The following is a 72,089-nucleotide window of genomic DNA, read 5'->3' on the forward strand; positions in this document are numbered from 1 at the left end:
TTTTTCTTTTGGTTTATTACATTCGACACATTGTTTAAAAAGAAACATTGGCAAAGCTAATAGGTTTGCCTATGCAAGATCTCTGTTTTTTGTCAATTTCTTTTTTTTGGACGGACACGTTTTAGTCATTTTATTTATTTATGAAATGGATGTACGGTTGTCATACAAGCATTACTCTTTTATCACAGGAAAAGCATTACTGACATAGTAGATCCGGCCAGTACATTGACTATGGCTTTATTGTATGCTCCTAATGCTGCGTCCTTAGCTATAATGCTATATGTGTAGTTATATAATGCTTACTGACCCTTCGAGGCACTTGAATGCTTTACGGTCGGGAAACATGGTGCTCCATGGGAGACTTGTAAATGTCCCAGCCATTTGCCTTGGTGTATTTGTATATATGTCTTACTTTTTTCAAGATCTCTTTCCCCTAGGAATGAGGTCAATACTGGGTTTGCTATTATAGAGCAGGCGTCCACAGTACACATTACTTTCAAAGCAAGTAAATAAAAAATACTGAAGAGTCCCGAACGAGGCAACACTCGACCAAGTTTGTTCAACTCCTTTAAGAATGCTTGGTCTTTGGTCCACTAAACCACACTTACATTGGGCCTGGCTTCATAATGTTGATCTTATTTGTCACTTTTGCTGCTAATCATTGGAGCACAATAGGTGGGTGTTTCACTTTTGAAATAAGCGTTTTGTGGCCGATTGCGGGGAAATCATTCTTATCGGGCAGTAAAAAACAGGGCAAGTAACTCCCAATATGTCACTCTCACGACTACCAGACTTAGTTTAGCTATGGATGGCTACTCCATTTATCATCTAAATGTTCTTTACTATTGACACTAATCTTGTCCTAAATATTTTCTATTCTCTACTTGAAAACACCCTTTACCACTTTGGTAACTGTGGTATATAACACTCTGTGGCATATTTACAAGGAGTTAACGCCATTAGAACATCACTTTTTACAATGTTCCGGTGGCGTTAGCTCCATCGCCTTATTTATAAGGGGGCATAATGCCCCTTAATGTGGATTAAGGCCGCCTTGTAAATATTGCCCCTATTCATGCAGCACTTAGCATGATAGGGTTTCGCGGTGGGCGTTCTGCCACAACATCCATTGCTTTTTGATGCTGATTCATATTTACAAGGTATGGGGCTGGCCAAAAATACAGTCAGGGAATGCCTGGTCTTAAGCAGGTGATACGAGGAGAAATGTTTTATTTCACCTTGTACTTTGCTCTTTCCACGTGTGCTGCATGGTGCAGCACACATAGATGGAGCAAATTGCCTGTAAATGTACAGGAAGGTGTTCCTGTAAGTACTCAGAGATGCATGGTCTGATGCTGGGCCCCAACTTCCCACGCCCACCTAGCTAGCCCAACAAGGTCTAAGCCAACGCAGTGGGGATGGGGGAAGAAGGGAAACAAAATGAGGAAAGGAAGAAGGAGATGAGTCACTGTCGTAGTCTTGTACGTATATTCCTGTAGAATGATTTGTATGCAATTCCCGTGATTGAAACAAGATATTAGTGTTACCATGTATACCCATGTGTACCTGCCACTAATGTGACTACCTTGGTAGAATTCCTCTTCCCTTTGGCAGTATATTGTGAAGCAGGAAACAGATGTAAGTTGGTTCATCTAGAAATAGAAAATCCCAAAGTTTAAGTGAAGGTACTCAGTGTAACAACTTAATAAAATATGCAAGAATTAGCAGTGTGAATGACCTCAAAACATATCAAGATACACATCCAAGCAAGCCCTCTACATCCAACATATATTAGGAAAAAAAACAAAACATGTTTTCCTATATCCGATAAGTAAAGAAAAAAATAAAAAGGTCCAGAGCTAGGGAAATATATCTAATCAGCTCCGTAGGAAATCAGGAACTAATATATGTATATTTTATCTTTACAGCCATCAAATAAAGCAAGCACAAAAAGAAACAGGATCTCCACTCACTGAAAAAACAAAATCACTAGAGAACTATTGGCAACAGAGGACATATGACTTTCAAAGTAAATGTTATCGTTAGAATGAGATATGCAGATTCTTTAAAACAAATTTGCTCTTCTTAAAGCATTTGCAGGCAGGAAGAAAACGGAAAGGATTTAACAGCACCCATAGAGTCAGCCGTTGGGGAGGAGAATGCCTCACATGGGAAATGCAGAGCGTCTGAGACCTGGAAGAACTCTAGGACGAGAAGCAACGAGAGCCTGACCTGCGTATTACTCTGCATGGATCCACAATAGCTTCTACCTCATATTCTGTCTCATCATCCACTAACATGGGGTGGGGGGGTTGTACGGGCAATTTAGTGCCTGAGACTACTGGTTTCAGTAGGGAAACATGAAAAACCAAGTGGATTTTCAGAGAAGACGGTAGGTCCAACTTCATGGCAACTGAGTTAATCAACTTTAAGATTTTATAATGTCCAATAAAATGAGGCTGGAACTTCTGTGTACCTTTCACAAAGATGTTTTGTGTGGACAACCATACCCTGTCTCCGAGTGCATAATCAGGAGATGGTCGGCGATGGAGATCTGCACTATGTTTGTACATGCTCTTGGCTTTGTTTAGGTTTTGTTGTGCTGTTTATATGTTTCATGAAGGTAGTTTACGAATACTAAGACTGCAGGAGTAGGGGTTGTAACAGGAGGAGACAAAAGTAGGAAACGAGGATTATAGCCAAAATTACAAAAATAAAAAAGGAGAATAGCCAATAGAAAAGTGTTTCCTGTATTGTAAGCAAATTCAGCTGCCCAAAGAAATGTATCCCAATCATCAGAGAAAAGAAACAACTGTCATTTTAAGTACTGCTATAAACATTGGTTCACTCTTTCTGTTTGTCAGTCTGTCTGAGGATGACGTGCAGATGAGAGGCTCACATCTATATGTAACAAGGAGCCCAATCCTTACCAGAATTCGGATATAAACTGGACCCCCGGTCTGACACAATGATAGATGGAAGGCCATGTAATCGTCCTTTATGCTGTAGGAATATAGTGGCTAGTTCTCTAGAAGTAGGTAGATCTTTCAAAGGGATAAAATGTGATATTTTTGTCAACATATCCGCCACAACTAGAAAGACTGTGTAGCCTTGAATGATTTGCGGCAGCTCGACAGTAAAATCCATGGAAAAGGAATGCCATGATTGAGGGAGTGTTGGCATAGGAGTCAGAAACCCTGCTGAGACTTGGTGTGCACTTTTGCTTTGACCACAGACATGACACTGTTGTAGAAACAGGTGAATATCCTTAACCAAAGTGGTCCACCAAAAGGATCGTCTCAGTAATTCAATGATGTTCTTGAAGTCTGGATGTCCTGATAACACATGGGAATGACACCAGTTAAGTGTTTTTTGTTGTAAGGACTTGGTAGAAACCACCAAACCCCCTTGAATATATAGAATACCCTGCACTCTTACTCCCATGTGTTTTTGTTCTAAGTCCTCCACCTCTTTATAATTTTGTGCTTGTAACACTTCCTTCAAGATGACCTCTTTGTTCGGGTGCTATAATAAGGGGCTGATTCTGCGTAATGGAGGTTCTGATCCATAACGTGATAGATCTATCCATAACGTGATAGAGCATCCGCCTTACCATGTTTTTTGCCTGCCTGGAATTGTATCACATAATCAAAATTACTGAAGTAGTGTGTCCAACGCAATTGTCGCATAGATAGGTCCCTAGCATTTTGTGGGATTGTAAATTCCTATGATCTGTAAGAACGGTAACCGTATGTAGAGCACCCAACAGATATTGGCGCCACCCCTCCAAAGTACGTTTTATAGATAGAAATTCGCTGTCTCCCACTGAATAGTTTTGCTCAGCTGGCATTAACTTATGTGAATAAAATGCCACAGGATGTAACTGGACGGTTTCTTTATCTCTCTGTGACAGGATTCCCCCAATGGCTACTTGAAATGCATCGGCTTCAACAATAAACGGTTGAGAGGATTCAAGATGTTTCAAATTGGGGACAGTATCAAAAGCAGTTTTTAGTTTTCTGAAGGTGTCTTCAGCAGCAGAAGTCCAGAAAAAGGGCACCCCTTTTTTCAATAGCTTTGTAATTGGAGAAGCTAAAGATGCAAAATCATCTAAAAAAAGTCTATAGAAATTGGCAAATCCTAGGAAACTCTGTACTGCTTTTACAGAAGCAGGGGAAGGCCAGCTCTTGATAGCCGTAATCTTTTGTGGGTCCATTGTCACCCCCTCAGAGGTCAGCACAAACCCTGAAAAGGTTACTTTAGTGGTGTGGAATTCACACTTATCCAATTTTACATATAAATGATTCTCACGTAGGCGTTCTAATACTGTTTTCACATGCCCTATCTGGTCTTTGATGTTAGAAGAATAGTTCAAAATATCATCTATGTCGGCTATAGCACTGATGCCCAACACGTCTCTCAGGGCTTCATTAATAAAAAATTGGGAGGTGGTAGGGGCATTGCAAAGACAGAATGGCATTACCAGATATTCAGAAAACCTGAATTTCATGCGACACGCCGTCTTCTACTCGTCACCGTCTTGTATCCTCACCAAATGATAGGCCCTTCTCAAATCCAATTTGGTAAAGATTGTGGTGTCTTTTAATTTATCTAGTAATGATTGGATGAGAGGTAGAGGATAGCTGTTTGTTAGACCTGTCAGCCCTAGGGTAGTCTCCCCATCTATTTTTGGTAGTGCCTCATTTTTTTCCACCCTCATTTTTATGTTGGACTAGGACTCCGGGCGCCTTTTCATTGCCAATCAGTGTTAAGGTGCAGGTGCTCCCTTCTCCCCAGATGGCTGCCACAGGCCCCTGCTACTTCAGAGTGGTCTTTATTAGTAGCACCCTAGCTGCCAGGAGCTGGCTGGGACCCCACAACAATGTTGCGACACCAGCCCGCCTTTTTTGTCCCATAGGTAGAATGGGGAAGCTCCTGGAATGTGCTGGAACCTTCTAGAAGGGAGGTGTGTTTTTTCTTTTGCCGCCTTGGCTAGAGGTCACCTGACCTAGGGCTACGTAAGTGAGGGAGGGAACATGTTCCAGTCAGTTGGCCAGTGGGGTAAAGCAGAGCTGGAGAATCCATGCAGGAGTTTAAGGCGGTAGGGGCTAGCCAGGGACTTATGCCTCTGAGAGTGACAGGGCTTAGGTGCTGCCTCTTAAGTGAGTGAGGGATCCTGTAAAACCCACTGATCTTGCCCAGCAATAGGAGGACCCAGGGAACCTCTGCCCAGCTTGACTAGGAAGGACCTAGTCGTAAACTCATCCCCTACCCCCCAGAAACAGAACCCCCAAGGGCGCCAGTATCACCTGCGCCGCCAGAACTGAATCCTGGAACTTCATGACAAAAGCTGAGTGCTGGAACTTCATGACACCAAGCTGAATACTGAAACGTCCTGTGAAGACTGATTGCCTGACTCCTGGGGATCAACCAGGTACTAGCGCTGTGTTCCCCGCGCTTCCAAACCTGGCCTGGGATCCCCCGCGTTGATCTACCGTCGAGCGCGGAGCTGGCCGAGCTCCCGCTTAATTTGTGACCCCCCCTGGTGCTAGGACCAGCAGCGCGATCACCGCCGCGGCCCGGAGGCCTCAGGGACGTGTCAACACCGAGTCGGGGCCCGCGGAGAAGCCCGGGGCCCCGTCGCTGCCGTTGCAGCGTTGGGAGGAGGAGCGAGGGGCCGTGACGTGTCCCGCGCCGTTGCGCGCATCCAATGAACGGCCCGGAGCAGAGCCGAGCGACGAGACAGAGGTAAACCCCGGGGGCTGGGAGGTAGCGTGGCCGTGTGAAGGCCTGGGTCTCACCCCCCCCCCCTGCTCCCCGGGAGGCTTGGGAAGGCCCCGGTGCGCCCCCTGCCGAGTGGGAGCGACACCGCATGTAGAGACTGTGACTTTCCCCCCTCCGTAGGATTTCCCTCCGTCCCTCCGGACTTTGAATTCCTCCTCCGTGGGATTACCCTTGCCTGGGGACTGCTGCCGGCTTGACTCACAAGTGCTCAATGCGTTCTATGTCCAAGTAGCGCTGATCCTCAGTTTATGTTCACAAGTGCTCAATGCGTTCTATGTCCAAGTAGCGCTGATCCTCAGTTTAAGTTCACAAGTGCTCAATGCATTCTATGTCCAAGTAGCGCTGATCCTCAGTTTATGTTCACAAGTGCTCAATGCGTTCTATGTCCAAGTAGCGCTGATCCTCAGTTTATGTTCACAAGTGCTCAATGCGTTCTATGTCCAAGTAGCGCTTACCCTCAGTTTGTGTTCACGAGTGCTTAATGCGCCCTGTGTACGAGTAGCGCTCCCTTTTTCAAGTTGGGTTCTTACGTGCAATGCGCTCCGTGTATGAGCGGCGCTTTATCTTCAAGGTGTGTTCATAAGTGCAATACGCTCTGTGTACCAGTAACGCTTTATCCTCAGGGTATGCTTGGAAGTGCGCCATGTGTTAGGCAGACGTGTAGCGCGTTCTCCCTACGTTCTGCCCAGGAAGTGCCTAGTCCTTGATGAGTACGAGCAGCGCTTCAACCTCAAGTTATGCTCAGGGGTGCCTAAGGTTCAAAGTATACGAGAAGAGCTGTATTACCCCGTTATGCTCATGTGCATTTGTTTCTTTGTAGAAACCAGTAGCGCCGTGTATGCAGGCCCCGGCCCGCAGCACTGGTGAAGCTCATGCTGCAGGGAGTGCTGAGGTAACCGTAATGAGATGCGGTAATGCAAATGTTAATGTGTACAAGTTGAGATACATTGCCATCTAAGAAACTGTGCGTGCTCCTTTGATTAGATAAACCTGATTAATTTGCATTCACCTGACTGTGTGGCGTCCCTTATTGTGTGCGTTTACTGCTTCAGAGGATGCGTGTGTTGTATGGTCGCTTAACACATAGGCCTTTGGGTGCCCAGCCGCTCGTGTCACGTTACCCCCTTAGGGCTTGGTGACCCCAGGTCTTACACTGTTTTTCATGGTTATGTCATTGAGGGCATGATAATCGATGCAACATCTGAGACTTCTTTCTCGTTTAGGGATGAAGAAGAGAGGAGGAAAGCAGTCGCGGCCGGCATGACTCACGGGTGGGGGGTCGGGGAGCGGGGGAAAAGTTAACTTACCTTCGCTGGCCCGGTCCCACGTCATCTCTGCTCCCCTCCTGCTTTCCTTCCTCCGGCAGGAACAGGAAGCAGACAGCTTTCCTCCCCTCTCATAAGCACCTCAAATTGCCTCCTTGAACCCCTCACTTCAATCTCACAACTCTTTAGGCTCTGGAACATCGCATATAGACAAAGCACCCCTGTTAGACCTGGCATCTTTTGGCGTGGTTACCCCTGACTTTTTGCCTCTACCCCCTGTATTTTTGATGCTATGCTGGATATCGTTTTTACTGGTATAGATGCTTTGGGCACTTTGCCACTGCTGATCAGTGTCAAAGTGCAAGTGCTCCCTAGTGAAATTGTGATGTAATTGGCTATACATGTTTGGCATATTTGTTCTACCTGCAAGGCCCTAGTAAAGTGCACTGAGAGTGCCAGGGCTGGTAGTACAAATGCTACTAGTGGGCTGCAGCACTGGTTGTGCCACCCACAGGAGTAGCGCTAAAATGATGTCTTAGGCCTGCTTGCAGTGCCTATGTGCAGTCCAGGTCTGCCATGTCGACCTGGCCAGTGCAACCACTGACCAGGCCTTATCCTTCACTTTCTGTACATGTAAGGCATCCCTATGGTGGCCCTGGGTACCCCCCTGGGCTGAGTGCAGTGTATCCAAAAGGTAGGGCATGTACTGAGGTGTGTAACATGCCCTGGTAGTGAATTACAGCCATTGTCGTTTTTTCACTGCTGAGAAGCTATCTTGCCCATAGGACAGAATGGGGGAGGCTGTTTACATGCCTATCTTCCCCTAAAGGCAAGATAGAAAATCCAAGTTTGGTATCTTTGTGTTCAGAATTTAATTATACATCTTTTTAGAAAGATGTTTTTTACATTCACTGTGTGAGAATAGCACTTTTTAGAAAGTAGCTATTCTCTTGTTTAACCTTCCTGTGTGCCTGTGTGCAGATTGGCTGACTGGTGTCATGTGATGGGCTAGGTGGCTCCAGGAGCCTGGATGAGTCAGCAGCAGGGTGAATAGGGAGGTCTGCTCTAGATGGGTGGGAGGAGGAACCCCTGGGTTTGAATAGGGCTGCCTCTGCCAGCACAATGCCGGCTCCACCCCCTGCTGGCCAGGCTGAAGACTCTGCCTCTGCCAGCACAAAGAAGGCTCCACCTCCTGCTGAGCGTCCAAAGACCCTGCCCCTCACTCTGAAAGGAACAAGGTGCTCCAGGGCAGAGCACACCCAGGAACCGGTTTGAGAAGGGGAATCCCCCCACTGAAACAAAGAGAGACAAAGACTTGGAGGGGTATAAGAAGAGGACCCCAGACACCTAAATTTCAGATCACTGTGGAACTAAGAAGGAACCTCTGCTAAGGAGAAAGCTGGAAGGAACTGAAGAGGAGAAGACTGCCTGCTTGCTGTTTTGCTTTGCTGCCAAGGAGAGGGGAAGGACTCTGTGGTGTCCCCTTCCTTAGATTCTGATCTCCAAGGGCCTGAGGAGAGCTGGCTCCCTGTTAAGAAGTCCCAGGAACAAAAGGACTTCACCACCAGCTCCCTTGGAACTCTGCTGAGGGAGTTCTGACCTGCCTTGGAGTGCTTGCCTAGTCTTGGGGCCTTCAGGATGTCGTTTTGCTGTGTTTGGGAGCTGGAAAGCAGAAAGCGTGAACAAGAGTAACTGGTACCCATCGCATCATCCGTTTGAGGGTCGCATCATCCGGTTGCGAGTCGCAAGATCGAGAGTGCGAGAAGAATTTCATCGCGGCGTCATCGCAGCACCCGGAGTCCCCGCATCGCCGAGTGCGTCGAGCATCGTCCCGGTGCGCGAGGATTTCTGACACTGCGAAGGTCGTCGCAGAACCAGTTTGCGGGCCGCACCACTGCCGGTGCGTGAAAGTATCCAGTTGCTGCGTGCGTCGACGCAGAGTCCCGTCCCGTGGCGCATCGAGGGTTGTGGCACCAGAAGTCAACGCCGCGCATCGCGCCACATCGAAGAGCGTGGCACCGTACCTGTGTATGAAGCTTCCTCCTAAGAGACTTACGCAACGAAAGCCAAAGTCATCGCATCCTCCCCCTACAGATCGGAGCCGGCGCATCCACCTCTGCTGCGTGAAGCAGGGCTGCTGCAAAGCCTCCCCAAGGTCTCAGGAGTAGCGCATCGCCTTTGCCATCTTCATTGTTATAGCTTTTGGGAACCTTAGCGCAACTACAGGTACTGTTGGGCACGAGAGTGTCGCATTTTGTGCATTGAGAGTCGTATTGTGCAGGACACTGATTTTTACATCCTGGAGTACTTTCTACAAACTCTTGAACTATCTTTAAAGTAACCTTTTTAATTGTATGTTGGTTTTTCTGTAGTATTTGGTCTTGTGAAGTTTTTAGTAAAGATACCTTATTTTTCTAAAACTGGTTTAGAGTAAATCTGTTGTGTTTTCACTGTGTTACTGTGAGTGTTGGTACAAATACTTTACACATTGCCTTTGATAGCCTAGACTGCTCAGGCCAAGCTACCTAGAGGGTGAGCTGGGGTTATCTTAACAGTGTATCCCCCTTTCCCTGACTAGAAGCAAGGGTCCCTACTTGGACAGTGGTACATACCCTGCCAACTAGAGACTCCCAGATCTAACATTGGTGGTCAGCGGTGAGGATTGAACTTGTATTTGTACTTGACCCACAGTAATTGGTGTACGTCACTAGGAGCGCAGACCATTACACAGCCACATACTGCTGATTGTTTATTTTTGGTTCTATTTTTGAGGTAACTCTTGAATTATCATGGCTCCAAGTGAGAAAACAGCCAGTGTAGAAGGAGAGCTAGAGTTCACCATTGAGGATTTGTATTCATACAAGGTGGAGGAGCTCAAGCGGTTCTGCAAGGATTTTGGTTGTCCCATAAAAAGCAACTTGAGAAAGGAAGAGTTGCAGAAGAATCTGAAAACCTGGTGGGAGGCTAAAGAGGCTGAGGGAGCAGATGATCATAATGAAGGGAATGGGTTTGGGGCAAATGATTTGCCAGTGGGCAACCCCACCAGCGGAGCAGGGAGCCACCATTCCAGCAGGGGTCTCTCCCCAGCAGAGGAGTTACAAGAGAATCAAAGAATCAGAGAACATGAGCTGGAAGTAATGAAAATGAAAATGGAAATGGCAAAGGAAGAGAAGAAGAATGCCCTTGCTTTTGAGGAAAGAAAATTGCTTTTGGCTCATGAGTTGAGCATGAAGGAGCTGGAGATCAAAGCCAGAGAGGTGGAGACCGGCTCAAATGGTGGCAGCAAACAGCCAGTGAAGGGGGGTAAGGTATATATCCCCAAGGATGTGGTTCAGAGTTACAGAGTGAGTGATGATATCTATGGGTGGTTTTCTGCCTATGAGATTTCTTGTAAGATGCATAGAGTGCCTGAAGAAGATTGGGGTGCAGGTCTGTGAAAGCATTTTGAGGCCTCAGTGAGGAGTGCTCTAGAGCATTTGGAAGCAGCCGGTAACCTGACCTATCCCCATATGAAGGAGGCCTTATGCCTCAGGTTTGGGTTAATCCCAGAACAGTACAGGGTACAGTTCGGGAACTCCAGGAGGGAGGGGTCCCAGACTTGGGTGGAATGTGTAAATCTGTTCTCACATGCACTGGAAGGTTGGATAAAGGGCAGCAAGGTGAATGATTATAAGGGGTTGTTGAATTTGATCATTTGGGAGCACTTGAGTAGTATATGTGTTCCAGAGCTGCGCCAGCATCTTTTAGACCGCAAGCTTACTGATCCCCTGGAGCTTGCACAGGCGGCGGACCGATGGGTCAGTACCAGGGTCCATAGGGGTTTTGTGGGTACCACAGCCAAAGGTGGGCAGGGTCCCCAGCAGAAGAGTGGGGGGGACAAGGGTAACCAAAAGGAGTTCTCCCAAGGGCCCCAAAACAGTTCCCAGGGTAACCAGTCCCAGCCCCCCAAGTCAAAACCCAAACCAACCTGGCCCCCTAAGGGCAGGTCCGATAACAGGGGTCCCATTAAGTGTTATCACTGTCAGGAATTGGGTCACAAATCCCCTGTGTGTCCCAAGAAATCCCAGGCACCCTCTGGTGCTCCAACACCGGGTATAGCTAGTGTAGCTTTTGGTGGGGATTTAATTTCTAGTGATTTGGAGGGATTAGCAGTTATGTCCCTTGTCTCTTTAGGAGACACAGAGATGGTCCGGGAAACCCCTGTGCCTGATAACACTAAGAAGTACAGGCAGTGGGTGACCATCAATGGGAAGAGGGTGGAGGCTCTCAGGGACATTGGAGCCAGTGTGACTTCAGTCAGGTGTCAGTGGGTCCCTGAGGAGCTGATCATTCCCGATGTACTTCACCCTGTAGTGTCAGCTGACAACTCCGTGCGCCTTTGCAAGGTGGCACATGTTCTCAGGGCATCTAAAAGTTGTTGTGAGTCAATCCATGTCGGTAGACTGTCTGCTAGGTAATGACCTGGAGAGTTCCCCATGGAAGGAGGTGGAACGCCAGGCTCATTTGGAGATGTTGGGTTTGCCTGAGTGGGTCTGTGTGACCACTCGGTCCATGGCAGCCAGACAGGGTTGTGAAGCAGACCTGGAGCCTGAAACAGTGGCCCAGGTCCCTGCCAGAAAGAGGAAGGGCAAGGGGCATGGTGTGTCCACCCCCGCTGTTCCCACGGTCCAGGAAGGAGCAGACCCTGAGGGGGATGCCCTGGAGCCTACAGGGGAACAGGTAGCTGAGCTGGGAGACATACCTGAGCTGACCCATTGGCAGCAAGAGGGTGGTCCCTCCAGAGAGGAGTTCTGCCAGGCGCAGAAGACATGCCCTACTCTTGAAGGTCTGCGGCACCAGGCTGCAGACCAGGCAGCAGATGCTGATCCAAAGAACTTCTTTCTCTACTGGGAGAATTACTTGTTGTACAGTGAGCCTAGGTTTGCTGAGCCCAGTGGATCACGTACCCTGGTGGTACCCGCAGGGTTCAGAGACTTCCTACTGGGTCTGGCTCACGACGTGCCTCTTGCAGGACATCTCGGGCAGGACAAGACCCGACAAAGGCTTGCCACCCACTTTTACTGGCCCGGGATGAAGACGGACGTCGGTTCCTTTTGTAGATCATGCCAGACTTGCCAGGCAAGTGACAAGGCTGGAGGGAAGTGCAAAGGCCCTCTCCAGCCTTTTACTGTAGTGAGCACCCCTTTCGAGCGGGTGGGGATAGATATTGTGGGGCAACTGGACCCCAGGACAGCCTTGGGCAACAGGTTCATCCTGGTCCTGGTGGATCATGCCACCCGGTACCCGGAGGCTATCCCTCTCAGGACAACCACAGCCCCGGTGGTGGGCCGTGCGTTGATGGGGATCTTTTCCCGTGTGGGTTTCCCCAGAGAGGTGGTATCTGACCAGGGTACCAACTTCATCTCCAGGTATATGAAGTCTCTGTGGGAGGAGTGTGGGGTAACTTATAAGTTCACCACTCCTTACCACCCTCACGGAAATGGGTTGGTTGAAAGGTTCAACCGGACCCTGAAGGGCATGATCATGGGGTTGACAGAGCCCATGAGACGGAAGTGGGACGTCTTTTTGCCATGCCTATTATTTGCCTACAGGGAGGTACCACAAAAGTCTCTAGGGTTCAGTCCCTTTGAGCTATTGTACGGGCACCCTGTTAGAGGACCTCTCAGTCTGGTGAAGGAGGGTTGGGAGAAATCCCCTGGGAAAACCCCCCAGGATGTGTTCAGCTATGTGCTGGCCATCCGCAAGCAGACAGAGCGCTTCAGGACACTCGCTCAGTCGAACCTGGAAGCCAGCCAGGATGAGATGAAGAGATGGTATGACCAGCATACCACTCTGGTGGAGTTTCAAACTGGGCAGATGGTGTGGGTGATGGCACCAGTGGAGCCTTGCATGCTCCAAGACAAGTGCACTGGGCCATATGAGGTGGTGGAGCGCAAGAGTGAAGTGACCTACCTGGTCAACTTGCGGTCTCCCAGGAACCCCATGAGGGTCCTACATGTGAACCGCCTCAAACCCCATTTTGAGAGGTCTGAAGTAACAATACTACTTGCTACAGATGCAGGGATGGAGGAGGATAGCGATCCTCTTCCTGACCTCCTGGAAGCTAAGGAGCAAGATGGGTCAGTGGATGGAGTGGTCCTCTCGCCCACCCTGACCCCAGAACAGCAGAGGGACTGTCGCCATGTGTTGGGTCAGTTCGCATCTCTGTTCTCCCTGACCCCCGGTATCACCAACTGGTGTGTCCATTGATGAATATCCAAAAATATCCCCTTCCCGCCAGGCATAACCATGTACGTAGAGCGGGAGCCCAGATTTTAAGCGACTCAAAACAGCAAAAACAGCATTGGGGTAACTTGTCCTGCTCAAATACTCTACACCTTCCCCCTGAAGCAACGCCCTATACCATTGTTCTGGCTAATGTCCCTCCTTTGCCGAGTGGGGTTATGGAACACTGGTCAACACTGAGAAACAAATCACTGCATGTACTGAGCGCAAGGACGGGATTATCTAACCCGCTCTTCGCAGAGTTTAAGATGGTATGGCGGATTGGGTGGATAGGAAGCTCTAAAAAGTCCCTGGTAGGCGACTGCTTAGTTTTAACATTTGGGTCACCAGACCTGGTCCGAACCATTCTAGATAGGGCTGGCAAATGACCAGTCAGCACTACGGGAATTAATATTCTTCCCCTGGGTTTTTTCTATAAACCTATTGGTTTCCCACAGTTTATGCCAGGGGTAGATAGAGACGGGGATTGGAGACAGCCTAGGTTTACTATTCCAGTCAGTAATCATTTCGAAGTTCTCAACACGTTAGAGGATAATGACTGACTTATACCACCAAATGGGTGGTTACATACCGAAGTGGACCCACCCAGGGGCTGTGTGGCTGTTGTACCTCTAGCCAACTGCATTATAGAACAAGAGGCCTCAGTTCTTAGGTTACCCTGTGCGATAAATGAAAGGGAGGTCACTGAGAGAGATGCTATGAGCAGTACCATACTTACCCTCTTGGAACCATGCGATTTACCATCCGAGGCCCAAGCACAACCATGTATTAATAGCCCCCCCCCCCCCCCCCGGCCTTGTCTCCTCCGAGAATTATGCCGAGCAGTGATTGTTTGACATGCAAGGTTATTTCTTGGTGAGATAGATAACCAAACATGGAGTGATTTCATCTCTGCTCATGATATATTATGTTTTCAGGAAACATGGGTTAGAGAACCAATTCATCTAAACGGATATAAAACACTACACACACCCGCAGTGACGGAACGAGGGGGCAGAGCGAAGGGAGGGCTCTGTATGTATATCTCAAATAAGCTCACACTGGATAAAATAGAGCCAAAATTGGGGAACACCTACCATCAGTTGGTAAAATTACATCATAATTCAACGTATTGTACTATCATGGTTAATTTGTATAATAATATCTCCCCTGATAACTTTGGCAATGTTATGCGAAATCTTGATAGTGACCTCAACCTACTGATTAATGCCAGCACTAAAGAGACAATGATAATCTTTGTGGGTGATTTTAATTGTGCTTTACGTACACATGAGGATAGTAGGATTTGTGATGATGGTATATGTGGTACCCATTTTTGTCATACACCGACAAGGGAGATGTATAATGAACTAATTGTGAGTACTGAGCTTGGGTTCGTGAATGACCTAATGGCTAGACCTTTTCCGATGCCTTATACATTCAATGGAAGAGGCTTATCCTCAACAATAGACTATATATTGGTTTCACTCAATTAAACATCTAGGTTGCTCTCTTTTACGGTGGGCGACAATCCCATCAGTGACCATTTCCCCTTATGTCTAGAGGTCAACTTGCCCTTATATAAGCAAGCTTCGACCCGATAACACCATACAGTTAACAGGCAATACTCAATAGAACCAATGGGTACATCCTGCGTTGGACAAAGGTTGATCCTGATGCTATCCTTAAGTAGTTAGTAACAAAATGTAAACCAGCTTTTGATAATTGTGTGAGTGAACCAGCCCCACAGGATGATATTTTATTGTCTTTCCAGAAAATAGCAGCCGGGGTCAGGGAGCTATTATTTGTACAATCCGGCAACAAGGCTAAAAAACAGGGGTGGTTTACCACAAAATGTACACAAGCACTTACCAATCAAAAGCACGAGCTGGGCAAACAACCGAGCAACCTCATTAAGGTAAGACGGGCAAGATTAGATTACAGACTGGCTCTCAAGGAAAGGAGATGTGCACAGAGAAGGGAAGCGTGGGAATCCCTCCACAGTGAGGCACAAATGAAAGATAGTGCTGCCTTTTGGAGAGCGGTGAAAACCCCATTTTTACAATTCACAGGCGGCCCCACAATAGAAATCGCTATACCTGAGGAGTCATGGACCAAACACTTCTCAAAGGTGTATAATGGGCAAACGAATTCTTGCCTTCTAGTTAGCGATATGCCAGTGGAGACTATTTATTATGCAGACTTACGGCTCACCTTGGGGGAAGTGGGAAGAGCCCTGTTAGCGAGCCAGGGTGGTAAGGCGCCTGGCCCTGATGGAGTACCCATGGACTTGTTTAAGTTTAAGTCCTCTGGGGGCCCATCATAACACAAGTTATTAATGCCAGCTGCATGTTCCCGATGCCAAAGACTTGGGCGGAATCCATCATCGTCCCAATTTTTAAAAAAGGGGACTGAGATGATCCCGGATGTTACAGGTCTATTTCCTTAATAGATTCAATGGTAAAGGTAGCAGAACGTGTTATCTTAGAACGCCTGCAAGCATGGGCAGAAGAGAACTCGGTCCTATCAGATATACAATATGGTTATAAAGAAGGCTTAGGGACGATTGAGCAGAGCCTAAATTTGGCCTTACTGATAGGTAAATATATCCAAAAAAGGCCGTTTTTACCTGGTTTTCGTTGACCTTACAGCGGCATTCGCTTATGTAAAACACGACAGACTGTGAGAGGCTCTCGAGTTCTTGGGGTTGATCCTCATATTATCCTTTTTTTAAGGCGCTTGTATGGTGATGCAATGGCGAGAGTGCGCTTTGGTCTGGGTGGTGAGCTCACATCTGCCTTTCCCGTCAAAAGGGGGGTTTGGCAAGGTTGTGTGCTAGCCCCCTTCATTTTTAATTTATATATTAACAGATTGTCCCCAGTACTCCTTAGACATGATCAAGACTTTCCCTCTGTGAATGGATGCCTTATACCTGCTCTCCTCTATGCGGATGACGCAGTATTAATGTCAAGAACTCAATTAGGCCTCCAGAGGGTTTTAGATAGTTTTAATGTTTTTATGGACGATCTTGGTCTTAAAATTAATATTTCTAAGACCTATACAATGAGCTGTGGACGTGGACCCCAGAGGATGAAAAGCATGTTTGTGGACAGGCAAAAATTAGAACAGACTAAGAGTTTTTAATACCTCGGCATTTTATTCAATCAAGGCGACTCGTGGGCTCAAGCCATTCTTGTAAAAAAACTGGCACTCGTCAAGACAACAGCCGCCCTGGCATCTTTCTCTAGAAAATTGGGAAAGAAGCCGCCAGGGGAGCTCATCCAAATTTACAAGGCTAAATGCATCGCTAACGTAATATATAGGGCAGGTGTATGGGGTTCTGTTAATACCTACCTCATACAAACCGTGGAAAACTTGTTTTAAAGATATATTTTATCGATACCTGCCATCTCACCATCTTATGCCTGCCCCGATGAACTGGGTCTTTCTTTCATCTCTGACCTTATTAAGTTAGAACCAATTCTCTTGTGGCACATGATCTGGACAAAGGATTAACCGAGGCTAAATAGAGAGATCCTACAGGACTGTCGAAAACTAGAAGGGGTTTCAAAGATCCCCTGGGTAAAGTACGTGTGTGACTTTATGAATGATATTGATCACCCAGAATACTTTACTGATCCTAGTTCCATACAGGCAATCCTAGAAAGGCCCTAAGAAAGGAGTGTCTTCAATTATTGGCCACAATAAGAATGACAGGAGAAATTGTTAAACCCAGCATAAGGCAACATCAGTTAATTGTAACCACCTTTAAAATGGAACCTTACCTTACTTTTGTACCTGGCACTTGGGATAGGCAGTTATTAACTTGGTTCAGGCTGGGCATTATTTACAGACTCATGACCTTTCCTAAAATCAATGATTGGTCACAGGTATTGCCTTTATGTCCATGCGACAATCACTCTATTCAGTCCACCATTGATCTGGTTTTATTTTGTAAATTTTATGTAATTTCGAGGAAAGCATGGATTTTACCGATTTTAAAACTACAGGGACTGTGGCAATGCCGCCCAGCATTGATTAGGCTACAGTTTTAGGCTACAGTTTTTAGAGAATGAAATAACTGCCTGGTGCTTAACTATGTTCTTCAAGAAGGTACTTGCACAAAGGAAAATCATGACGATGAATGACCTATAGTAGAATTGACTTTTGACATTTTTATGGTTTTTATTACTGCAGTTTTAACATCAATTGATATTTTAATGTCATTATTTGGATTGCTGTTTTTATGCGTGGAATTTTGTGATAATATGCAATTTTGTTTGTATTCTTGTGCTTTAATGATTGTTACAACAGCAGTCGAATAAAACTTTCCTTGACTGACTTGACTGACTGATAGCCGTAATCTTTTGTGGGTCCATTGTCACCCCTTCCGAGGACAACACAAACCCTAAAAAGGTTACTTTAGTGGTGTGGAATTCACACTTATTCAATTTTACATATAAATGATTCACACATAGGCGTTCTAATACTGTTTTCACATGTGCTATCTGGTCTTTGGTGTTAGAAGAATAGATCAAAATATAATTTATGTCAGCTATAGCACTGATGCCCAACACGTCTCTCAGGGCATAAGTAATACAAAATTGGGAGGTGGTAGGGGTATTACAAAGACAGAATGACATTACCAGATATTCATAAAGCCTGAATTTCATGCGACATGTCGTCTTCCACTCATCACCGTCTTGTACCCTCACCAAATGATAGGCCCTTCTCAAATCCAATTTGGTAAAGATTGTGGTGTCTTTTAATTTATCTAGTAATGATTGGATGAGGGGTAGAGGATAGCTGTTTTTTATGGTTATGTCATTGAGGGCATGATAATCGATGCAACATCTGAAACCTCCCTCTCATTTAGGGATGAAGAAGAGAGGAGATAAGTAGTTGCGGCTGGCATGACTCGTGGGTGGGGAGGTCGGGGAGCAGGGAAAAAAGTTAACTTACCTTTGCCGGCCCGGTCCCACGTCATCTCTGCTCCCCTCCTTCTCTCCTTCCTCCGGCAGGAACAGGAAGCAGGCAGCCTCCCTCCCCTCTCATAAGCCGATCACAATGCTGCACTGGCAGTTTTGTGATTGGTCGAGACGCCGACAATCAATAAATCAATCATAGTGTTTATAAAGGGCACTACATACTCGTGAGGGTCTCAAGGCGCTGGAAGGGGGGGGGGGGGTACGCTGCTACTGTTCGAAGAGCCAGGTCTTGAGAAGTCTCCTGAAGGTTAGGAGGTCTTTGGTCTGCCGCAGGTGGATGGGGAGGGTGTTCCATGTCTTAGCGGCAAGGTGGGAGAATGATCTGCCGCCGGCGGATGCGGGGGACGTTGGCGAGTGCGCGGTCTGCGGAGCGGAGCTGGCGGGTGGGGGTGTAGAGGCTGAGTCGGCTGTTGAGGTACGCTGGTCCGGTGTTGTGGAGTGCCTTGTGTGCGTGGGTGAGGAGCTTGAAGGTTATCCTCTTGTTGATGGGGATCCAGTGCAGGTCTCTCAGGTGGGGTGTGATGTGGCTGCGGCGAGGGATGTCGAGGATCAGGCGGACGGAGGCGTTCTGGATGCGTTGGAGCCGTTTCAGGAGTTTGGCCGGGGCTCCTGCGTAGAGTGCGTTGCTGTAGTCCAATCTACTGCTGACGAGGGCCTGGGTGACCGTCCTTCTCGTTTCGGTGGGGATCCACTTGAAGATCCTGCGAAGCATGCGGAGGGTGTTGAAGCAGGAGGAGTATACGGCATTGACCTGCTTCGTCATGCAGAGGGTGGAGTCGAGGATGACCCCTAGGCGTGCGTGATCGGTGGGTATAGGGGGTGCTCCTAGTGCAGTCGGCCACCAGGAGTCGTCCCAGGCCGAAGGGGTGGGTCGGTGGATGAGGCCCTCCATCTTGTCCGAGTTCAGCTTCAGTCGGCTGTTTCTCATCCAGTCGGCAATGGCCTGCATTCCTTCGTGGAGGTTGGTTTTGGCGGTGTCGGGGTCTTTATTGAGGGATAGGATCAGCTGGGTGTCGTCGGCGTAGAAGATGATGTTGAGGTCGAGTAGTCGTGCTACGTGGGCGAGCGGTGCCATGTAGATGTTGAACAGCGTTGGGCTGAGGGATACGCCTTGGGGGACGCCGCAGATGATCTCGGTGGCTTCGGAGCGGAAGGGGGGGAGGCGGACGTTCTGAGTTCTGCCGGAGGGGACGGAGGTGGTCCAGTCCACGGCCTTCTCTTGGATTCCGGCGTCATGGAGGTGTGTTCTTAGTGTGCGGTGGCAGACCGTGTCGAAGGCGGCTGACAGGTCCAGGAGGATGAGGGCCACGGTTTCACCGTTGTCAAGCAGGGTCCTGATGTCGTCAGTGGCTGCAATGAGGGCAGTTTCGGTGCTGTGGTTGCTGCGGAACCCAAACTGGGATTGGTCCAGGATCTTGTTTTCTTCGAGGAAGCTGGTCAGTTGTTTGTTGACGGCCTTTTCGATGACCTTTGCCGGGAACGGGAGCAGGGAGATGGGTCGGAAGTTCTTGACCAGCCAGGCACCTATGGAGAGGCCGTTTTCTCCATGTAGGCTGCATGCAGCCTACATGGAGAAAAGGCAGAGTGCGCATGACTGGTTTGGTCGGCCCGCAGTAGGCGAGCCACTCCTCCCCTGCTCTAGAGCAGACCTGCCCACCCATCCGCCCCCTACCAAACCCTTCTGCTTTCTCACGGTGCGAGAAGCAGAAACATAAAATGGTAGTTTTACCATTTTATGTTTCTGCTTCTCACACCGTGAGATAGCAGTGGGGCGATGCTCCTCCGCCCTAGTGGAGGAGCCAACCCTGGAGAAATGCAGGTGGCCTTGAAGGATGAATGAACCCTATCTTTAGCATTTCATCCAGGTGTACTCCTAAATAGATGTTTTCCTTTTCTATTGGTGCATTGATCTGACTGCACAGAATTTTAGCTCCAGTGAACCATTCAATACGACAATCGTACAGGTGACGTGGTGGTAGTACAGAAGATTTTTCTTTATCAAGCACATCCCTCAAGGCATGATAACAGGTAGGTAATTCAGGTAGACTAGAATCTACTAGTACGGCTACATCCTTTGGTTGTGTACATTTCTTATTGCAATATCACATGCAAAACTCAGAAGAAAAAGATATGGAACAATTTCTCTAATCAATGTCTGGATTATGACACATTAGCCATGGAATTACCAATATCGCTTGGAATTGAGGTGAACAGATCAAATCAAATTGAACTGTCTCAGTATGTTGTTCATACATAAAGAGTTCTCTTTCAGCAGTGGTACGAGCGACGGCACCTGATTATGGTACTCCCATCAATGGTTTTTTACTTCATACACTTCCATTTTTAGTATTACAGGAATGGTCACCCTAGCAAAATTGTGCTAGATGCCTACGCTGGCGCTAGGCAGCTTTTTTAATTCCAGCGCTAGGGGTAACACCGGGGTGCACCGCATTCTTGTGGATATGGCGCATCCCTGCGTTTTTAAACTGTCAGAGCGCAGCGTTACCAATTTTGGCATAACACCGCGCTCTGCCAGTTTCTTGTACATATGCCCCTCTGTTTTCCTCGCTGTCTCTCTTCACCCAAACTGTGTACTCGTAGCCTGCAAGATATAGGTGCAACCATTTCACTACCTTGACTCTGCAAAGAAAACATGGCCTGGGTCTTCTTATATAGTTATCTATTCATTACGCATAATTAGAGGATGACTATGATGTTACTCTCATCTCGTGCTGCAAAGCGCTCCGACATCCCCTGAGACCAGTCCTGTGCTGTAGACATCCTACAGCATGACCATTTGTGAACAAAACCAATACCACAGGCACACACATGCTCATGCTCCTCACCCAATATTTCTCCTGAAGGGTAATCTCCAACAAATACCCTTTTCAGTCACGGATTGCGAAAAGGCGCCTGGGAACGCTATTAATTGGAGTGCTTCATAGCACCACCAGGGGATGAAGTGCTAAATAAATGCTACAATGTGTGGTCAAAAAAAGCTAAGAGGCCTGTTTATTGGAAGACGTTCACTACATAAAAACAGTGACAAAATTGAAAAACTTTAAAATGGACAACAATTATGCCACTTTAAGCCGCATAATCCCACTCCTCTCCACGCCACACAATTCAACTCCACATCACACAATTGCACTCTACTCCACTCCACTCAACTCCATGCCACAAAATACCACTCTACTGCATGCCATGCAATGCCACTCAACTCCACTCCACACAATACCACTCCACTCAAGCCACTTCATTCCACTCCACTTAATTGTAATTGTATTTATAAGGCATTTACTACCCCTGACCAGGTGTTGAAATGCTTTGTGCCATGCCACACAATTCCACACCACTTCACTCCACATAGTGTCACTCCATGTCACACAATGCCACTCCATTCAATGCCGCTCTACGCCACGCCACTCCAATGCACTCCAACAAAGCCAATAGTTCTCCCATAGATGAGACCTATTGACTTTGCCAAGGCTTGCTCATCATATGGATGGAGACTCTCGAATGGCTTCCCTGTGCATCTCAGTCTTGCTGTTTTGTGCAGTTCAGAAAATTTCTCAAAGTCCATCTCTTCACAATCATCCTACCATCCCGATTAGTATTCTTTTCCTCCACTGCCTAACCTCGCTGTGCTGCTGTGCTTCATTGTATACATTTAATGTCCTGACATTGCACTGTAAGCACAGCTGTCTCTCTAGCTTCGCATATTGGCTCCATATTTTATAGCTATGTATGGCCCTCCACTATGTATGGCTATGCGTGGCTGTGATCTGGCTTTATACATATACCTAATATAATTTTAAAAAACTATTTCCACTAAGCTACTTTTTAGGAGCTTGACTAATCGTTGATTGGACTTTGTCAAAATCTTGGACTTTCTAATACAATATTTATTCCCCTTGTGAGGCGCTAGATAAGTCATTCAAAAACCACTTAAAAGCACTGTTGTAGGCTGTGTAAAACTCATCAATCTTCTAGGCCTTTTTTTGTAAAACTATGAAGTCAGCTCCCCTGTCCTAAATTCTATTGGGTGCTGGGTGGAGGTTCACAGATCCCTTTCCTAGTGTGTTCAGCTGGTTGGCCCCATTGGTAAACAATACCTCCCAGGGTTATGGAACGTCTCCCTACATGAGGAAGAGAGAGATTCTAGGAACCAAAGACTTGGTCGGGCTTGCCCTCGGGGCTTTCTGAGACATATTGTCAGCTGATAGTGGGCTCAGAGCCTACCTATTGGTTATGATTGGTTGGTTTAATTATCACTCTTGTCTGCTTGCTTCCCATTCGTGAGCTTATGTGGGCTTCACATTTTCTTCCTGTGTTTGACACTGCCCCAGAGCATGGATGCATCACTCCTGTCTTTCCACTGCTTACCTTGCAGGTGTAACCTTTTTCTTTTTGTTTAAGCACTCCATGAGAGTGCATATTTTTTCCAGCTTTCACCCCTGTGTACTTCCACCTTCTGTAGCGCTAGTTTTGCTGTTTCTCTGCCTCTGTGCTTGCCCTACCCGTTCCGTGATGCGCCCGTCCTTGTGTGCTTTTTTCCCACTCATTACTTTCTTGCCTCTGTGTTTTATCCCCTTTCCTATTTAGCCATGTTATAAAATATTAGGGATTCTGTAGATCAAAGGTAAACTCATTGCCAAAGTCAATAGGTCCCAAAGGCTGAACAAGTGGGTTTGCCAATGCCTGGTTTTAAAGTGGTGTCTTCAGCCACTTCCTGAAAATCAGTTAAAAGTGATATATTGTGATGTAAGTGATGGATCAACCTTGCACCCTTATGGTCTTGCTTTTCTGTATTTGACAAGAAAGGAACCATGCTCCCTTTAATTGGGCACCTTGGGTGTATTATGGAAAGTGCCCCTGGGGTGCAACGGGCCTGTGCACCCATTTTGCATGCCTTTGGGGCACTTTGATATTACAGACAGGGCTGCAAATGCTTGTGCGGTCCTCTCTGTAATACAGATAGTGCTGGTGCACCCCCTGATAGCAATCCTCTGGAGGGAGGAAAGGGAGTCCTATGGACCCCTCAGACATCCCCTTTCAGGTGGGTGCAGTCACTCTACCCGTCTGCAAGGGGATCTTTCTCCCCTCCTATAAGTGCAGGCGGGTTGCTGCCTGCACAGCGAAACACGGAGCAGCTTAGTTTTTCACTTAAATGTCCCCTGGGCAGCACGAGTCGTGGCTGCCCTGAGGACAGCGCATTTCATTCAATAGAGCGCACTTTCACTGTTTGCACCCGGGCACCTGTTTTAAGGTTCTCCGTGGTGCAACAAAGGAAACTGTGCCCTATCTGTAATAGGACCCCTAATGTTACTTTTTTGTTGCTGTCATTGTTGAAATAATTTGCATTGTGCCTCCAAACTGCTTTCGCTGGTCAGGGAAACCTCAAAATTATGTCCGTCACTTGAGTCCAGTTCCTTTTAGAAATTACCTCATTTTAATATGAAAATCCTTACTAAGATTCCTTAAGTTCCTGTAGCGGTTCGTACAGGGCAGCAGTGGTGAGACTGTGGGGATGAGAGGGTGAAAAAAAGGTATAATCTACTCACCTGCAAGCTACCTCCTCTCCTCCATCCGATGCAGGAAACAAGGAAACAGGAAGCCCGCAGGCTCCCATACCCCCCTATCCAATAACGATGTTGCTTTCAGCACCATGTCAGCAGCTTCGAGATTGGTCTGAGCATCGTGGTTCGGCACTTAGACAAAGACATGCTAAATGCTCATGACTGTTTGGTCGGCCCAAAACGGCTGGCAAAAACCATCAAGCGCACTTAGAAAGTGCTCACCACTCCTCCCCCTGCTGTGTGGGCAACCCAGCCCCACCCCACACCTACAGAGCCAGTAGTGAAAAATAAAATAATAATAACATTGTGTTATTATCATTTTATTTTTCCTATGGGGCGATGCGCGCCTGCCTTAGCGGAGGAGCCGCTGCTGTTAGTTGGTCGTTCTTTATTAATCGCCTACTTTCCTTCTTAACGTTCGATACCAGCTTCCTGATTTTGATGTGGTTAATCATCCATGGATTATAATATATATTTCCATTCGGAGCCCCCACGCATTTTGAGCCTCAGCTCGCTCTAGAAGTGTTACAACGCTCTGTTCGCTCTCACAGCGTTCATTGTTTCCCTTCAGAATGCGAGTCTGCTGAGCGCCAAAATCTGTCTGCGTTTAAACCGCTATTCTGCGTCTAGCGTCATGACGCTGCGACTCGAGGTGCATGAATGGAAATAGATTGTTATCCATTGAAATGGTTCAGCAAATCATAACCATGAATTTTCTGTAAAAGATGGGAAGGAGAGCAAATGATTAACAGTGAAGTATGAATTAAAGGAGTGCTAATAAGGATTTTCATATTAAAGTTTGGTCATTATTTTATAATAAATGGGCTCAAGTCAACTTATTAGAAATACATTATGTTATACTTTATACGTGTATACATTATCCTATCACAGTGGTTTACCACTGCTTGCCATTGTATGCTGCATATGTTGCCTAGCTACCATGGATAGAATTGTGGGGTTTGAAATGAGCGAGGAGAGCGGTTGGTGTTGGAGGTGGCTGACCCTTGCTCTCGTCTGCTGTGTAGCTTTATTCAATAAACCTGAATTCAACTCTACTCACCCTACGAGTCGTTTACCACAATTGTTGGCGGCGATCGTTTCCAGCTGCACAGCAACACGCTCTACCCTGCGTGCAACTACTTCCAACCGGTGAAAACCACAAGCCGCTTTCTTCATTCTGCTCTGCGGTAAGACTGTTCAAGTGTGTCATGTGTCGATCGATGTTCAGGAAAGACTGATCGGTGATCGGCAACTCTGCGCGTTGCGCGACTCGAGAAGACGGTGCGGAGAGGGCGATTGTTAATTCGGCGAGAGTGCGTTTCCAACTATTGGATAAATGCCTCTTTAATTATCGCACGCCGTGTGGGCCTCATCGGAAAGCTTGAAAGACGCTTCTTTATTTACTGTTTGCGATTTTGTCAAATTTGGGGCGTTTACTTTGACGCACGCATGCGCAGCTCGGCCCACGTCTGTTGCTTGGCAACCGCTCCATTTGCACGGAAAAGAAAGCCTAACGTGGCCTACATTACATGTACACACCTCCTACGTCAAAGAATTGCATCCATGTGAGAAGTTGGCCTGGTATATGATGTTCACTAATTAAAGTGACCACCTTGTACCATACCAAGCAACCCTTATGGTGTGGTTGTAAGTCAACCTTTTCGGACCAGCCGCCCTAGTGGTAGCGTAGGCTAAGCAGTCTTTGAGGCTGAACTCGTTTAGGCATGTTAAGCAAGCTGTTTTACCATATGTAACCCCCCTTTATACCAATGAAAGGACACCACACAGATATATATTCAAAATATATATGTATTTATTACTCAAAGTATCCCCTAGACTCTTTATGAGCACAGGAGCACAAATCGTTAAACAAGAAAGTATTACAATATACGAAAGTTGCACTTTATATGGATAGGCCCTGGTGGCCGCTCAAACCATATACTAAAATAGTGGTATAAGTACCACGAACAGGAAAGGGAGAAGGCCTAGGGCCTCTAGAATCGCTGGGCCTACAAGGAGCTAACTTCAGTTAGTGACCAGGAGGTCCACGGGTCGCGTGTGCAGTGAGGAAAGTTACACGCGGGCGCCCATAGGTTTTCAATGGGTGCGTAATTGTTCAAAAGTTACTGCTAGAAGGGTCTTCTGGTTGGACTACGAATTCAAGACTTCAAACCTAGACATTAGAGATGTTACTCTACACTTGTGCACCAGAGTGCCAGCTTTACCTCACCCACAGGAAGCGGGTGCATAGGGCTCGAAGTGCGTCGGGTTTCGTCTATCTGTTCAATGGAGCCTGACGACAAAGATGCTGCAGGCGGTCGGTCCAGAAGAGATACGGTGGATCCAAGGTTGGATCGGAAGTGTAGAAGACCTTTAAGCAGTGGGGACAGTGTTCACAGTCACTAGCCAGTGACCGGCATGGCACCAGGTAGGTACCAGGCGATGTCGGGTGCAAACAGGTGAAGAGGTGTAGCTTGTCTCGGCAGCCACGTGGTCCCTGAAAGTCGACGACATCCAGGAGTCGGTTCACGAGCTGTCCCACGCAGGCTCTCGCTGTCGGCGGTGTCGGCAACTCAGAAGAAGCAAACAAGCCTTGGTAAAAGCAGGAGTCGCAGGAAGTGAAGAAAGCTGTTAGCTCTGACCAGCAAGGTCAGAGGGGCTGCTCCTTTGGAGGGAAGCAGGGGCCAGTCTGGAGCAACCAGACCAGCATCGTAGTTTTTCAAGATGGTCACCAAGATGGCCACTAGTCAACGGACCAGTAACCGGTTAGGCGCGTCGAGTCGTGAAGTGCAGAGGGGCCCCACGCAGATCATGGAGATGCTGGAGGACTCACCTTTGGTGCAGATGCTGCTCAGATGTTGGGCTTCTCAGAACCCAAAGCACAACTTGGAGGGAGCCTCTGTTGTCGCGCTTTCAGCTCGTCGAGTGTCTTTCAAGATGGCTGGCTCCATGGGTCTCGGTGCCTCCACAGGTTCCTTCTTTTCAGGGACTGTGGATCGGGCAGTGAGAGGTCTGGAGGTCTAGTCCTTGTCAGTCTCTGGGCTCGGGCTCTGGCGGGAGGCGGCGGCAAAGCAGACGTCGATTCGCTGGATGGTGCTTGCGTTAGCAAGATGGTCACTCCCTGACCATAGGGGGGATTTCCTTCAGTCTTCTGTGCAGCAGAACATCGAAGTTCCCATCTTCTTCTTAGTTTCAAGTTGATTCCAGGATGTCTAAAGTCTTTGGACACAGCTCCTACCTTTAAGCGGATTCTAGGGGCCGGACTACCTGCTAGGTCCCTCCCTAAGGGTGGGACCAGAAAGGGGGGTGGTTACACCCCCAATCCTTTGTCCAGCTCGCCCCAGGTCTGGGGCTGGTGTGCCCCAGGACCGGATTGAACTGGCATATGCACCGAGGCTCCTTGTGAGCCTCAGGCATGTCTGTTTCCTTTCAAGCCCTACCTGACCAATACACAAAATCCTGTCTGGGGTGGTGCTCGCACCTCCCCTGGCAGGAAACCCTTTGTCCACGTCTCCCAAGCTGGAAGGACTCCCAGCAGCAGGAGGGCAGACTTGTGTCTGTGGTGGCAGCGTCCATTTTGTGGAGCTGAGGCTATGTCTGATTTTACCCGGGTTTCAGGTTCAGTACATGTCGTGTCCCCCTAGGAGGGTGGAATGCTAACCCCGTCGCCAGAATTGGCAAGGGGTTAGTATTCCAATTCGTACGACACCTTACTCGACATGTTTTGATAAAGCCAAACCAAAGATAGCATTTAACCACGAGGTTCATAATGCACTTAAGAGTATATGGTATGGCGATATCTGGAAACGGTAGAAGGAAGTTGTTCCGACTACTGCAGACAGGCTCAGCTCATGCCAGAGCACCATCTCACATGAAACCAAGCACTCTGCCTTCAGGATTGTTAAGGCCTGCCATAGGAGTGACTTATAGGTTAACATGTGTCCCATTTAAGGTTAGGTATAGGCATACTACACCAAAGTAAGAGGTGGATACACCAACTTACCCCAGCTGAGTGATCAGCCAGTTGTGTCAAATTGCTAGGCCAGGCCAGGGGTGGCACAATACATGCTTCAGCCCCTGGTAGGCCTCAGATACACCAATGCCCTGAGTACCTAGGGTACACTAGTACAGGGGCTCACAGGGTGATCCAGTTCCAATGGGTCATGCACCTAAAGTGCATAGTGTCAATTTAGCAGAGAGAACAGCAGGCTGGGGGTCTGATCAGCAGGCCCACAGCCTCAATACGTCAAAAACCAGTGAAGCAAAAAGCAAAAATTTGGTGTGACCATGGGATAGCAGACCCTACTCTCCTACACCTAGCAACCTAGCAACGCTGCGCATATCAGCACGAGTGCTTTTCAGGGTTCTATCTCACTGTATATGCGAAGGATTTCATCATTCATCAAGTTGCCAGCTGAACTCCTACGTCAAACTACTACGTTGTGTTTGATCTATCCTACGGTGATTCACACACCTCTATTATAAACTCTGGTGATTTAAAAAAAAAAAACATACAGAACAACAGTGATTCACACACCTCGGACAAGTTTACTTTTCTCAAAATGTGTGATTCAATTCACGGTGATTCACACACCATTGTGTTCTGACTGTAAAAAAAAATATATAATTAGTTATTTTCGTTTTTTTTCAAAATAATATTTTTATTTTTATTTTAGGAGTAATCACCTATCAGTAAGCAGTTTTATTACAACGGGAAACCACAGAATCTTTATACTTGATATGTTTTTGTCGTGCTGTAACTCAACTCACATTTTGTTAGTCTAATCTATAAGTCATCAATTTGCTCAAAGCAAACATTTACAATTTGGCTCCACGTGCTGTTTTAGGTAGCAACAAGGTCATTTGAAAATAGTTATTTTTCATTTTTTTTTGTTCTTTCGTCGTCCTCCTTTTTCTAAGTGTACTTTTCTCCTTTTCCCATTATTGGGAGACACATACAGTTATATAACCTTACATATTTTTCATTATGCAATCTGTAACTCCTCCTCCTTCTTTCCTTGAATCTCCTGGAGAACCACCTGTAAGGTGGGAAATTTGGTTTGATGCTTTTCAAACGTATTTGGGAGCAATAGGTGCGTCAAGATTCAGCATTGAATGAAAGAAATCGTTACTGCTACATTCACTTGGTTTTGAAGGCCGCTCTATCTTCAAACACCTGCCAGAAATTGTTCACTTGCCTGATGACTTGGTGGATCATTAACAAAACACAATACTAAATCGAAGACCAGATTTGACAAACAACCCGGCTTGATGGTCTTACGTCATAAATTTCTTAAAAGATACCAGTCTGAAAACGAAGATGTTGACTCCTACATTTCTGCATTACGTAGACTTGCTTCTGTTTGCCAATTTGAGGCTTTCACAGACCAACTGATCCGTGATCAATTCGTTTGCCATTGTAGAGACAAGCAAAAACTGCTTTCGCTTGCCAATCCCTCTCTAGATGAAACTGTGAAAATTGCAAAGAGCATTGAAACGTCCCAAGTGTCCTTAAAGGAGTTAGAAGATAAATCTACAGATCCTGTAAATGTGGTCGTTTCAAATAATAGAGTCAAAGCGAGTGATAACAAATCATCCTTGCCCAAGAGCAGTGCACATAAGTATTCAAACCCTGGTAAAAGTACTTTGGAGTTTCAAAATTCCAAGCAAATGTGCTATCGTTGTGGAAACCCACCCCACATTAAAGGTGCTAAGTGTCCAGGAGCTAACGTAATCTGCAATTACTGTAAAAAGATTGGACATTTTGCAAAAGTATGCATGAAGCGTAAATATAACAGAAGAACAGTTGCTTGTGTTATGGAATCAGATCAAGAGTCTGATCCCGAAGTTGTATCTGTTGTATCCGTAACAAATGAATTTGTGTCCAGTATTGATGAGTCAAGTGAATGTGTTGATCCTATTGCAGAGATTATTGTGGGTGGAAAACCGCTCAATCTTTTAGTCGATTCAGGTGCAAAAATTATCATGATAACTCAAGATCTTTTTTCCGAAACTTGGGGAGAAAGACCCCTTGAACCTCCAGACCGCTCACCGGTTTCTTACGAGGGACGGAAAATAGACCTTCTTGGGTTCTTTGAAGATGATCTGGTTTTCAAAAACAGGAAAATTAATGGGAAGGTGTATGTGGCAGTAAAAGGATTTAATATTTTGGGTGGTACCATCAAGGTCTTTTCAAGATGATTCTTAAACCTGGTACTGCCGAACAGGTTCTCCTTGTGTCTGATAATCAACAATTGTGTCAATGGAGTAAACGCTTTCCTTCTGTCTTTAGTGAGGGGTTAGGTACTATTAAAGGGTTCAGACACAAAATTCTAGTTAAAGATGGAGCACTCCCTGTCAAGCATAAACTGAGGGGTGTACCTTTCAGTGTGCGAGAAGATCTAGAAAGAGAACTAAAGTCATTATGCGATCAAGGGATCATTGAGCTCACTGAATCCTCTCTCTGGCTTTCACCCTTGGTCGTCGCACGCAAAAAATGTGGGAAACTTCGCGTTTGCATTGCCTTGAGATCTCTTAATAAGGAAATCTGGATCAACTCTCACCCGTTACCTAAGATTTGTGATCTTTTTGCAAGTGTCAGAGGATCTAGAATCTTTTCAAAACTGGATCTAGCAAGTACTTACCATCAAATCGAACTTGAACCTGAATCTCATCCACTCATTGCATTTGTATCTCCTTTAGGGATTTTTCAGTACAAACGCATGTTCTTTGGACTTGCCTCTGCGGCTTCAGTTTTTCAGCGTGTCATGCAAAATATGTTGGAAGGGATTACAGGTGTGCTTGTTTTCCAAGACGATGTTTTGATACATTCTAAAGATATTTCAACTCATAATTCTACTCTTGAGAAGGTACTCTTGACTTTCCAAGATCATGGTGTTGTTGTTAAACCAGAAAAATGCATGTTTCTCACTGAGGAAATAGAATATTTAGGTCATCTGGTTTCAGGTGAAGGGATCAAACCAAGACAAGGATTGCTTGAAGCAATCATTCAAGCTCCAACGCCCTGCGACAAAAGAGGTGTAAAGTCACTTCTTGGTTTATTGGAATTTTATTCAAAGTTTATACCTAATTATGCGACTATTGTTAGACCCATCAGTTCCTTACTTTGCAAAGGTTCTTCATTTGAGTGGTCATCTCAATGTGAATCGGCTTTGCAGTTTGTAAAGCACTCTCTTACTAAGAGCAATGCTTTAAAGCCCTTTGATCCTGTTTTAGCCTCCTGTGTCACGGTTGACGCCAGTCAAGTAGGATTAGGCGCTGTCCTCACCCAAGATAGTTCAAAAGGGGAGAACACAATCGCCTTTGCATCAAGGGTGTTGAGGGGTGGTGAACTTCAGTATTCAGTTATAGAAAAAGAACTCTTATCTTGTTTGTGGGCCATCGAAAAATTTCGACCCTACATTTGGGGAAGGCGGTTTTTATTGAAGACTGACCACAAACCTCTTATTTCTATTCTTGGGGGTGGAAGTAACAAATGTTGTTCCCCTAGGATTCTTCGTATGGTTTCACATCTTATGCAGTATCAGTTTGACGTGGTACATATCGCCGGAGGAAGAAATCTCAGAGCAGATTTTCTTTCTCGTTTTCCCGTAAAGGACGACAAAAATAGGAATTTATTTAACGAAGTTGGTGAAGAAGATTCCGATGATTGTTTAGTAGCATCACTTGATTTAGTTGAGCATGGCATTCAAACTGCTGAAGGTTGGATTAAAGCCCTTTCTGATGATGATATCCTTCAACGTGTTTGTGGGTTGGTTAGGTCAGGTTGGCCAAGGGAACGTGCTCTTCCTTATGCTTTACAACCTTTTTGGAAAGTTGAAACTGAAATTTCTCTAGAAGATGGTGTATTGTTAAGGGGGGACAAGCTTATCACTCCTCAAAGTCTTAGGAAAGACATAATTCTTAAAGCTCACGAGGGACATTTGGGTTCCACACTCACAAAACGACGTGTTTGTGAATTCTTTTGGTGGACCGCAATGGACAGTGATATTGATAATGTAGTCAGCCACTGTCACATTTGTAAATCTGCTGACAAGGGTTTGAAAACTTTCACTCCTCCTCTTCTGCCTATTGAATGTCCATCTGAGCCATGGTCCAAAGTTGGTTTAGACGTCATGGGACCTTTAGAAGTTCTACCTGGGGGATGTCGTTTTATTCTGGTTCTAATTGATTATGCCTCAAAATGGCCTGAATTAAAACTTGTTAAAGAAGCCTCTACCAATAACATTATTGTGTTTTTGAAAGATCTGTTTTTGAGTGAGGGTTTTCCTGGTACTATGACCACTGCTAATGGTTCACAGTTTACTAGTAGTGAATTTGATTCTTTTCTTAAATCATGTAATATTCAACACGCTAAAAGCTCTCTTTATCATCCCCAGTCAAATGGTCTTGTTGAAAGAATGAACAGGTTGGTGGGGGATTGCATCAAGTGGGCCAAGTCATGTAACTGTGATATCATTAACTCTCTTAATAGCATGTTGTGGTTCTACAGGACCACTCCACATTCCACAACCAAAGTTTCTCCTTTCGACATACTAAGAGGAAGGAAGCCCAATACAAGTTTTAAGCCGGCATGGATGAACAAGTGGATTAAATCAGTCCCGGATATTGACAGTCTTATGCTGTTAGCCAAAGAGAATGTTTCCAATTCTCAGTCCAAGCAAAAATCTTGGTTTGACAATAAAAGAGGTGTGAAAATTGTACCTCTAACTGTAGGAGACCTGGTTCGAGTTAGGTCGCCCGTGCACGTGAAGAAAGGTGAAAGCAAGTTTGGTTCTCCCATTTCTGTCACTAGGTTGGGTAGGAATTCTGTGCAAGTTGAAGGAGGTAAATGGTGGAATGTCAGCAAAATTGTAAAGGTTAGGAATGTTCATGATGTTTCCACAACTTGTCCACATTTGTACAAAAATGGTGGGAGTGTTGTTCCTTCTGCGTTGTCTCTCAGGAAAAGTACAAGGCCTAAAGTTATTCCTATGAGATACCTCTCTTGATATGAAGTGTTTTACATTTAGTCACTTCCTTAGGAAGTTCACTGAATATGTAATTGTTATTTTGTTGTTATGGATTTGAAATTATCTGTCCTTCTTTCTATGTACAAGTTTATATTTTATTGTTAATAAGAAAGGAGGAAATGTTATTTGTTCTCCTTATCTTTATATTTCTGTTTGCCTTTTCTTTCGTTTACATAATTCTTTTCTACTTTGAATTTTCTCTTAATGTACAAGTTTATTTTTTATTATTATTGAGAAAGGAGGATATGTTATACTTTATACTGGTATACATTATCCTATCACAGTGGTTTACCATTGCTTGCCATTGTATGCTGTGGAATTATATGTTGCCTAGCTACCATGGATAGAATTGTGGGGTTTGAAATGAGCGAGGAGAGCGGTTGGTGTTTGAGGTGGCTGACCCTTGCTCTCGTCTGCTGTGTAACTTTATTCAATAAACCTGAATTCAACTCTACTCACCCTATGAGTCGTTTACCACACATTACAGTGTGCGTTGCCCAGGCAATTGCCGAGCATTCAGCTTGACATTTTTCGGATATATTTCTGGACTTGAGCCATTGAATGTGTTTTTGCAGATGATGAAGGAATGATGAAGCCTACGTTTCTACTTGGGCTGTGCAGGTTGTGAAGTTAATTAGGGCTTTTAACTGAGAAGGCATTTCTGATAAAGGGTGGATAGCAGTGGCTGAAATCGAATTATAGAAGTGTAGGTACTCACTGCCCGAGAGTATCTGTTTGCAACTGAGACATGCTGGTACTCCCCCATTAAAAATATAGAACCCCTGGTGAGAAGTACAGGTAATCTCCATCTCAAATAAAAGAAGTGCAGGTACTCTCCATCTCAATTAAAAGAAGTGCAGGTAATCAGTACCCGTGAGTACCACTCCATTTAAAGCAATGGCGGACAGTAATTTACATTCTTCTCTGAACTAAACTGTGAGCCAAAGGAGTGCTTTCAAAGCAGAAGCAGCGTGCTCGGATTTCTTTCATTCTTGCCTGCCAGCCTCAGTATGGACTGTCTGCTGTTTTTTCATCTCTTTCTTAGTTAGGCTTATGTATTGTATTGTAGCACTTACATAGTGCTTTTTACCTCTCTGTGGGGTGTGGAAGCGCTCACTCTCATGAGTAGCAGACTACACTGCACCCAGTATGTATTTGGAAATGTGTTGTCTTTGTATTAAGCCCCATATAGGAATAATGTCAGACACCATTCGAGGGGCCACAGGGCAAGGAGGGGTTTCCATGGGGGTCGAGGTTCTTTGCCACTAATGTCCCAGGGTCCACCCTACCATGGCTCTGCAAACTGGGCCACATACACCCCCTTCCACACTTGACTCTCAAGGGTAGTGAGGGAGAGAAGTCTCAGGCTTTTCACAGAGGTAGTGTGGGGTGCTCGAGCGGAAAGCAGTTGTATGCAATCCTACAGCCTCCATTAATCATGCGCTTAATTAGAGTCTCTGGGCGCTGTCTCTCATGGGCTCTATATCTGCCCCGCTCTCAAACCGTTCGCTCCCAGTCCTAAATTCTATTGGGTGCTGGGTGGAGGTTCACAGATCCCTTTCCTAGTGTGTTCAGCTGGTTGGCCCCATTGGTAAACAATACCTCCCAGGGTTATGGAACGTCTCCCTACATGAGGAAGAGAGAGATTCTAGGAATCAAAGGCTTGGTCGGGCTTGCCCACGGGGCTTTCTGAGACTTATTGTCAGTGGATAGTGGGCTCAGAGCCCACCTATTGGTTATGATTGGTTGCTTTAATTATCACTCTTGTCTGCTTGCTTCCCATTCGTGAGCTTGTGTGGGTTTCACATTTTCTTCCTGTGTTTGACACTGCCCCGGGGAATGGATGCATCACTCGTGGCTTTCTACTCGTGTTTGGAGTAGCATGATTCAGCTCAAGTGCAGCCTTAATCACCCACATTTCACAAGAGATGCTCAGTCTGTTTGTCTTACACCTTCATGAGTAGGAGAGTCTCACAACCCCTTTCGGCTGCCACCTTGCACTCCGAGACATTCCCCGTGTGCTTGTGGAGAACCACGGAGAACCGATACGCTTCTGTTGCAGTGTGTTGAGCCATGTGTAGGCGGCCCTTGGCAGGACATCTTCCCGGCTATCTTTTAGCGGATGCAGTGCCATGAGGTTGGTTAAGGGCCAGGCTAGTGCGTCCTGGAGGGTAATGGTCTGAGCCTCACCAGGTACAGTCAGTGGCTAGGATAGCAGCAGTCCTGAAGTGGTGCAGTCTCAACCAGGCCTTAGGTAGGTGCAGTCACAAGAGAGTTCTTCACAATCAGTAGTCGCAGCCCGTTCAAACTTACAGTAATTAGGCAGTTGTCTCCCCAACTGGGCAAACATTGGTCATGAAATAGCAGTCTTAACTCAGCCTTCATCGATCACGCAATCGCAGCATCTTGTTTCCCACCAGGAACTGGAATGAGAATCCAGGAGGGGGAGACACACAAAGCACTAGGGTCCTCCAGATCGATTTCAGGCATTCGACTTGCTCCTGAGCATCTTACAGCCACTGAGGACTTGCGGGAACTTGCTCTTTCCTGAACAGTTTCTGAACCTGAACAAGAAGACAGACTTCTTCCTTCTCACAGCAGTCAGCAGTGGCGGCTCCTCTGCTATGGCGGACGAGCGCCAACCCTCTGCTTTGAGCAGTGTAAAGGAAAGGAAATATAAAATGATAACTTTGAGTTATTATCATTTTATTTTTCCTTCCCTTGCGGGTGGTGGGACAGCTCTGCTCATATGGAGCAGGGCAGGAGAGGACTGCACATTGACTGTTTGGTCGGCCCACTCGGGCCGCCCAAACCAGTCATGCAGACTTTCCCCGTTCTCCACGCAGGCTGCATTACAGCCTGCATGGAGAACAAGCCCAGGCTCCAATTCCCTGGTTGAGCGTCCTACCAGGACACTGCAGCGTTGTGATTGGTTAAGGGAGCCTGGCTGCCTACCAGTCACAACCCTGCATTGCATCTGGAAAAGCACATAAAAGTCAAACTTTGCACAGGTGGGCCAGTAGGCCTTAACACGAGTGATCCATATAAAGGTCTAGTCACACTATGTAATCTTTTAACCATGGTATGCTACCGCGACTGCTCTTTGTTCTAAACCCATTACAGGAACAAAAGTCTACTGTCAACAAAAAGAGCACTCGGGGTGCACCCACTGATTTCAAAGAAGACCCTCAAGAGGACCCACAGGCCATAGGCACTGGAGTCGTGAGAGGATCTAGAGCAGCTTACCAAAGATGCAGACCCACAATGCAAGTGTTGTGGTGAAGATGAAGATCTTGGTCACTGGAGATGCTTGAGGTTAGGGCTATTTGGCACCCAAAGATCTTGGACGAAGGAAGCCAACAAGCCTTTGCAACAGCCAGTCGACACGGTGCACAAGGGTTCGGTTTCTGCAGCGCCAACGAGGCATACTGGCCTCAAACTTGGTGAGAGGATAGGGCAGGCCTCGAGGGATGTGAAGAACTACCACCTGTGTTGCTGGGCCTTTTGGAGTCAGCAGGAGCTCAGGATCAGCAGACCGGTCAGCTTCATTGCGGAGCCTGCAGATGCAGGGAAGTGACTCCTTCACTTCAAGGGAGATTCCTTCAGGTGTCTTGGATGTCCACAGGCCTTGAAGTTATTCCTGTATGGAGCACAGGCATGGACGTTGCAGGAGACGAGCAGGGTGATAAGACCAGGAGCAGCGGGAGTCGTCCTAGTTGCAGTGTTGATGCCCAGAGTGAAGTCCAGCGAAGTCCAGAGTGCCCACACGTTCAAAGAAGAAGTGGGGTCTTGAAATTAATCTTGTCCCATGATGAATCTAGGGACCCACCCACAGGTAAGCCCTTAAGTACCCTAGGGAAAGGGTTAGGACGATTCAGGGCTCACCAAATGTGCCCTTCAAGCAGACTGAGTGGCGCTGGCAAGCGCTCCCACCTGGCCCCAATACACTAAACCCTGTGACCACCTCCCTGTGACAGGAGACCTATTGTTCTGCCTTCCCTTTCTTGAGCTTGGCTCAGCAGCAGGAGGACAGAATCATGTCTCTGGTCGGCACTAGCCATGTTGTGCTGTCTGGGTCTAGAAGACTGATACCGGGAGCACTGAGGGCCTCCCAGAGGAGCTTTACAGTGCATGGAATCATACCTCTCACACCGTACATGAAGTCATACCTCCTACACCTTTTACAGTGTAGGAATATGATTCCAACATGTTTAATACCAAACATGATAGGGTTTGTTACAGCCAGTTTAGAGATGGTCATCGCGTAATGACTCATGGCTGATGCACTTACAACCTGGGAGAATGGACTCGGAAGGTTATAGGGGTGTCCTGCTCATGCAGGGGCACCCTCATACCTAGACCGAGCACGCTGCCATCAGGATTGAAAGGCCTGCTTTAGGGGTGACTTATAGGTTTTAAGTACAGTGACATAAGATATAGGGAAACCTATATCTTTTGTAAGTGTTGCTCGCACCAGCTTACACAGGCTGCAATGGCAGGCCTGTAGTTACAGTTTGAGTGGTCTCCCATGGGCGGCATAATACATGCTTCAGCCCGTGGGGCACCTCTGGTGTACCTATGCCCTAGGTACCTCAGTACCATATACTAGGGACTTATAAGGGTACACCAGTATCCAATCTGGGATGTACCTAAGTACTTACCATAACCAATTTAGGGGAGAAAGGACAGAGACTGGGGTCCTGATAAGCAGGATCCCAGTCAGACTAGTCAGAAACAGCATAGCACCTGGCAAAAAGTGGGGGTAACCATAAAAGCAGATCCTACTTTCCTACACACAGATTGCTGAACAATGCAAACATTCACCCCCAGTCATAAAGGTTTGGGTTTAATCCATTGTTCTTTTGCTCACCACGCCACCCCAGTTTGGACCCAGCCATATGCAAATCAGTCTTGACCCTGTTCCTGATGAAAAAGTCCAGCCCAAACTGCCAAGCCAGATCCTCCATGGACCGGAAACAAGCATCCTGGGACCGGTTGGGGGGATCACCCCTCATCAGCCAGGCTAGCTTGAATTCAGTGGAGCAGTGAGCACGGACCCACGTCTGGGCATACCATTCCCACTTAGGGTGACAAAAGGAACAAATGATGGACGGCATGTTGAACATTGCAAACATTCACCCCAGTCACAAAGATCTGGGTTTAATCGATCGTTCTTTTGCTCACCACACCACCCCAGTTTGGACCCAGCCATATGCAAATTAGTCTTGACCCTGTTCCTGATGGGAACAGTCCAGCCCGAACTGCCATGCCAGATCCTCCCTGGATCAGAAAAAAGCATTCTGGGACCAGAATGGCATGGGGGGCAAAAAAACGATGGCTTCAGACCTAGATCGTTGTACTGGGGATCAATATTTGACATTGATCAGCATTCTGTCCATCCATTGTTCTTTTTGTCTACTTATAGGAAGCCAGTGAGGCACTTATAAAACTGGCATCACATGTTCTTTGGGTTGTATTCAAAGGAGAAGCCTTGCTGCACCATTGTGGATTCATTGTAGTTTCTATGTAAGGCTCCTAATGACAGCATATTGGCAAACTCTCTCTATGAGATAAAGAGGATCAGAACAGCTTGTAGCTTTGTTTGTATCCAAGGTATGATAAGCTATGCCTCAGAGTTCCATTGTGTAACACATGTTCTTACTGGCTTCTTTGACATGTGGGATCAGGGTCAAGGATAGGTCAGAGTTCATGGTTATTCCAAGGTTTCTCATTCGTCTTGAAGTTGCTGGAAAGCTATCAGGTTCTTGGGGACGCAGGGTCTACTGTCACAGGACATTACCCCATTTTTAGGCGGTTCTTCATCATCCATGTGTCTGCAGCACAGAGGCAATCACCATGTCTGGATGTAAGAAATTACGCTTAGGGGTGCACAAAAAATAATGAACAATTATCCACAGAAGTCCAAATATGTCATTAAAAGTTCTTATATCTTCTATATTTCTTTAAAATCTTGCTTCTTTTTCATATCAAACACAGCCTCAGCCAATGTGTATCATTCAATGATGAACGTATTCAGGGCGTTTCATTATTGTTTTTGTATTACTCAATTCAACATGACCGGGATGTTATGACATGAGGCGAAGTAGCTTGATGCTGGAGGCTGGGTGTTTGCCAGGTTTTGACATATTACTACACAACCTTGGTTCAAATGGAAGGAAAATATTTGAATCACTACCGGAACCAGAACTTGAGGAAGAAGATGAGGATGTTTACGAGACCACTTTAGTTAAGTTACGCATTCATTTTGGGGACAACGTTAATATAGTTTTGGAAAGACACAAATTCTTCAGTCGTTCTCAAGGCAAGCAAGAGAGTGTGTCTACTTATGTTGCTGTTCTTAGAGGTCTCAGCAAACTCTGCGCTTTCAATGATCTCAATGACTCATTAATCAGAGACCAATCGGTAGGTTGTACAAACAATAAAGAAATTCAGAGAAAATTATTAGAAAAACAACCCGATCTCCAGGAGGCAATAAAAATTGTCAAATCCATTGAACATACAGCAATTTGCATAAAAGAGATAAACTCATCAGATTCTAATGATAAAGTAGCAGAAATAACCAATCTAGATGAAGAATCAGAAGTATACAAAATTAAAAATGAACCATCCAAAACTAAGAATGACAATTGGCGCAATCAAACAGGAGATTTGGAAAATTCTAAACTGAAATGCTATCGTTGTGGAAGCAACAATCATTTGGCAAACAACCCCAATTGTCAAGCCAAGTCTGCTTGGTGTAGAAAATGTAACAAGAAAGTGCACCTAGTAAGAGTTTGTGGATGCTTTCCAAAGAAGACGGGGGGAAATCGGGTCATCGATGATAAAACCCAAGTCAAGAAAATTATTCTACAAATTAATGAAGTTGCAGTAAATAACCAACAAAGCTATCCTGAATGTAACGTCTCTATTGATGGGAAAAGTGTCAAAATGTTTGCGGACTCTTGTTCTCCTTTCACTCTTGAGAACTTCTCCTACTTTCAATCCATCTTAGGAAAAGAACAAGATAAACTTTATAAGGCAGACATAGCTCCCTGTGGTTACAATAGAGACCCCATACCTATGAAGGGAATGTTTAAGTCTCTTATTTCTTTTAAAGACCGTTCCACTGTAGGTAAAGTTCATGTTGTAGAGAATGGGTCAAACTTATTAGGATGGCAACATCAAAAATAACTATAAATTAAATTAGACCCCAATATTCCTGAACAAGTCTTGGTTGTAAATCCTTCAAATTACAGTGAGCACATTGCAAGTGAGTTCCCAGAAGTTTTTTCAGAGAGTTTAGGTTTACTTAAAGGCTTTCAACAAAGAATCCAATTAAAGCAAAATGCTAAACCAGTAATTCACAAAACTAGACCCATTCCACATTTGATGTGGGGACCTTTAAAAACAGAATTAGCTAGATTAGAAAAGCTCAACATCATACAACCTGTTGATTGTTCCGAATGGGTCGCCCTCATTGTCATTGTCAAGAAAGGACATAGTCAAGACATTCGAATGTGCATTGATCTACGCGACCTAAATAACAACATACTGGTAGAAAGACATCCTTTACCCCGCATCCATGAGATGCTGAGCACCATGGGTGAAGCCACTCATTTCAGTATCCTTGATCTCTCCATGGCGTACCATCAAGTGGAGCTGCATTCGGACTCTAGAAAACTCACTGCTTTCACTACACCCATGGGAACCTTCATTTTCTGTCGCATGCCTTTCGGGTTGGCCTCTGCGGCAGGGGTATTTCAGAAAATTATGCAACATATCTTAAAAAATGTACCAAAGACGTTATGCTTTCAGGATGATGTTCTAATCTATGGTCCCAATATTGATGAACATAACGATATCTTAAAAAATTTCCTTTCTAAATTCAGAGATGCTGGACTCACACTTAAAAAAGAAAAATGCCAATTAGGTGTGGAGTCTGTAGAATACTTAGGACATTGTATCTCTAAGGAAGGATTTAAACCTAAACATTGTCTCATTGAAGCGGTAAGAGATGCTCCTGCACCTACCAACATAGACGAACTCAAGTAATTTTTAGGGTTGGCAGAATATATGGCAAAATATGTTAATCACTTCTCTGACTTAACTGCCAACCTCAGAGAACTCACAAGGAACCACACTCATTTCAAATAGTCAGACGAACATCAGACATCGTTTTCTAAAGTAATAGAGGGCATACTCTGCTCCGTATTTGTGTAACTTTGGACACACCCGTAAGACTTTTCTCACTACAGACGCCAGCGGAAAGGGTTTAGGGGCTACCCTCTCACAAATTATTGATGGCAAAGAAAGGATTGTTGCATTTGTCTCACGATCCCTTACCAAAGCGGAAATGAACTATTCGGTGGTGGAAAGAGAAGCGCTGGCTTGTTTTTGGGGAGTGAAACATTTCAAATTCTTTCTTTGTGGAATTTAATTTTGCTTGCGTACTGACCATAAACCCCTAATTGTCATGTTCAACCCTAAAAATAACTCTTGCAACACTCCCCGCATAGCTAAGTGGTTACTAGGTTTGGAGGGTTTCTGTTTTACAATCAAATAGGTTCCAGGTATACAAAATTCTGCAGCAGATTTTCTGTCTAGAAGTCCCATTCACAAGGAAGAACAATTTGAAACTCTTGAGTACCCCGTCTTCCAACTCAATCTTAGTACCATCACTTCACGAGAATGGTTAGATTGCATGGACACAGATAACACCATGACACAAATCATTTCTTACACTTTACATGGTTGGCCCAGTTCTTCTAATCAAGTAAGTGCAGATGTAAGGACGTTCTGGGAGGTACGTTATGAACTCAACATGGATCAAGGCATTTTATTCAGGAATAATAAAATAATTCCACCTGAAGCTCTTAGAAATAAAATAATTTACCTTGTTCATGAGGGCCACTTAGGCAGAAGCTTAACTAAAGCTAGATTACGTGAAAGGTATTGGTTTCCCAACATGGACTCGCTGGTGGAAACAAAAGTAAAAAATTTCCTTACATGTGCCAACAGTGACAAATCTAGGAGAACCAGAAAATCCCCCATCTCCCCAATATCTGTACCAGATAAACCATGGGAGAAGATTGCATTAGATATTATAGGTCCCTTTAATTTCAGGGGGGTGGTAAAACAGTTCGCACTGGTCTTAGTTGACTTCCATTCACATTGGACTGTAGTCAAAATGGTCAACCAAATAACAACCGTGTCTGTCATTCAATTTCTAAAAGATACATTTGTTTTAGAAGGCATACCATCCTCCATAATCACTGATAATGGGGTCCAATTTACTTCTCATGCCATGACAGAGTTCCTTGGAAAACTTAATATATCCCATTTGAGAATGCCCCTCTACTGTCCGAGAGCCAATGGTTTGGTGGAAAGAATGAACCGCATGGTCAAAGGTTGTATACAATTGGCGGTTGTCAACAGAATTCCTACTGAACAAGGGTTACAAGAAATGTTGTGGGCTTATCACACCCTTCCAAATTCAATTACTGGTATTTCTCCTTTCTCGGCTTTAAGAGGAAGGAAACCTTGCACAAAATGTTTTCTGAATTGGTTAGGAGGGGGATCCCACATCACGAAGGACATGCAAGCTTTCAGAGACAAAATAGATACACATCAAACCAAATATAAAATTCACTATGACACTAAACATGGAACCAAAATCCCACAATGGAAAGTGGGAGACTGGGTATGTGTTAAGAATCCAAAAAGAAGCAATCCTGAAACAAAATATTCTAAACCTATGTGCATAACAGCTGTAAGAAACAACACAGCCATATTGGATAATGACCAAATGTGGAGTATGGACGGGTTAGTTAAATCACAACACACACACAGCCAATCTCATGATCATGCCGTAGAGTCACAAAGTCAAGACCTTAATGATTTACCTGTTACACAAAGAAACCGCAAGAGTCCGGATTGGCACAAAGACTTTTTTTTTTCTTTTTTTTTAATTTTCAAAAATATTTACTTATTTAAATTATTGACTTATTGGAATTGTACAGGGCAAACCGTCTACTATCAACGTAGCAGTGGGAGGACTCTGCCGGACAGTTGGGCAGTCAAGGTATCTCATACACGGCCATTTAGCCGACATCCCAAAGGACCGGCGGCGTCTCAATAAAACAGCATATACAAAAGCCCAATCATGATCGAAGCTTCAACTGGAGATTGCACTAGTCCCCAGTCTATGTCTCCGCCTACGGTTATGAATTCGAAGCTTAAAAGTATCCTCCGGCGCCTGCACTCCTGGCTTAGTCCTGTAAGTTCTAATCTTATCACTAACCCCAACCACCCGCCCCACCCACCGTACACTGGCTGTCTCCTCCCGTCTCCCATCCCCATGCACACGTGGCCGCAGTCCTATTGTCTAGGCGCGACCTTCGGCAGCACCCTCCCGCAATCAGTCTGCATACAACCTTGCGTTACTCATTCACCCTCTGAATTACCCCTATTTGGCATCCCGGTCAGATCTGATAAACACCCGACCACACTCTCTATGTGCGGGCATTCGTCCCAACTGACACTCCAGAGTCCCTCACAATCATACGCCCTCAGAGTCCTGATCTTGTCCCGTGCCACCCTCGGCCAAAGTGCGCGCATTGGGTTCCTCGCTGTTTGCCGCCCCCTGGCCAGCCGTCTCAGTGACCCTGGAAGTCAAATACGTACTGTACAACCCCCAGAAGTTCTTGGGGCGACTTTTCGGCGGTAGCAATTCGCTGTACGTCTCCGCCTGTGTGCTGCAGTACAGCATATCGCTGGCCCATCGCTTCCTAGTGGGAAGTGGCCCTCTCATCCAACACTTCGCCACAACTCGTCTAGCTATTAATAGCGCTATATCCGTCAGGCGCCGCAGTGCCAGTGGAAGCGGCCTGGAATACCCCAGCAACGCCAATGATGGGTCGGGTAGCATCTCTGTTCCCAAAATCTGGCTCAGTTCCTGGAACACCTCCGTCCAAAACTTAGCAATGCCCGGGCAGTACCAGGCCATATGCATGAAGTCCACCACGAGGAAGTGACAACGCTCACACTCCGCTGTTTGGCGGAGCCCGTACCTATGCAATCTCTCCGGGGTATAATAGACCCGTTGCAAGTACTTAAAGTGCACCAATCTGTGCCGGCCATTTAGCGACACCTTCTTGGTGCTGGCGCAGCAGTATTTCCACATCTCGTCAGAAATATTCATTTGAAGGTCGATCTGCCAGTCTCGCCTCGCTGTGGTGCACTGGCGCTCCGTGCGCTGGTCCCCCATTTTGTTAAGGGTCGTAACCAATTTGGACGGCGTCGCCGTTTTAATGATATAGGTAAGCTCCGGGATTTCCGGGGGTTCTGCCATGCCCAGCCCCAACAGGACCGACAGAGCGCTACGGACCCTATGAAATTGAAAACGCTGTAGGAGCGTGGGAGCAGGTTGTGCCGAGCCGATCTGCTCCCATGTCTTGGCCACCCCATCCAGAAACAAATCCTCCATCCTAGCAATGCCCAAATCGCCTAGCGCCTGCAGCACTCCTTTCTCTCGCAGTGGGGGGAGCCAAACCGTCCACTCCACCAGCATCAGCGGGGAATACAGTAATGCACAGTCTTGCGCTCTCATTAACGCCTGCCAAGCATGATTCGTGGCTTTGAGAGAGTCCAATCTTCCCACGCGGCGATCAACCGGCTTGAAGACCGTCGCCGGCAAGGGGAGCGGGTCTGCAAATAGTCGCTCCAGGAGGACATGTGGGACATCAGGGTTGGCATGGATCCACGAGTGCAGGTGAGCCGCCTGCGCTACCCTGTAATATCTTTCCAGGTCCGGGGCTCCCAACCCCCCCATCTCGTATGGCAGCGTCAACACCTTCCACCGAATTCTAGGCTGTTTACCACCCCAGGCCAGCTTAACTAGGGTTTGGGTTAACACCTTGAAAAAGGTCTTGGACAACACTATAGGGATATTATTGAATAGGAACACGAATCTCGGCAAAACCACCATTTTCATGATGGCTATTCTGCCCAGCAAAGACAGGGGAAGCCGATTCCACACCTCTACGTCCTCTACTAGGTTAGCGTATGCCACTCCGTAGTTTTCCCTGAGGAGAACCTCCGGATCCTTGTGAAGCCGTATCCCCAAGTACCGAACCGAATCCGTCGTCCACTGCAGGGGATATTCCATCTGGAACGGCAAAGTAACCGGTGTCAGCGGGAACGCTACCGACTTACTCCAGTTCACCTTAAGGCCGGACAGGGCCCCAAACCTGACCACCTCCCTCAGTACGGACGAGAGATTCACCTCCGGGTCCCGGACGTATAGCAGCATGTCATCTGCATATGTTGAGACACCGATCTTATAGGTGGGAAAGTTAATACCCTTGAATCTGTGGTATTCCCGTATCGCGCATGCCAAGTGCTCCGTCACTAAAGCATATAGGAGGGGGGAAAGGGGACAGCCCTGCCTGGTTCCCCTGCCAATGTCGAAGTCCTCCGTAACCCGATCTCCTATTCTCAGCCTGGCAGTGGGTCGGTAATACAATGCTCCGAGCATCTGCAAAAAGGGCTCTCCCAGTCCGAATTTCCGCAGTACCACCATAAAGGGCCACTCCACAGAGTCAAACGCCTTTTCCATGTCCAGAAAAAGGGCTAAGGCTTTGCGCTCTGGGCGCACATGCTGCATGGTGCCCAATACTGTACGAATATTATAGGTTAGATTTCTGGCTGGGATAAATCCCGCCTGCTCCGGAGCTACGAGCTCTGGCACCAGCAGCGCCAAGCGTGTAGCCAAAACCTTGGCGTACAGCTTGGCGTCGACGTTAATCAGGGAGAGCGGTCTATAGGATCCGCACAGGTTAGGGGGTTTCCCAGGTTTCAAGATTGTGACGAGCAGGGCCTCTCTCATAGTAGCTGGCATGCACCCTTCCTGGCATATATCGTCAAATAGCGTAATCAGATGCGGGAGGAGCTTATCCTTGAAGGCCTTGTAAAAGGCCACCGTCAGCCCATCAGCCCCTGGGGCACTACCTGATCTCATTCCCTCCAGGGCCTCCAGTATCTCATCCACCTGCACTGGCAGCATCAGAAATTCCCTCTGAGAGTTGGACAAAAAGGGCATTTTGATATAACTGAGGTAGTCCTCTATTTCCCCTTCCATCTGGGAGGACTTAGATGAATAAGGCCCAGCGTAGTAATCTCTGAATTCGTCTATAATCTCTTCCTCTCCAGTAATCACTGTGCCTGCAGAGGTGACAAGCTCGTCAATGACCAGGGGCCTCCTGCTATTACGTAGTATCCTCGCCAGTAAGGAGCCCGGGCGTTCACCCTCCCCATATGTTCGGGCCGTAGCATACTTGCCCATATGCTGCACTTCCCTATCCGCCTCACTATTGTATTCAGAGACCAACGCACGAATCCGAGCTTCAACGTCCGAGTCCGCAGATATCCGATGTTGCTCTTCTAACTGCGCCAGTTGCGTCTCCATAGTCTTCAGCCTCTGCCGTATGGACTTGAGAACACTGGAGTGCTTGGCCATAGCCATGCCACGAATATATGCTTTGAACGAGTCCCACAGCATTTGGAAACTCTGCACAGAACCCAAATTTTTATCGAAGAAGGTATCTATGTCCTCTGCCAATTCGCCCCTGAACACCTCATCCAACAGTGAGTAGGGTGGCAGCCGCCATATGAACGGCGGGATTCGTTTGGCCGGAGTATCCAATATCAGAAGAAGAGGGGAGTGGTCCGACAATGTACGCGGTAAGACCACGCACCCCTTAATCACCGGTAGCAGCGACTGTGATGCTAGCCAGTAGTCAATTCTAGTGTGCACGTCATGGAACGCAGAGTAGTGCGTATATCCCCCTTTCCCAGGATGTCCATGTCTCCAGGCATCCACCAAATCAAGCCTAGTCAGTTCCGCTTGCATGCGTGCGGCAGCAGCCGCCGGGTGACGCAGCGGCCCCGAAGAGCGGTCCATGGTCGGGTTAAATGTGAAATTAAAGTCGCCCCCCCACACCATTCTACCGTGTATGTATTGCCTACAATGCGCGGCCAGAGCGGCGTAGAACGCAGGGTTATCATAATTAGGGCCATAAACATTAACGACCACTAGGTCATGACCTTTCCAGACACATCTAGCAATTAAATAGCGCCCTTCTGAGTCTGCTTCCAGTACTGTCAGTGTCAGGTTGGATCGTGGGTTTACCCATGTGACCACCCCTCTGGAGTGCGTAGTGAAGCCTGCCGCTGCGCTAGTACCCGCTAATCCCCACGCAGAAAGCATTTTACTCGTGGGAGGGAGGTGTGTTTCTTGTATAAGCGCCAGATCAATGTGGTGCCTGCGGAAATAATTCAGCACTTTTCTCAGTTTACGAAAATCATTCAACCCCCCGACATTCCATGTCAACACTCTCAGGGTCATAGTGCCGCCGTCACCATTCGTAACGCTAGGGTCTGACATCACCGCCATGACGTGCCATAGAAACAGCAAAGATGCGACCCGTGCTAAGTGCCACCCACTTGTAGACACCAGGCAACCTAGTCCAGACATACAGAGACAGGGCAGAAGACATGCCTCTCAGCGTACCGTGCGTACCCCCGACCCCCAACCCAAAACATCCCCCTATAGTCACTACCCCCCACCCACAGCCGACCGCCCCCAACCTGGCCAGACAGGACCCCGACCCTTCCCCCCTCCCCTCACAACAACAAACACCTTGAACTTTCCCCAAACCGGCCCCCATAGGGACCATGCGAGTCAACAGCGCTGGGGCAGAGGTTACCTGGCAAAAACAATCACAACCTGTCCACAACACATAGTATTGCCGCGCCCCCGCATCCTTGCCCCCGTATAGTCATACTGCACGAGCTGCTCTCCTTTCACCACCATTAGAACCAGGGTCATCCACCACCACCCCTATATGGGTCCGAACCTTATGCCTAGAAAAACATTCCTGATGGCCCCGAGAGGCCCGAGCAACAAACCCGCCCATCCTCTCTTAGTCGCAGTCACAGAACTAAGCAAATGTCTGTAACAGACCCATGGAGGGCCCCCCGGCCCTAGAGGGCTCGGAGCAATCAAGTTAGCAGCAGGTAATAGTCAATACATCTGGCCCCATGAGATCCATGCAACTAGGACCACAGACACTGTTCGTGCTCAAAGTATCAGAAAGATCTCACCAAATATCAACTGCGTAGTCCTCATGTGCGGTCTTACCATCCGCGGTTGTCCATTCAGTTCCAGGCGCTCCGGTCACCGCCAGAGCAGCGAACACCCCCCGCCCAACAAGCAGACCCAGACGGCGTGGCCGTAGGCTAAGTCGAGCCCCCCACAGCAGACTAGTCCCGCTCCTCCAAACTTGAGGCCTCCGCAAGAGTGTCATTTTGCCCCCGTGGACTGTTCCGCTGTTCCTTAGACCATTCCTTCAAAGATCTCTGCAGCTCCTTCGGGTCAGTGAAGAAATGCGAATGGCCCTGCCTGTTAATCCGAAGTTTCGCCGGATATAGCATCGCATAATCCAGTCCGAGGTCGCAAAGTTGTTTTTTGTACGGTGCGAAATGCCTCCGTTCTTCTTGCACTTTCGCCGTGAAGTCAGGGTAGATGGAGATGTCCATTCCCTCGAATTGCAGCTTCCCTTTTTCTCTAGCCACCAGCAGGGCTGCATCCCTGTCCCTGTAATTTAGCAGCTTAGCTATTATCGGTCTCGGTGGCGCTCCCGGCTTTGGGCGAGGCCCCAGCGAACGGTGGGCTCTTTCTACTACGAACATGGGAGAGAACACATCCACCCCCAGTAGGGCATGCAAAAGTTTTTCCACAAAGAGTTCCATCCTCCCGGTGTGCGTTGACTCCGCCACACCAGTTATGCGAATGTTCGATCTCCTCGAGCGGGCCTCCAAGTCCTCCGACTTGTCCTGGATGACCTGGAGCAATCTGCTGAAGTGTTTACGATCTGCATCCCACTCCGTTTGCGCTTCCTCCACATGTGTGACCCTCCTCTCAGCCATGTCCAGTCGCTCCGCGTTCTTGTCCACCCGCTCCGACATGCGGTCCATGCGGTATGTGAGTGCGTCCAGCTTGGCATCGATCGCAGTCAGACTGCCCTGCAGGCCCTTTTCCATCGCCGCCAGCATTTCTCTGATGTCCGCACACATAGAGCTCTCTGAGGCCGCACCACCGGTGGACATTTCCGGCACCGCGACGGTAGATCCCTTCGCCTTGCGTGGGTCAAAGGATATTTTAGGCTGTGTCTTGTCACCCTTACCCATGGTGATGCTATAGGTCTGCGCTTCCACGAGTCCAGAGCCTCTATGCGCCCACCGCAGCCCGTGGCCCCGTCGTCTTAGGAGTCTGGACAGTATTCCGTGCAGCCTCGGGGTCAAGAGCGGCCCCAACCAGTGGTAGGCTGAGACGCGCACCCGCACCAACCTCGGCGCACACCCAAGGTCCAGGTCCAAGAGCAACTCCTCACGACCGGTGAGTCCTCCCGCGGGCTCCGCACCTCAAAGTGGCAACCCCCGAATGGCTGGGAAGGGGGCACCAACACAGAGGATGCCAGCAGGTCTCGCCTCCACGCAGTTCCGGGGTCACCCCACCGAAGCTCCCCACAGGCCCGGGCCCGGCGCCGTCTCCGCCGGCCTCCAGGGATCTCTCTTCAGGCTGTTGGAGAGGGGGGCGTGCCAAACACAGCTCCGCAGAGGCGCCAGGACCTTCACCTCCTCCGTAGGCCCCCGGGATCACTCCCCTCCAAGTGCCAGTGCTCCGAGGAAAGGCCCAATGCAGCGGCGTCCACTCCGCAAGTCCCACCCGCACAGGCAGGCAGCCACCGGCCAGGGCCCCCCGGGTCGGCCCGAGCCCAAGCCGTCGTCAGCGGCGGCCCCGCGGAACGGCTCCACCGAGCGCTAGGGTCCCCACGTTGCGAGCGCTCATCTTCCACTGTGGAGTCGCCCGAGTCCGCACCTTTCTCCAGGGATGTCCGCGCCCCGGCCCCACCGGCCCACTCAGAGTCTGCAGCCGAGCAGACCGGGGAAGCCGCCGACGACCCCGCCGCACGCTGCGTCACGCTCACCGGGTAGCGTCTCAGGGCAGGCCGGGGATGTCGGCCCAGTCCGCTGAGCACGCCACCTCTCGCCGCTTGTGCTCCGTACGGCTCCGCCGCCGGCCGTAGGGGTCCGCACACCGCTCCACCTGGTGTAGGAAGGATTCCCCAGTCAAATCCACTATGTGGCTCCGCAGTACAGGATAATTGAAAGGATTATGCGAGGGCTAAGGTGGAGAGCGCAGCGCTCACACGTCCGCCATCGTTGCCAGCCACAAAGACTTTGTTATGTACAAATAATTCTCAGTTTATTTTTAGGAGGGAAGATGTGTTACAACGTGTTTTCCTTAGTTGTATTAGGGGGAAGATGTGTTACAACGTGTTTTCCTTTCCCATTTAAAATATGTTCATTTACTTTGTTCATTTAACATATGGTAGGTTCCTCCTTGCTCACCCCTGTTTTGATCTTGGTTCGCTCCTGGTTCCCTGGAGCCGACCTTAGAATGTTGAGTGAGGAGTTAGTATCTCCAAGGAAGGATTTAAACCTAAAACATTGTCTCATTGAAGCGGTAAGAGATGCTCCTGCACCTACCAACAAAGACGAACTCAAGTCATTTTTTAGGGTTGGCAGAATATATGGCGAAATATGTTAATCACTTCTCTGACTAAACTGCCAACCTCAGAGAACTCACAAGGAACCACACTCATTTCAAATGGTCAGACGAACATCAGACATCGTTTTCTAAAGTAAAAGAGGGCATACTCTCTGCTCCGTATTTGTGTAACTTTGAACACAACCGTAAGACTTTTCTCACTACAGACGCCAGTGGAAAGGGTTTAGGTGCTACCCTCTCACAAATTATTGATGGCGAAGAAAGGATTGTTGCATTTGCCTCACGATCCCTTACCAAAGCAGAAATGAACTATTCGGTGGTGGAAAGAGAAGCACTGGCTTGTTTTTGGGGAGTGAAACATTTCAAATTCTTTCTTTGGGGAATTCAATTTTGGTAGCGTACTTACCATAAACTCCTAATTTTCATGTTCAACCCTAAAAATAACTCTTGCAACACTCCCCGTATAGCTAAGTGGTTACTAGGTTTGGAGGGTTTCTGTTTTACAATCAAATATGTTACAGTTTTCAAAATTCTGCAGCATATTTTCTGTCTAGAATTCCCATTCACAAGTAAGAACAATTTGAAACTCTTGAGTACCCCGTCTTCCAACTCAATCTTAGTACCATCACTTCACGAGAATGGTTAGATTGCATGGACACAGATAACACCATGACACAAATCCTTTCTTACACTTTACATGGTTGGCCCAGTTCTTCTAATCAAGTAAGTGCAGATGTAAGGACGTTCTGGGAGGTACGTTATGAACTCAACATGGATCAAGGCATTTTATTCAGGAATAATAAAATAATTCCACCTGAAGCTCTTAGAAATAAAATAATTTACCTTGTTCATGAGGGCCACTTAGGCAGAAGCTTAACTAAAGCTAGATTACGTGAAAGGTATTGGTTTCCCAACATGGACTCGCTGGTGGAAACAAAAGTAAAAAAATTCCTTACATGTGCCAACAGTGACAAATCTAGGATAACCAGAAAATCCCCCATCTCCCCAATATCTGTACCAGATAAACCATGGGAGAAGATTGCATTAGATATTATAGGTCCCTTTAATTTCAGGGGGGTGGTAAAACAGTTCGCACTGGTCTTAGTTGACTTCCATTCACATTGGACTTTAGTCAAAATGGTCAACCAAATAACAACCGTGTCTGTCATTCAATTTCTAAAAGATACATTTGTTTTAGAAGGCATACCATCCTCCATAATCACTGATAATGGGGTCCAATTTACTTCTCATGCCATGACAGAGTTCCTTGGAAAACTTAATATATCCCATTTGAGAATGCCCCTCTACTGTCCGAGAGCCAATGGTTTGGTGGAAAGAATGAACCGCATGGTCAAAGGTTGTATACAATTGGCGGTTGTCAACAGAATTCCTACTGGACAAGGGTTACAAGAAATGTTGTGGGCTTATCACACCCTTCCAAATTCAATTACTGGTATTTCTCCTTTCTCGGCTTTAAGAGGAAGGAAACCTTGCACAAAATGTTTTCTGAATTGGTTAGGAGGGGGATCCCACATCACGAAGGACATGCAAGCTTTCAGAGACAAAATAGATACACACCAAACCAAATATAAAATTCACTATGACACTAAACATGGAACCAAAATCCCACAATGGAAAGTGGGAGACTGGGTATGTGTGAAGAATCCAAAAAGAAGCAATCCTAAAACAAAATTTTCTAAACCTATGCGCATAACAGCTGTAAGAAACAACACAGCCATATTGGATAATGAAACTATATTATATTTAGAAATGTGCAAATCTTTCTTACATGTTAATATCTGAAGATAAGACATCTTAATCATCAGAATTTCATCCTCTAGATCTTTGAAAATCTTCATAATTGTTTTGTATGCTTATAGGGATTTCTTTATGTACAGATTGTTACTGTAAAGCACTTCTCTTATGTTAAACATTTTGAGCGTACCTTGCTAACAAACATCACACGGTGACACGCACACCAAGAGATTTTTTTATTTTCTCATCCATCATGGCAGCTGCAAGCATGTCACAACCAGCGCCATTTCTGAATGAATTCAGAGAATCCAGCATTCCATGGGAAGATTGGGAGAAAGTCTTCGAATCATATCTTATAGCCATTGGAGGAAAAAAATTCAGTGCTTTCAGGAAGCAGCACATATTACTACACAACCTGGGTTCAAATGGAAGGAAAATATTTGAATCACTACCGGAACCAGAACTTGAGGAAGAAGATGAGGATGTTTACGAGACCACTTTAGTTAAGTTACGCATTCATTTTGGGGACAAAGTTAATATAGTTTTGGAAAGACACAAATTCTTCAGTCGTTCTCAAGGCAAGCAAGAGAGTGTGTCTACTTATGTTGCTGTTCTTAGAGGTCTCAGCAAACTATGCACTTTCAATGATCTCAATGACTCATTAATCAGAGACCAATTGGTACGTTGTACAAACAATAAAGAAATTCAGAGAAAATTATCAGAAAAACAACCCGATCTCCAGGAGGCAATAAAAATTGCCAAATCCATTGAACATACAGCAATTTGCATAAAAGAGATAAACTCATCAGATTCTAATGATAAAGTAGCAGAAATAACCAATCTAGATGAAGAATCAGAAGTATACAAAATTAAAAATGAACCATCCAAAACCGATGTTCCCTCTAATTTTTTTCCTCTGTGTGCGGCAGTGGAGGGTCTCTTTGCGCTGCAACCTTGGCTATGTGCGCCAGGAACCAGACCGCACGCGTTTGCAGCGCCAAATGTCACTCCAAACGTTTACTTTAAAAAGTGAAAAGATGATGCATTTTTACACATACAGCGCCACGTTAAGGGTCTTAAGGTCGGTTTGCAAATTGGATAAACACTCCATGACATTAATTGGTTACACAGGCAAGTACACTTCAGGTTTAGAAAAGCACAAGACTCCAAGGGGCATATTATCAAGAACGGTGTTAAAATTATCGCTGCTTTTGCGGCAGGAAACTGCCGCTGAAGTGGCGATAATGGGCTTGATAATATGCCCTTGAGAATACCAATAGAAGCCCATGTTCTGGTGTGAACCTGGGCTTCTATTGGAATGCTCAAGGGCATAATATCAAACACATTTTCGCCGTTTAGCGGCAGTTTCCTGCTGCTAAAGTGGCGATAATTTTAACGCCATTCTTGATAATATGCCCCCAACGGTGGTACCATCTTAAGATTTTACTAAAGATTCTTAACTGGAGCACTGTTCATTGGGTGGGGAAATGTTGCCCCTTTTGTTACTTGCAGTTTAGAAGTTTGACTCCTAATATAGAACAGTAAGCTATTAACTATCAAAGAGCTGCATTTCCATTCATTGCAATGGAAGAAAACCTGTGACAGACCACCCGAGCGGAAGAGTAATATAGCTTTTGATTGTAAGAACGTAAGGGTGTTTTTGAACAGTAAAGAGAATAATTCAGCCTGAAAATTAAAAATCAACATCACGAGGAATCAATCATGTTTTACTTGAAGATAAGTTTAAACAAAACACAGAACAAGGCACAGTAGGGCAGTCGATTCAAGGGAGTTCCTCAAATACTGAAATAGATGCCTAAATAACAGCCAACCTCTGTACGTCTCAAACCACAAAGTGACTAGCTAGAATTCAAGCTCTGCATTTTCGACCCCAAACCTCCTGCTATGCTGTAGGTACCACAAGGGAGAGGGGCTACAGCTTACAAAGAGAAGAGCAACTTTAAAAACACAGCGTGTACTTTCTGAAAGTACACGCTGGGTTTTTAAACTTGCTCTACTCTTTTGTTTGTAAAGCGCCATGTGGGGAACAGGTCCGGCTCCAGGAATTTTTATTTGGGTGGGCCAAGGGTGCATTTGGGTGGGCCACTGCGGGCTTGATTTGTCGCATATATGTCTAGGCAGGCCTGCTACCGGCCCCTCCTTAGTCTTACAAGGCCCAGTAAAACGCACTTTTTTCCAAATCTCTTTCTAAATATTATCACTCTCAAAAAGTGCTTTTTCCATGTAATGTTCCTTTATTGGGAAGAGGAGGTTTCTGAGGTGGGAGTATCAGGCAAGTGACACTTCTCTGGCTCCCTCTGTGCGAGCCTTCCGGGAGAATCCCTCTTCATTACTACCTCCGCCTGACCCAGGAATCTGCAACGCACTCCCTTACAGGCTTGATTATCCACTACTCCTCTCCAGTGCACTTTATCTCACAGCTGACCTTGGGCCACAGCCCCATATCAGGCACCAAAGGACTCCACTTTCATTTTTCCCGGTAAAAACATTAGTAAAATCGCCTACAAACTTAAAACATTGAATATCGCAGTAACTATAATTAGCACGCACTTTAAAGTATGTTCCACAGTAGCCCTTATGACCCGACTGCTAATTAAATAAACAAAAACAGAAAGGCCATGACAGGGCCGGCTTCAGCGCTGATATGAAAGTATTTTTTGGTGCCACACCAATAACCTCTTTGTCCGTAAATACCTTTACTACCACCTTCCAACAGTGCCCCTCATCCCTCCATGGCCCCCTCTATTGACCTCCTCCTCAGATTCCCTCACTGCCACATGCCACAAGTGCCCCTCATCTCCCCATAGCCCCTCCCCCTTATGACCTCCTCCTCGGATTCCCTCACTGCCACCCTCCAACAGTGCCCCTCATCTTTACTTAGCCCATCTCTCATATGCATTTCATTTGTTGTATAGTGCTACTCATATCAGTGTAGTGTGTGTCAGTACTTTACACCACGCACACATTATACGGAGACAATGAATCATACAAGTATGTAAATCAGTCTACAGGGAATGTCACATAAGCCAATGAGGATTACAAGGTGTAGGAATCACATGTCATCCATACTGGTGGGCAGTATATTTTAAGAGGGTTTGGTCTGGGGAAACACAACCTTAGGATTTAAAGAGTATTCCATGGGGGTCAGCTTTACTGATAAAAATGTATATCTGCCCGAACATACTCATTTTAGCGACATTAGAATTATGAAAGACTGCGGAAGTTCTAACTATATCACAAAACTAAAAAAGCCAAGTTCTATCTATTCCATTCATGTTTGTCTGCAGCTCTTTGATGACAGTTCATTGGTCACTGTCCTATGTTAGGATTGTAACTTCTGAACTGCAAGTAACAAAAGGGTCTCTGTGACAAAGGCAGTAACCCACTGAGCTATCCACATAAAATACAGTTCATCTGACAGACAAATGATTGCTCTCCAGCAGGATCACCAGTGTTATCTGGGCATTGTGTACTGTCTTATTGTTGTCCTGCATCGGCCATGATAATGATAAAAACTGTTTAAATGAAGCACACACTGTGCAGATTTTAAAAAGAAAAAAAATGTAGTAACACATTCTCGTACCTACTCCATTAGTCAAACTTTGTGTCACAGCCTGATGTGATAAGCCGCTGCAGGGGTCAGGAAAGGTAAATAGGTATAAATAAACTTCTTCTCTCCTGCGCTGCATAGAAAAAGAAAAATCCACGCAGCAGAACAGTAGGCAATGGTTACCATTATCAAAGACACGATTTGTCGCCTTTCGCCATGTGGAGATGAAGGGGTGAAACAATAAATAAAGCCAGGTTAACATGTAAATGGTCTTTTAAAGACCTGTTAAGTACACGGGTGCGGCTGCGATAATCTCTAAAGCTGTCTGTGTGTGCCCGCCCGGGAAGCTGTCTCGTCCCGGACTGACACACACGAGGGGGGGTTGCAGCACATTGAGTCCCATGGCGTTGTGCGCATGCCTTCAAGCCCACACTGCGAGGGCCAAGGCTCCTGTTTGGCTGGACCGGGCCTGGTGGGGAAGAGTGTGGGCTTTTGTTTAAGTATTTGTGTTAATCACAGCTCGTGAAGGGGCTGTGATTAACATGAATACTTAAAAACCCCAATCTGCCCCGCAAGCCCCCAATTCCCGCCTTACCTTCACTTCCGACACCGCATCCAGGAAGTGAGTGATTTTTGCTTTTTTTAAACAGCGGCGCGATTAACTCGCGGGATGTCGTGGATGTGTGCGCGCTGCACATACGGCAGTGCGCGCTCACGTTAACAGAGGTGCGCGCGCGCAACTTAACGGGAACAGTGTCCAAAACTAAGAATGACGATTGGTGAAATCAAATAGGAGATTCAGAAAATTCTAAACTGAAATGCTATCATTGTGGAAGCGATTTGGGAAAAAGGGGGTGGTGATGGACAGAGTTTCTGAATGATGCAGAATACTCTTACCAAGTCAAGAGATCATGGTTTTAATCCATCACCGTTTTTTAGCTCACTGCACCATCCCAGCTCAGAACCAGACTACATGCAAATTAGTCTGTACCTGTCCCAGTGCATGATGGGAACAGGGCAAACCAAACTACCAAGCCAATTCTTATACTGGGAAGGAAACAAGCTTCCGGGGACCGGTTTCTGGCATCACAGCCTTCGTCGGCCCGGCTTGCCTGAATCCTGATGGTGCAATGAGCAAGGGACTCACGTCTGAGCATACCCTCCCACACTGAGTGTGGATAAAATCGATTTGGGAAAAAGGGGGTGGTGATGGACAGAGTTTCTGAATGATGCAGAATACTCTTACCAAGTCAAGAGATCATGGTTTTAATCCATCACCGTTTTTTAGCTCACTGCACCATCCCAGCTCAGAACCAGACTACATGCAAATTAGTCTGTACCTGTCTGAGTGTTTGATTGGTTCTGATGCTCCGTCCATCACCACCCCCTTTTGTACCGCTTTGTTCGCCATAAGTTGGCAGGGTATGCTCAGACGTGAGTCCCTTGCTCCCTTTGCCACTGGATTCAAGCAAGCCTGGCTGAAGACGGCTGAAATGCCAGAAACCGGTCCTAGGAAGCTTGTTTCCGGTCCAGGGAAGGCATGGCTTGGCAGTTCGGGCTGGACTGTTCCCATGAGGCACAGGGTCAGACTGATTTGCATATGGCCATGTCTGAACTGGGGTGGCAGAGTGGGCTAAAGAACGGTGATGGATCAAACCCAGATCTGTTGACTGGGTGTGAGTGTTTGATTGGTTCTGATGCTCCGTCCATCACCACCCCCTTTTGTACCGCTTTGTTCGCCATAAGTTGGCAGGGTATGCTCAGACGTGAGTCCCTTGCTCACTTTGCCACTGGATTCAAGCAAGCCTGGCTGAAGACGGCTGAAATGCCAGAAACCGGTCCTAGGAAGCTTGTTTCCGGTCCAGGGAAGGCATGGCTTGGCAGTTCGGGCTGGACTGTTCCCATGAGGCACAGGGTCAGACTGATTTGCATATGGCCATGTCTGAACTGGGGTGGCAGAGTGGGCTAAAGAACGGTGATGGATCAAACCCAGATCTGTTGACTGGGTGTGAGTGTTTGATTGGTTCTGATGCTCCGTCCATCACCACCCCCTTTTGTACCGCTTTGTTCGCCATAAGTTGGCAGGGTATGCTCAGACGTGAGTCCCTTGCTCACTTTGCCACTGGATTCAAGCAAGCCTGGCTGAAGACGGCTGAAATGCCAGAAACCGGTCCTAGGAAGCTTGTTTCCGGTCCAGGGAAGGCATGGCTTGGCAGTTCGGGCTGGACTGTTCCCATGAGGCACAGGGTCAGACTGATTTGCATATGGCCATGTCTGAACTGGGGTGGCAGAGTGGGCTAAAGAACGGTGATGGATCAAACCCAGATCTGTTGACTGGGTGTGAGTGTTTGATTGGTTCTGATGCTCCGTCCATCACCACCCCCTTTTGTACCGCTTTGTTCGCCATAAGTTGGCAGGGTATGCTCAGACGTGAGTCCCTTGCTCACTTTGCCACTGGATTCAAGCAAGCCTGGCTGAAGACGGCTGAAATGCCAGAAACCGGTCCTAGGAAGCTTGTTTCCGGTCCAGGGAAGGCATGGCTTGGCAGTTCGGGCTGGACTGTTCCCATGAGGCACAGGGTCAGACTGATTTGCATATGGCCATGTCTGAACTGGGGTGGCAGAGTGGGCTAAAGAACGGTGATGGATCAAACCCAGATCTGTTGACTGGGTGTGAGTGTTTGATTGGTTCTGATGCTCCGTCCATCACCACCCCCTTTTGTACATCATTGTGGAAGCAACAATCATTTGGCAAACAACCCCAACTGTCAAGCCAAGTCTGCTTGGTGCAGAAAATGTAACAAGAAAGGGCACCTAGCAAGAGTTTGTGGATGCTTTCCAAAGAAGACGGGGGGAAATCGGGTCATCGATGATAAAACCCAAGTCAAGAAAATTATTCTACAAATTAATGAAGTTGCAGTAAATAACCAACAAAGCTATCCTGAATGTAACGTCTCTATTGATGGGAAAAGTGTCAAAATGTTTGCGGACTCTTGTTCTCCTTTCACTCTTGTGAACTTCTCAGACTTTCAATCCATCTTAGGAAAAGAACAAGATAAACTTTATAAGGCAGACATAGCTCCCAGTGGTTACAATAGAGACCCCATACCTATGAAGGGAATGTTTAAGTCTCTTATTTCTTTTAAAGACTGTTCCACTGTAGGTAAAGTTTATGTTGTAGAGAATGGGTCAAACTTATTAGGATGGCAACATCAAAAAGAATTAGGAATTAAATTAGACCCCAATAATCCTGAACAAGTCTTGGTTGTAAATCCTTCAAATAATAGTGAGCACATCGCAAGTGAGTTCCCAGAAGTTTTTTCATAGAGTGTAGGTTTACTTAAAGACTTTCAACACAGAATCCAGTTAAAGCAAAATGCTAAACCGGTAATTCACAAAACTTGACCCATTCCACATCTGATGTGGGAACCTTTAAAAACAGAATTAGCTAGATTAGAAAAGCTCAACATCATACAACCTGTTGATTGTTCCGAATGGGTCGCCCCCATTGTCATTGCCAAGAAAGGTCATAGTCAAGACAATCGAATGTGCATTGATCTACGCGACCTAAATAACAACATACTGGTAGAAAGACATCCTTTACCCCGCATCAATGAGATGCTGAGCACCATGGGTGAAGCCACTCATTTCAGTGTCCTGGATCTCTCCATGGCGTACCATTAAGTGGAGCTGCATCCAGACTCTAGAAAACTCACTGCTTTCACTACACCCATGGGAACCTTCATGTTCTGTCGCATGCTTTTCGGATTGGCCTCTGCGGCAGGGGTATTTCAGAAAATTATGCAACATATCTTAAAAAATGTACCAAACACGTTATGCTTTCAGGATGATTTTCTAATCTATGGTGCCAATATTGATGAACATAACGATATCTTAAGACAAGTCCTTTCTAAATTCAGAGATGCTGGACTCACACTTATAAAAGAAAAATGCCAATTAGGTGTGGAGTCTGTAGAATACTTAGGACATTGTATCTCTAAGGAAGGATTTAAACCTAAACATTGTCTCATTGAAGCGGTAAGAGATGCTCCTGCACCTACCAACAAAGACAAACTCAAGTCATTTTTAGGGTTGGCAGAATATATGGCGAAATATGTTAATCACTTCTCTGACTTAACTGCCAACCTCAGAGAACTCACAAGGAACCACACTCATTTGAAATAGTCAGACGAACATGAGACATTGTTTTCTAAAGTAAAAGAGGGCATTCTCTGCTCCGTATTTGTGTAACTTTGAACACAACCGTAAGACTTTTCTCACTACAGACGCCAGCGGAAAGGGTTTAGGGGCTACCCTCTCACAAATTATTGATGGCAAAGAAAGGATTGTTGCATTTGCCTCACGATCCCTTACCAAAGCGGAAATGAACTATTCGGTGGTGGAAAGAGAAGCGCTGGCTTGTTTTTGGGGAGTGAAACATTTCAAATTCTTTCTTTGGGGAATTCAATTTTGGTAGCGTACTGACTATAAACTCCTAATTTTCATGTTCAACCCTAAAAATAACTCTTGCAACACTCCCCGTATAGCTAAGTGGTTACCAGGCTTGGAGGGTTTCTGTTTTACAATCAAATATGTTCCAGTATACAAAATTCTGCAGCAGATTTTCTGTCTAGAAGTCCCATTCACAAGGAAGAACAATTTGAAACTCTTGAGTACCCCGTCTTCCGACTCAATCTTAGTACCATCACTTCACGAGAATGGTTAGATTGCATGGACACAGATAACACCATGACACAAATCATTTCTTACACTTTACATGGTTGGCCCAGTTTTTCTGATCAAGGAAGTGCAGATGTAAGGACGTTCTTGGAGGTACATTATGCACTCAACATGGATCAAGGCATTTTATTCAGGAACAATAAAATAATTCCACCTGAAGCTCTTAGAAATAAAATAATTTACCTTGTTCATGAGGGCCACTTAGGCAGAAGCTTAACTAAAGCTAGACTACGTGAAAGGCATTGGTTCCCCAACATGGACTCGTTGGTGGAAACAAAAGTAAAAAACTTGCCTTACATGTGCCAACAGTGACAAATCTAGGATAACCAGAAAATACCCCATCTCCCCAATATCTGTACCAGATAAACCATGGGAGAAGATTGCATTAGATATTATAGGTCCCTTCAATTTCAGGGGGGTGGTTAAACAGTTCGCACTGGTCTTAGTTGACTTCCATTCACATTGGACTGTAGTCAAAATGGTCAACCAAATAACAACCGTGTCTGTCATTCAATTTCTAAAAGATACATTTGTTTTAGAAGGCATACCATCCTCCATAATCAATGATAATGGGGTCCAATTTACTTCTCATGCCATGACAGAGTTCCTTGGAAAACTTAATATATCTCATTTGAGAATGCCCCTCTACTGTCCGAGAGCCAATGGTTTGGTGGAAAGAATGAACCGCATGGTCAAAGGTTGTATACAATTGGCGGTTGTCAACAGAATTCCCACTGAACAAGCGTTACAAGAAATGTTGTGGGCTTATCACACCACTCCAAATTCAATTACTGGTATTTCTCCTTTCTCGGCTTTAAGAGGAAGGAAACCTTGCACAAATTTTTTCCGAATTGGTTAGGAGGGGGATCCCACATCACGAAGGACATGCAAGCTTTCAGAGACAAAATAGATACACACCAAACCAAATATAAAATTCACTATGACACTAAACATGGAACCAAAATCCCACAATGGAAAGTGGGAGACTGAGTATGTGTTAAGAATCCAAAAAGAAGCAATCCTAAAACAAAATTTTCTAAACCTATGCGCATAACAGCTGTAAGAAACAACACAGCCATATTGGATAATTAAACTATATTGAATTTAGAAATGTTCAAATCTTTCTTCCATGTTAATATCTGAAGATAAGACATCTTAATCATCAGAATTTCATCCTCTAGATCTTTGAAAATCTTCATCATTGTTTTGTATGCATATAGGGATTTGTTTATGTACAGATTGTTACTGTAAAGCACTTCTCTTATGTTAAACATTTTTGAGCGTACCTTGCTAAGAAACATCACACGGAGACACACACACCAAGAGATTTTCTTACTTTCAAGATGGCGGCCAGCACCCTGGCCGAGTAAGCCGGTATTAGCACCCTCTCCTAGATGACCCGCTAGATGACCAGCTAAAAACTCACTATCAATACAGCATGGTTCACAAATCTTTGCACAGCAGCGGGAGATTGACATGATTCGGTGGCTTCGATACAACTATAACAACATCGCATATTACCGGCCCGAGGCTTACCGGGGGACAGCCTATCAGTGACGGATCGAGGCACTCAGCGCCTTCAGCGGCTCCTGTATTTTCAGCGTTATCAGCTTGCCCGAGGCCTCGGTTGGCGCAACGTCAGGATGCCTCCAAAAAGCCAAGTCAAGAATCCTCCAAGAACGGCAGCGAGAGCTACCGCGCCACCCTCATCTGCAGCCCCCGTAGCAAAGCAACCTTCCCCGCCATTGGCTGTGATCTCAAAAGGCAGTCAGTTGGAGTGCGCGGCGGTCAAGTCTTCGAAATCAGGATTACCTCCGGTCCCTGCAATGTTTAAATCTCGTAAAGCCGCTTCTAATAAAACTCCACAGAGCCCTGCGGTGGGGAGATCTTCCTCAGCCGTCGCTGCAGTTAACAAAGCTGGTAAGGATCAATCTGCCCCCGCTGTGACTCTTGTAATAGCTATACCTGCGAATGCCAATGGGGGTAGTAATGAGGGGGATCCCACAAGTTTACTGATGCAACCAAAAGGAGGGAATGATTTAGAGAATGTAAACAAGACTTTCTCATATGCTCCATCCGTGCCTGGACTGGACTCGCAGACCAGCAGCATGCTGGGAAACGTAGTCTCTACAGACCTACCTCCTAGTATACAGCCAGCGGTGAAGCATCCTCTCTCCATAGATTCATCGCAGGTCTCTATACCTCCTACCCTCTCAAATATAGATGCTGATATTGACGGCGACAATTTCTATTCACTATTCGACCATACAGGATCCTCAGTTGCGGATGAGGGATTGGACAAAGATTGGACGGACGATGAGGATAGTGTATCGGGGGACTGGCGTCTTAATGAAGTTCTGAATCTGGCTGACACTATAAGGGATCCCCCTACAGTATGTAAGGCACCACAAGATTCAGGCAGTAATACAGGCTCTCTGGCATGGGATTATTCATTTTCAGGACAGTCTGCTGAGCAAGCTAATGTTCAAGATCCCACTACTCACGATTCAGTCTCTAACTCATATCTTCCTCCTGGTGAGATGACTTTGGCAATAATCTACCAAACAATTATGGCACACCGGGAGGAGACCAGACAAGAGAGCGCACGGGCGCAAGGGGCATGCCGCAGGGTCCAAAATTCGCTACGAAGAGTAATTAAATCATGTGCAGATATTGCATCTAGGGTCACCGAGGCTGAGACCCGGATTTCGTCAATGGAAGATGACTTAGTGGATCAAAAATCCACCATAGATGCAATTCAATCCCAACGGGACGATATCCAATGGAAATTGGTCGACATAGAAAATCGCACCCGAAGAAACAACTTAAGAATTTTGGGGGTCCCCGAGGGTAAAGAAGGCTTGGACACTCGACAGTTCGTGATTGACCTATTCACCGAGGCGTTCCCAGAGGTCAAGGAATGGGATTGGCAGTTAGAAATTCAGCGTGCTCATCGCTTCCCTTTCAAGCTGAAGAAACGCTCAGGCCAAACAGCAGACAGACCTCGTGCTATTTTTAATATGCTTGCATAATTTCTTAGCTAGAGAGAGGATTTACGACCTAGCTAGGCCTGATAGACAAAGGTCAGCGAAGGGTTGTCAGTTCTTTGTAAGGCCTGACTTTTGTCCAGCCACAGTAGAACGGAGGTGGCAGCTCCGTCAGCTTATTGCCCCCTTTCAGATGAAAGGAGCACAGGTCTTTTTGCTTTCTCCTGCTAAACTCAAAGTTATCTACTAAGCTCAGACAAAATATTTCGAATCTGAAACCTTGGCCAGAACTTTTTTGGACTCAATTTAGAAAGCAAATATAATCAGACCTTAAGGTTTTTTTTCAATCAATCATAATACTTGTATAGCGCGCTACTCACCCGGAAGGGTCTCAAGGCGCTTGGGGGAGGGGGTCCGCCACTGCTCGAACAGCCAGGTCTTGAGTTGTCTCCTGAAGGCGAGGAGGTCCTGGGTCAGCCGAAGGTGGATGGGCAGGGAGTTCCATGTCTTGGCCGCCAGGTAGGAGAAGGACCGGCCTCCGGCGGTGGCTCTTCTGATGCGTGGTACGGCGGCGAGGGCGAGGCTAGTAGATCGTAGCTGGCGGGTGGGCGTGTAGAAGGTCAGGCGGTCGTTGAGGTACTTGGGGCCCAGGTCATGGAGAGACTTGTGTGCATGGGTGTGGAGCCTGAACGTGATCCTCTTCTTGACGGGGAGCCAGTGCAGGTCCCTCAGGTGGCTGGAGATGTGGCTGCGTCGGGGGATGTCCAGGATGAGTCGGGCGGAGGCGTTCTGGATTCGTTGGAGACTTTTCTGTAGCTTGGCTGTGGTCCCGGCGTAGAGGGTGTTTCCGTAGTCCAGACGGCTGGTGACGAGGGCCTGGGTGACCGTCTTCCTGGTTTTGGTCGGGATCCATCGGAAGATCTTGCGAAGCATGTGAAGGGTGTGAAAGCATGATGAGGAGACGGCGTTGACTTGTCTGGTCATCGAGAGGGAGGAGTCCAGGATGAAGGCCAGGTTGCGTGCGTGGTCTGTTGGCTTGGGAGCGGTGCCCAGGGCTGGGGGCCACCAGGAGTCTTCCCATGCGGAGGGCGATGGTCCCAGGATGAGGACTTCCGTCTTGTCTGAGTTAAGTTTCAGGCGGCTGTTCTTCATCAATTCGGCGGCGTCTTTCATCCCTTCGTGTAGGCTGGTTCTGGCGGTGTTGGGGTCTCTGGTGAGGTAGAGGATCAGCTGGGTGTCGTCGGTGTAGGAGATGATGTTGAGGTTGTGTTGGCGTGCGATGGCAGCAAGGGGTCTCATGTAGACGTTGAAGAGGGTGGGGCTGAGTGACGATCCTTGCGGGACGCCGCAGATGACTTCGGCGGCCTCGGAACGAAACAGGGGGAGGCGGACTCTCTGTGTTCTTCCGGCGAGGAACGAGATGATCCACTCCAGTGCCTTCTCTTGGACGCCGGTGTTGCTGAGGCGTTGGATTAGGGTGTGGTGGCAGACAGTGTCGAATGCTGCAGAGAGGTCCAGGAGGATGAGTGCCGCTGTTTCTCCGTTGTCGAGCAGGGCTCGGATGTCGTCGTCGGTTTTTGTGACCTACCTGTAGGTGTATGACGCTTTTGAGTGGAGGCAATGCATTTTTGTGGGGTGTAATATTCTTAGTATATTTATGCAACGTTTTGCTCTTGTCTGTCACCTCCAAGGCAACGCCTCCATTACAATGTTTAGATAGCGGCAGCGTCAGGAGGGGGGGGCGTCTGGGCTCATACCGGCTTCTCCATCACATGGACCTCGGTCCTATTGCCTAGGATGGGGGGTGGGGGTTTGAGGTGGTTGTGGGGGGGTGGTTGCCAGGGAAGCAGGGGGTGTAGGGGGAAGGGTTGGGGGGGCGGTGGGGGTGGGCAAGGGGGAGGGGTAGGGACACAGTTTTAAAAAAAAAAAAGCTTGGAAAAATGTTTTGGTTTTTTATTATGTTAATGTTTTCACTATGACAGTCACGATTCTGGTTCATATAGTCACATGTTGTAATGGCGTCGGCTAAGATACGTATAGCATCATGGAATGTCTGTGGTCTTAATAATGGCAAGAAAAGAGCGTTATTCTCAACCATTGTCCGTAATTTACATTTAGAGGTTATATGCTTACATGAAACCCACGTGCCCTGGAATAATCGAGATTGTTTAAAAATCCCTGGATTTGACCTGATTGGGTGCTCTCGACAATCCTCGATGATAAGAGGGGTGGCAATTTTATTAAAGCGAGGGGTAGGATCCTGTGTTAGAACCACACAAGACAATGGGGGGCGATGGGTCATTGCCGAGCTTTTGATTAGTGGCACATTATTTACCATCTGTTCAGTATATAGCTCTAATCTCGATGACCCTGAAGTTGTACATTATTTAAATGTTGAGTTAGCGCAGTGGCCTCAACCTATCTGTCTCTGCAGTGACTTCAATATAAATCTTGCGGCTGACTTTAATCTCATGGATGGACAAGGAAGGTACTTGGGCAAGAAACCGAGAGTATTTAGGGCACTACAAGCATTAGTCCAGGAACATTCAATGACCGACCTTTGGTACCACCATTTCAAATATTTAGATGGCTATACATTTTTTTCTGCTCCGCATAGAAAAATGGTGCGGTTGGACTATATTTTTCTGTCTGATCAGCTTGCAGACTTTACCTCAATTTCAATTTTTCCCCGCATTATTTCAGACCACAATCCGGTGGTTACCACTCTTACTCTGAATGGTATTGTTAAACCTATTAAATCATGGACTTTTGAGAGAAAGCTTATAACAGAACAGATGTATTTAGATCATATGAGGCCATGGGTGTCTGAATTCTTAAACATTAACAGAGAATCAGCCTCTAGTAAAATTGTTTGGGACACATTGAAAGTAGCAATTCGGGGTGAAACTAAGAGCTTTTCATTTTTTCATCGCAAGCTAATTCAAGAGCAGATTAAGACCAGGATTGAAGCTTTACGCTCTGCAGAAATCCATCTTACTGACGCAATCAGGGAAGGTCGGGACTTATCTTATAGTCAAACCCAGGTAGCCAACATCAGAGCTTCTTTGCTCGAGTTCTTTGGACAGGACCTCGCAGCTAACTATCTTCAGTACCGCTCGATGATGTTGAGTTTGGTGAACAATCGGGCAAGGTGCTGGCTAAACGGCTCCAGCAACAAGCTATGGCTAACCGCATTACCAAGATTCAGGACACTCATGGCAATATTCAAGATACTCCAGAATCTGTCCTATCTGTTTTTTCTGAGTTCTACACATCCCTTTATACGGAAGAAATTGAGGACTCAAATGCAGACTATGATATCAGTACCTTTTTAACAGAACTTAACACTCTCAGAGTAACAGACCAACAGAATATGATTTTGGCGGCACCCATAGAATGGGATGAGGTGGAAACTGCACTGAATGGCAAGGCTGCAGGCCCGGACGGAATTCCTTTGGAATTTTATAAAGTATTCCGGTCCGAGATCCGTGAGGATTTTTTGAAGATACTTAGAGAGGCACAACTAGGTCAGATTCCAGAATTCTGGCGGTATACAACCATCATTCTTTTTAAGAAGAAGGATAAGCCAGAGCTTGATCCTGCATCATTTCGTCCGATATCACTAATTAACACTGACAATAAAATATTTGCAAAAATCTTGGCAACAAGGTTAGCGTTAGTGATATCACCATTAGTTTCCATCCGTCAACATGGATTCATTCCAGGTAGGGACACGGCGGACCATGTCCGTCGTGTTATAGCACTATTAGACTAGGCCCAGGCCACGGGATCCCCCTCGGTGCAATCCTGCTGGACGCCGAAAAGGCGTTCGACAGGGTTGCCTGGCGGTTTCTCTGGCGGGTCCCGCATTGGAAGGGGGTTTGTGACAACTTTATTCATGCCTTGCAGTCACTATATATAACACCTCGGGCAACCCTATCTATATCTGGAAAGGTTTCAAGTTATTTTGCAATCAGCAGGGGTACTAGACAAGGGTGCCCTTGCTCGCCCCTGCTGTTTGCCCTGTATATAGATCCATTTTTGAGTAAACTTGAACTTTGCCCGAATCTAGTCCCTGTTAGGATTAATACATTCGAATTCAAAGTCCTAGCAAATGCGGATGATATTATAGTGTTAACTAGAGATGTCTCCACTTCATTCTTAGTAATTAAAGAGGTAGCTAAACACTATGGCCAGTACTCGGGCTATAAACTTAATGCTCAGAAAACCCAGGTGGTCCAAACAGCTGCGATGGGCCCTTCTAATGCGCCGGTGGTTCAGAGTGCACGGTACTTAGAGATAGAAATAACAGCTGCGATTGATAGATTGCCTGATATGAACATTTTGCCCATTATAGACAAAGCCAGTTTTACATTACGCAGATTAGATAACTTACATTTATCTTTGTTTGGAAGACGTAATGTCCTAAAGATGCTGATACTCCCAACATTTCTTTATGTATTTAGGACAATCCCATTGGAATTTGCCCAGTCAAGCCTTGTCCGCGCAGAGAGATGCTGCAGTAGGTTTTTATGGGGCTATCGTCAGCCGCACAGGGCAGCAAAATGGATGCAGTTACCATTGGAAAGGGGCGAGTGGTCGGTTCTCAACCTGCTGCTATATAGTTGGACAGCGCTGATTCAAAACTTTGCTGTTCCGCTGTTTGGGGACAGAGCAAATCTCCCACCATGCCGTGCACCATCTATCTTTGAGATAGGTCTAGGACAGGCTGCCAAGGGGATATTAATGTCAGTACTTGAACCTAGTTACTACAAAAAAAACAAATTCAAAGTTATTATCTCTATGTACTCAGTATGGAGGAAGGTTCGGCGCAGATGGTCAATTTCTAGTATTAACTTCTATACCCCCTTGTCGGCAGCCAGATTGCTTCCTTGTATTTTCCAAGACAATGTTACAATACGGTGGCGGTCACAAGGTATCAAGACAGTAGGGGATCTGGCTTATGAGGGGAGTATGGCTACCTTTTCTTTTTTAAAAGACAAGTTTACATTAGATGCTCACGAATTCTTTAAATATCTACAGGTTCGAAGCTATCTTGGTAAACTTCTGCACAACACCCCAACTTTATTTTGTAGGATTACACTTATGGATTTAATTTTGAAAAATTCATGAATTGGGCCAATTTATAGAAATTTACTGTCAGCTCTACCTGAGGATATATTGATATATAAAACTAAATGGGAAGCCAAGCTCTGTAAGCCTGATATTGATATTGTCCAAGCTTTAGAACTATCTAGCAAGGTTTTAATTTCGGGGAGCCTACGCTCACAAAGCTATACGGCCCTGTACGATCTTTATTATACCCCAGCCAAAATATGTAAATGGGGAGGCAGGGGAGGCCACATCTGCCCTAGATGTGGCATAATAGCAGCTAATGACGTCCACATGTTCTTCACTTGCCCCAAACTGGCCCAGTTTCTCCAAGATGTACAAACATTCATTAATATAAGCCTTAAAATTCCCTTGGTTTTGTCAGCAGAATTAGTGATATTGGGGTGTGAGACCGATATATCAATGGATAGAGCGAGTCATATTACTGCTCTAATATTCATTGCAATGTCGCAAATAAGATTATGTATCACATTGGAATGGGTAAGCTCTGCCGCCCCAACCTTCGTGAACTGGAGAGCAAGGATCTTAGCCCTCCACAATTTGGAGTTAGCTGTGTTTATGAGGGGGGGGCAGGAGAAGACGGGAAAGGGGCACACAAATATGGGCCCCATTTACACAATGGTTGGAAAGCTAAATGCTATAACAATTGGGCTGTGGTAAGCCGTTTCTTATGTCTACTATTGTTATTATTTGTATTATTTGTAGTAATTATATGGTTTCTTCATGGGGTAGTGAGATCCATGGGTTCGCTTTATTTTCGGTGTGGGGTTAGGTATGTCTAGATGACATATAGGAAATGATGGCTGTAATAGATGTAACAGATGTCAATGTCAATCAAAAAAGCTATGTGATATGTTTTTGTTTCCAAGCTGAAATAAAAAAATATATAAAAAAAAAGAAATGTGCAAATCTTTCTTACATGTTAATATCTGAAGATAAGACATCTTAATCATCAGAATTTCATCCTCTAGATCTTTGAAAATCTTTATAATTGTTTTGTATGCTTATAGGGATTTCTTTAAGTACAGATTGTTACTGTAAAGCACTTCTCTTATGTTAAACATTTTGAGCGTACCTTGCTAACAAACATCACACGGTGAAACGCACACCAAGAGGTTTGTCCTATTTTCTCTTCCATCATGGCAGCTGCATGCATGTCACAACCAGCGCCATTTCTGAATGAATTCGGAGAACCCAGCATTCCATGGGAAGATTGGGAGAAAGTCTTCAAATCATATCTTATAGCCATTGGAGGAAAAAAATTCAGTGCTTTCAGGAAGCAGCACATATTACTACACAACCTGGGTTCAAATGGAAGGAAAATATTTGAATCACTACTGGAACCAGAGCTTGAGGAAGAAGATGAGGATGTTTACGAGACCACTTTAGTTAAGTTACGCATTCATTTTGGGGACAAAGTGAATATAGTTTTGGAAAGACACAAATTCTTAAGTCGTTCTCAAGGCAAGCAAGAGAGTGTGTCTACTTATGTTGCTGTTCTTAGAGGTCTCAGCAAACTATGCGCTTTCAATGATCGCAATGACTCATTAATCAGAGACCAATTGGTACCTTGTACAAACAATAAAGAAATTCAGAGAAAATTATCAGAAAAACAACCCGATCTCCAGGAGGCAATAAAAATTGCCAAATCCATTGCACATACAGCAATTTGCATAAAAGAGATAAACTCATCAGATTCTAATGATAAAGTAGCAGAAATAACCAATCTAGAAGAAGAATCAGAAGTATAGAAAATTAAAAACTGACCCATCCAAAACCGATGTTCCCTCTAATTTTTTTCCTCTGTGTGCGGCAGTGGAGGGTCTCTGTGCGCTGCAACCTTGGCTATGTGTGCCAGGAACCAGACCGCACACGTGTGCAGCGCCAAATGTCACTCCAAACACTTACTTAAAAAAGTGAAATGATGATGCATTTTTACACATACAGTGCCACGTTAAGGGTCTTATGGTCGGTTTGCAAATTGGATAAACACTCCATGACATTAATTGGTTACACAGGCAAGTACACTTCAGGTTTAGAAAAGCACAAGACTCCAAGGGACATATTATCAAGAACGGCATTAAAATTATCGCCGCTTTAGCGGCAGGAAACTGCCGCTAAATTGGCGATAATGGGCTTGATAATATGCCCTTGAGAATTCCAATAGAAGCCCATGTTCTGGTGTGAACCTGGGCTTCTATTGGAATGCTCAAGGGCATAATATCAAGCCCATTATCGCCGCTTTAGTGGCAGTTTCCTGCTGCTAAAGCGGCGATAATTTTAACACCATTCTTGATAATATGCCCCCAACGGTGGTACCATCATAAGATTTTACTAAAGATTCTTAACTGGAGCACTGTTTATTGGGTGGGGAAATGTTGCCCCTTTTTTACTTCTAGTTTGGAAGTTTGAATCCTAATATAGAACAGTAAGCTATTAACTATCAAAAAGCTGCATTTCCATTCATTGCAATGGCATAAAACCTGCGACAGACCACCCGAGTGGAAGAGTAATATAGCTTTTGATTGTTAGAACGTAAGGGTGTTTTTGAACAGCAAATAGAAAAATTCAGCCTGAAATTTAAAAATCAGCATCAAGAGGAATAACCTTCGATCATGTTTTACTTGAAGATAAGTTTAAACAAAACACAGAACAAGGCACAGTAGGGCAGCCGTTTCAAGGGAGTTCCTCAAATACTAAAATAGATGCCTAAATAACAGCCAACCTCTGTACGTCTCAAACCACAAAGTGACTAGCTAGAATTCAAGCTCTGTATTTTCGACCCCATACATCCTGCTATGCTGTAGGTACCACAAGGGAGGGGGGCTACAGCTTGCAAAGAGAAGAACAACTTTAAAAACACAGCGTGTACTTTCTGAAAGTACACGCTGGGTTTTTAAACTTGCTCTACTCTTTTGTTTGTAAAGCGCCATGTGGGGAACAGGCCCGGCTCCAGGAATTTTTATTTGGGTGGGCCAAGGGTGCATTTGGGTGGGCCACTGCGGGCTTGATTTGTCGCATATATGTCTAGGCAGGCCTGCTTCCGGCCCCTCCTTAGTCTTACAAGGCCCAGTAAAACGCACTTTTTTTCAAATCTCTTTCTAAATATTATCACTCTCAAAAAGTGCTTTTTCCATTTAATGTTCCTTTATTGGGAAGAGGAGGTTTCTGAGGTGGGAGTATCAGGCAAGTGACACTTCTCGGGCTCCCTCTGTGCGAGCCTTCAGGGAGAATCCCTCGTCATTACTACCTCCGCCTGACCCCTGACTCTGCAACACACTCCCTTACAGGCTTGATCATCCCCTACTCCTCTCCAGTGCACCTTATCTCACAGCTGACCTTGGGCCCCAGCCCCATATC

Source organism: Triturus cristatus, chromosome 1_1 (genome assembly GCF_964204655.1).
Source record: "Triturus cristatus chromosome 1_1, aTriCri1.1, whole genome shotgun sequence".
In the NCBI taxonomy this organism is placed as follows: domain Eukaryota; kingdom Metazoa; phylum Chordata; class Amphibia; order Caudata; family Salamandridae; genus Triturus; species Triturus cristatus.